The 72089-nt window shown below is 38.3% G+C and overlaps 1 protein-coding gene across 1 annotated transcript; it reads right to left on the reverse strand.

The window, feature by feature from the left end:
• Positions 1–31848: 31848 nt before the first annotated feature.
• On the reverse strand, positions 31849–49915 carry LOC128662308 (2-acylglycerol O-acyltransferase 2). Its single transcript, XM_053716113.1, has 6 exons — positions 49424–49915; positions 41704–41882; positions 40824–41028; positions 34793–34967; positions 34375–34574; positions 31849–33541 (listed from the first exon to the last, which is right to left on the reverse strand). Exons 1-6 carry the CDS (start codon positions 49515–49517, stop codon positions 33387–33389), a joined length of 1008 nt encoding a protein of 335 aa, XP_053572088.1. The 5' UTR covers positions 49518–49915; the 3' UTR covers positions 31849–33386.
• Positions 49916–72089: the final 22174 nt, after the last annotated feature.

Consider the following 72089-nt stretch of genomic DNA (forward strand, 5'->3'; position numbering starts at 1 on the left):
TTGATCTATTTGTTGAATAGTCCCTTGCTGCCCAGTTATCTAATTCTTACAAAATCCTTATCTTGACTTGTCAAAAAAGTGAGTCTCTACTTAAGTTTCTCTCTATCTGTTCCCTAGCTAATTAATATGGCTAAACTAATATGGCTAAACCAATATAGTCCCTTAGGCCTAGATTTAGAGTTTGGCGGTAGCCGTGAAAACCAGCGTTAGAGGCTCCTAACGCTGGTTTTAGGCTACCGCCGGTATTTGGAGTCACTCAAAATAGGGTCTAACGCTCACTTTTCAGCTGCGACTTTTCCATACCGCAGATCCCCTTACGTAAATTGCGTATCCTATCTTTTCAATGGGATTTTTCTAACTCCGGTATTTAGAGTCGTTTCTGAAGTGAGCGTTAGACATCTAACGACAAAACTCCAGCCGCAGGAAAAAAGTCAGTAGTCAAGAGCTTTCTGGGCTAACGCCGGTTTCTAAAGCTCTTAACTACTGTACTCTAAAGTACACTAACACCCATAAACTACCTATGTACCCCTAAACCGAGGTCCCCCCACATCGCCGACACTCGAAAAAAAAATTTTAACCCCTAATCTGACGACCGCCACCTACGTTATACTTATGTACCCCTAATCTGCTGCCCCTAACACCGCTGACCCCTATATTATATTTATTAACCCCTAATCTGCCCCCCTCAACGTCGCCTCCACCTGCCTACACTTATTAACCCCTAATCTACCGACAGGACGTGAGCGCTACTATAATAAAGTTATTAACCCCTAATCCGCCTCACTAACCCTATCATAAATAGTATTAACCCCTAATCTGCCCTCCCTAACATCGCCGACACCTAACTTCAATTATTAACCCCTAATCTGCCGACCGAATCTCGCCGCTATTCTAATAAATGTATTAACCCCTAAAGCTAGGTCTAACCCTAATACTAACACCCCCCTAAGTTAAATATAATTTAAATCTAACGAAATTAATTAACTCTTATTAAATAAATTATTCCTATTTAAAGCTAAATACTTACCTGTAAAATAAACCCTAATATAGCTACAATATAAATTATAATTATATTATAGCTATTTTAGGATTTATATTTATTTTACAGGTAACTTTGTATTTATTTTAACCAGGTACAATAGCTATTAAATAGTTAAGAACTATTTAATAGCTAAAATAGTTAAAATCATTACAAATTTACCTGTAAAAGAAATCCTAACCTAAGTTACAAATAAACCTAACACTAGACTATCAATAAATTAATTAAATAAACTACCTACAATTACCTACAATTAACCTAACACTACACTATCAATAAATTAATTAAATACAATTGCTACAAATAAATACAATTAAATAAACTAGCTAAAGTACAAAAAATAAAAAAGAACTAAGTTACAAAAAATAAAAAAATATTTACAAACATAAGAAAAATATTACAACAATTTTAAACTAATTATACCTACTCTAAGCCCCCTAATAGAATAACAAAGCCCCCCAAAATAAAAAAATGCCCTACCCTATTCTAAATTACTAAAGTTCAAAGCTCTTTTACCTTACCAGCCCTGAACAGGGCCCTTTGCGGGGCATGCCCCAAGAAATACAGCTCTTTTGCCTGTAAAAAAAACCATACAATACCCAAGCCCCCCAACATTACAACCCACCACCCACATACCCCTAATCTAACCCAAACCCCCCTTAAATAAACCTAACACTAAGCCCCTGAAGATCATCCTACCTTGTCTTCACCATACCAGGTTCACCGATCGGTCCAGAAGAGCTCCTCCGATGTCCTGATCCAAGCCCAAGCGGGGGGCTGAAGAGGTCCATGATCCGGCTGAAGTCTTCATCCAAGCGGGGCAGAAGAGGTCTTCCATCCGATTGAAGTCTTCATCCAAGCGGCATCCATCCGGAGCGAAGCGGCAGCATCCTGAAGACCTCCACCGCGGAACATCCATCCTGGCAGACGACTGAACGACGAATGACGGTTCCTTTAAATGACGTCATCCAAGATGGCGTCCCTCGAATTCCGATTGGCTGATAGGATTCTATCAGCCAATCGGAATTAAGGTAGGAATATTCTGATTGGCTGATGGAATCAGCCAATCAGAATCAAGTTCAATCCGATTGGCTGATCCGATCAGCCAATCAGATTGAGCTTGCATTCTATTGGCTGTTCCGATCTAATACATTTATTAGAATAGCGGTGAGCTCCAGTCGGCAGATTAGGGGTTAATGTTTGAAGTTAGGTGTCGGCGATGTTAGGGAGGGCAGATTAGAGGTTAATACTATTTATGATAGGGTTAGTGAGGCGGATTAGGGGTTAATAACTTTTTTATAGTAGCGCTCAGGTCCGGTCGGCAGATTAGGGGTTATTAAGTGTAGGCAGGTGGAGGCGACGTTGTGGGGGGCAGATTAGGGGTTAATAAATATAATATAGGGGTCAGCGATGTTAGGGCAGCAGATTAGGGGTACATAGGGATAATGTAAGTAGCGGCGGTTTACGGAGCGGCGGTTTACGGAGCGGCAGATTAGGGGTTAATAATAATATGCAGGGGTCAGCGATAGCGGGGGCGGCAGAATAGGGGTTAATAAGTGTAAGGTTAGGGGTGTTTAGACTCGGGGTACATGTTAGAGTGTTAAGTGCAGACGTAGGAAGGGTTACCGCATAGCAAACAATGGGGCTGCGTTAGGAGCTGAACGCGGCTTTTTTGCAGGTGTTAGGTTTTTTTTCAGCTCAAACAGCCCCATTGTTTCCTATGGGGGAATCGTGCACGAGCACGTTTTTGAGGCTGGCCGCGTCCGTAAGCAACTCTGGTATCGAGAGTTGAAGCTGCGTTAAAAATGCTCTACGCTCCGTTTTTGGAGCCTAACGCAGCCTTTATGTGGACTCTCAATACCAGAGTTATTTTTATGGTGCGGCCAGAAAAAAGCCGGCGTTAGTTTTTCGGGTCGTTACCGACAAAACTCCAAATCTAGCGGTTAGTTCCCCAATTTGTTAAAAGTAAAACCAAAATTTATTTGAAAATTAATATAGTAAAATCACTAATTGCTGTAGTAAAACTCCTCATTTGAAATTAGATCTTTTTCTTTCTTTTTTAATAATATCTATATTTTTAATTTTTTTTATTTAGGTTTATCAATATTACTTAATGTTTATTTTTTATTTTGCTTTATATATATGACATGATAAACCAAAAAACAAATATTGTGTTTTTTTAAAAATAATTTTTCCCTTTTTTTTATCTTTCTATTAGAGATAGCTATTTGGTTAAGGTTGGATTTATATTCAGCGACCTAATTTCCACATACCTGATACTTGGAAACAAAATATATATTTATATATTTCTATTATTTTTAAGGTTCTTAACCAGTACTTTATGTCCTATCTTGACCTATAAGCATTATTCACATTTAGATTCCTATCTTTATATGATAAGTTATGGTTGTATTTATGAATTGTATCTTCTCTACTATTGAAAAAATTGTTTTTGAATATTTCATGATATTGTTTATATGCACTATTACTATTGCAGACTTCTATATATGAAGTCTTAGAATTTTTTACACATGTATATATCTATAAGAAAAAGAATGAGTGGCTGGCTTGTTTACAGCAAACAATCCTATCTCATACTACAGGTGTAACCGTTATCCTATTCATCTAATGATACCTGGATTGGTTGCTTTGCTGTATATAAGTCTATGCACACCTTGAACACATCACCTCTGATGAAGCGCATGTGCGCATGCGCGAAACGCGTCAGGTGTTAATGTCCTGGCTTCACCTCTGTACTTGCACTCTGCCAATAAACTGGTTTTGAACTGACCTTGGATGTAGCTTCGGCCTCTATGTTGCCCTCCTTTGGGGATTTCTTGCTTCTTATATATATATATATATCAAGTCTCTGATGAAGCGGATGTTTCCGTGAAACGCGTAAGGCCACGCCCACCTTACGTCACTTGTGATTCACACGCCGAGCAGGAGCATAGCTATACACGCTGTTACTACTACCTGCAGCGTTTATTTATCTGTCAGCACTTGACCGGATTGCTAACTTCAGGAGCGGAGCGGAGTGGTAAGACTAACCAGAACTTTCAGACATTACTAACCGCTACCCTCATCTACCTTGAACCTGACTGGGGATCTTACTGACAGGGAGACTTTCCTATTTCATTGGGATTTGCTACCAGTAACAAGTGGGGACACTTTAAGGATCCGACCGCTATTACTTACCTCATATGATTGGGGTTCCCTTTGTGAGTAGGATTCATTCCTGAATTGCTGAATACATGTAATGTGTTTTTAAAATATTAAATTGATCTGCACTATGAAAAGTGTATCTGTGCGCTTGTTCTTTTAGATTCTTGCAGATATATATATATATATATATTCTGAATAATGAAAATAAAATTGTGTTTCATGTACTTTATAAAAAAATTAAAAAATTATTGAGTTGTTTTAGGCATACAATAAAAATTAAATGGTGTATATTTTTTTTACTTAAATTGTCTGTGGATTGTGGAAGCATAAAAAATGAAATAGTATATATTATGTTATTTGATTCAACACTGGAAGCTTGTTTTAAAAGGTATTTTATTTTTTACATATCCCTCTTTTTAGATGCCACAAAAAAACAAAAACAAAAAAAATGTCACTTTATTGAAACGTATAGAGAAGTCATTGATGAGTCAATCCAAATTCTTATGGGCTGTATGAGTGAATAATTTATTATTTATTTGTCAGACCCCAGTCATTATTCTTGTAAAGAGTCTGCTCACTGCTAATTTAAATAATTATTAACCGGATCGGTCCTCATCATGTGATCATCTGATTCAGAATCAGAATCAGATGATTACATGATGAGTACCGGTCCGGTTAATAATTCAGTCAGTGTCATTGATTTTTTGTGAGTAATACAGCCAAGGCTTCGAAGGCTGTACAGCTGCCCCATTCAGAGTCAGACAAAGCAGATACTGCACCAGACCAGTCCACTAACGTCACTCGGCCGTTCCTCAGTCAGAGCTCTGGGGCCAGGGCCCGGTGGTCAGGTATCGTCATGGCACCCGACATTGACAGTCAGTGGAACACATTTGCTAGTATGCTGCACAAATATTATGCTAGATCTTCTAAAGCAAAACACATATTAAAACTGTCCAATTAGTATTTTAGATTCTAAATAAAATGATTTTCTAACCGCATGTTGCCCACACACAGTAAACTGATATTTACTCCTGCCACTCTTTACAGTTTAAGTTAATCAACGTTAAATAGGTGATTTCCATGTGTGAGAATATTTTAGTCAATCACAATGATCAAGATAAGCTTTGAGATTTGTGGATTTTTTTTTTAACCTTGTCCTGACTATGTTGCTGTTCTAAAATTTAGAACATAGTCAGGACAAGGTTAAAAAAAAAAATACAAATCTCAAAGCTTATCTGATCATTGTGATTCACTAAAATATTATCACACAAGGAAATCCCCTATTAAACGTTGGTTAAACCGTTAAACTGTAAATTAAACAGAGTGGCAGGAGTAAATATCATTTTTACTGCATGCATATATCAAACACATTTGCTAGTAACTATGCACAAATATTGTGCTAGACCTTCTAAAGCAAAACACATATTAAAACTGTCCAATTAGTATTTTAGATTCTAAATAAAATTATTTTCTAACCGCATGTTGCCCACACACAGTAAACTGATATTTACTCCTGCCACTCTTTACAGTTTAAGTTAATCAACGTTAAATAGGTGATTTCCATGTGTGAGAATATTTTAGTCAATCACAATGATCAAGATAAGCTTTGAGATTTGTGGATTTTTTTTTAACCTTGTCCTGACTATGTTGCTGTTCTAAAATTTAGAACATAGTCAGGACAAGGTTAAAAAAAAAAAATACAAATCTCAAAGCTTATCTGATCATTGTGATTCACTAAAATATTATCACACAAGGAAATCCCCTATTAAACGTTGGTTAAACCGTTAAACTGTAAATTAAACAGAGTGGCAGGAGTAAATATCATTTTTACTGCATGCATATATCAAACACATTTGCTAGTAACTATGCACAAATATTGTGCTAGACCTTCTAAAGCAAAACACATATTAAAACTGTCCAATTAGTATTTTAGATTCTAAATAAAATGATTTTCTAACCGCATGTTGCCCACACACAGTAAACTGATATTTACTCCTGCCACTCTTTACAGTTTAAGTTAATCAACGTTAAAGGGACACTGAACCCAATTTTTTTCTTTTGTGATTCAGATAGAGCATGCAATTTTAATCAACTTTCTAATTTACTCCTATTATTACTTTTTCTTCGTTCTCTTGCTATCTTTATTTGAAATAAAAGCCATCTAAGCTTTTTTGGGTTAAGAACTCTGGACAGCACTTTTTGATTGGTGGATGGATTTTTTTCCACCAATCAGCAAGGACAACCCAGGTTGTTCACCAAAATGGGCCAGCATCTAAACTTAGATTCTTGCATTTCAAATAAAGATACCAAGAGAATAAAGAAAATTTGATAATAGGAGTAAATTAGAAAGTTGCTTAAAAATTCATGCTCTATCTGAATCACAAAAGAAACATTTTGGGTTCAGTGTCCCTTTAAATAGGTGATTTCCTTGTGTGAGAATATTTTAGTCAATCACAATGATCAAGATAAGTTTTGAGATTTGTGGATTTTTTTATTTTTTTTTGAAAATTACTTTTTATTGAGGTAGCAATGGCACATAGTTACAAGCACGGTATTCAGGCATACCGAAGATATCATACAAATTTACAATACAGTGAATAACAATACATTACATTCTTATAAACCAAACTTTTCTGCTCCTCATTTTGTATTAAAGCCTCTATGTGTCCTCAATGACAATCCGATCATCTAGTGAGATCACACTCTCCATGCCACAGAAAGGACACCTTCTATGATAATAGCCAGCGGTAGTTAGCAACAAACAAGCTATGTTGATAAGAGTATTGCAATAAGACAAGTTCTAGATATTCTCACATGCATAGTAGAATAATAACTAGTAACATTTTCTGTAAGAAAAGATAATAGTGAAAAAAAAACAACCTGCTAGATGGACAAACAAACATTATGGAAAGCACAGTGGAACTATAAGAACACGCTGACCATAAATAGCATAAAACACATATGAAAACAAAGCATATTTCGCCATAATATGACCCGAAGAGCCTTTTTACCTGGGTGAGGGAAAAGCTTTAACCAGAGGCTCCTCGAGCAGGGCAGAGACTACTAAACTCTGCCAAATCTGAACAAAGCGGAGGGTACATAACTTATCCCTAACCGCACAAAAGGAGTGAGGAAGGGAGGGGGGGCGGGCGGAGGCCCTGCTAATGGGAACGTTTCCCATCTCTGCTAACATCGATAGTAGCAAAACAGGCAGATCTTGCAATTGTCGACCTGAACATAAACATATTATGTGTAGTGAGGTGTCAGAAGTGAATGGGGAAAAAGTTTAGCCATGGGAGGTACTATTCATGGTCATCTATCTAATACTTAGAAAGAGGATGGTTAGGTAGGAGCGCCAAAGGTAGGCAAGGTCTCAGGGATATATAATATATAATAGTATATTATATGTGAGAGTAGCACACAGTATATCAGTAGGTGATACTGGAACAGGAATATATATAAGTGTCACAATTTGAGTGAATAGGTCTCTGAATAAGTGTGTAGCACTGAGAGACTAAAAATTGGTTTATACAGAATTGCACAGATTTTATTTATACATATATGCATGGATCCATGTTGGCGTTATTAAAAATTATCTAAAACATTCCATTAAAATCAGAAGTGTAAAACGGCACGTTAAGGGTTGTGCTAGAGGTTCTATCACACTTACAAGTTAAGCGTGATCCCACTAGTAACAGATTTCTCAATAACAGATTGGAATAGGTTGGATAAAATAGATTTGAGTAAAGATAGTAGTTAAACAATAATCGTAAAAAATAGTTATACAGAAATTATACAAAAATTATACAAAGATTTAGTTAAAGTGATACATAAGATAATACATTTGACAATAGTTCATGTATTTATCAATCTAAACTCTAATATACAAAGTAGTCATGGATACTGTTGTTTGTGAAAACACAAAAAATAAACAATCATATTAATTAAGTCCCAAATAGAGAGAAAGTTAACTTTTAAAAAAAATGAAATACAAATATTGTTATCCACATAAAGTGATTTGTGTCACAAATGAAAAAAATCACTCCAAAAGTGTGAGTGGTTGTAAAATGAAAATGAAAAATACAAACTAGTGTATATACAAACTAGTGAAAAAAGTGGGGGTGGTGGTACACTTATTGAGTGAAACTCGTGTATCTCCTGGGCTTCGTTCCCTTTATTGGAGTATCTGTTTGAATGTTATATTTGTAATCCCAATAATCGAGGGTATGTGAAACAAAAGATGAGTTGTGAGAAATTTATAGATATAAATACAAAAAATACAAAAAAATAAGTCCCAAAGAGTCACTCCTTTTATTAGAGTGTCCTTGTATTTGTAATCCTTATATGTTGAAAAAATATAAAATGCTTTTTTTAAAATATGTTAAAAAATGATGCTGGGAAGTCCTCAAACCTGTAAATGAAAGATAGTAGCATAGGGTAATATTGCATAAAATCTTCTATAACTAAAGGTATAAAACTCACCATAAATCTGTCAACGCGTTTTGGCCCACAGTAGAGGCCTTTTTCAAGACTATTATGGTATGGGTGAGTTGAGACCTTTTATATTTATGTCTAACCAATCATCTTCACCTTTGTGGGCGCCAAATTTTCGCGCCAAAAAAACACTACACCGGAAGTAGTCAACCGGATGTGTATGGTTATTGTACCCGATATTTATAAATATAAATATTGTCAATCATCAAGATTCTCTTTATATACTAATTATTTGCTCAAAGTACTTAGTTTGTGTAGCAAAATGCTTTGCTATAATTTTTTAGGTATCTTGGTGTGATCGTTGGTTATGTTAGACTTACTTTCGGCTGGAGCGGATGTTTACTGTTTTTCGTAAAACCGGAAGTTGATATCTTGCGAACTTCCGGTTTGACTCCGTGAAACCGGAAATGGAAAAGGAACATCCGTAATCGTCCCAAATACGGACAATATTTCTTATCCGGGTCATAATTAGACTGTGTGTTGATGATTGGCTAAATTTTCATATAGTTTAATACACTTCATACATGTGCTCCGATCTTATATACGACTAAATGGTAACTTTCCATCCTATTATAGGACATAAACTCCTAATCTGACTCATTGATTATGTTAAAAATTCCTTTGGATGTTGTATATGTTAGAGAATGGGGACGTTAATAGGACCTAGGGTAGAACAGTGGGAAATGAATCTTATAAATGGCATTTGTGTTCTACAGGTCAGAAGTCAGATTTTAAAATCAATAAGAAAATGAAAATAATAGTATGAGAAAGTAATAGTTGTTATGAAAATATATTATACATAGGAGAGATTAATCCTGTATTGGGGATTTAGTGAATGTGGATTGTAGGACATCCCATATTTAAAGGGGCAAGACTCAATATTGAGGCTCAAGAGGGTGACTAGATCTAAGTTGGGAGCTCTAAGCTCTAAAAGTTGATATTGGATATGTGTACCATCCTATGGTTGTATAAGGAAATGATTAGTATCCACATATCGATGTATTAGGTTAACTTATCATAGTTGGCCTATAACTAGATTGTGAGTTTGTTAGTGTGGCCCTAGTGGTATTGTGCATTGGCCATCTGGAACCAAGGTTTTGGTATATCTAAATTATGTGTGTATATTCTGGTCAATAGACCAAAATTGAATATCACTGACCAATTCTAATGAATGGTTAATCCTACTTTTGTTTACTCTGAATACCGGACATGAGGTCTGTTATAATAGACTTTATTAGGCTGTGCCGTATATACCTAGACCTAGAGAGGTGTGTAGATTTTTTCTTTTGTAGGTCTTGTATTAGGACCTTATACTGATGTCTCTAATTTATAAATATAGATACTTATGTGTTCAAACATCAGGGTCTTTAGTATTGCTTATTGGTTCTATTATTGTATGGTCACTTCAGACTCAGTAGATGGGAGAGGTCCTCCTTATTGTTTAAACCTTTCGGGTAAAGGCAGTCCAGGTCGAAAATCCATCTGGACTCTGCAATTAGAAGCTTTTTTTCATAATTGCCTGCCCTCCAATTTGGTTTCACCATTTGTATTCCAAAGAAACTTAGGTCCTTGATGTTTCCATTATGTTTATTGAAAAAATGTCTGTACAGCGCAGTCTCAGTGTTGCCGTGTTCAATCTGTAATAAGTGTTCCCTTATTCTGTCTTTTAAGCACCTTGAAGTCTGTCCGACATATTGAAATCCACAACTACATTGTACCACGTAGATCATGCCCTTGTTGCTGCATCGTATTAGATTCTTTATTTCATATTTGGTGTTAGAGTTGTGAGAGATAAAGTTCTTTATTTTCAGACCTCTTTTACACGCTTTGCAGCTAGGGCACGGAAAGAAACCTTTGATGTTTCTCCCTGATATATCTTTCACTTGTGTAGCTTTCAAACGTGGGATGCTGGGGGATATGATGTTTTTGAGATTGTCCAATTTTCTATAGATGAATCTTGGTTTTTCGATCAGCGTCTCTCCTATGACTTCATCGTTCTTCAATAGATGCCAATGTTTCTGTATTAATTTCTCTATGATGTATCTATTTTCGCTATATTGCGTTATAAATGCAACATCTATGCAGTTATTATTGTTATTTGTCCCAGCCTTCTTATCTTTGTATTTCAGAAGTTCCATGCGGTCTCTACTTCTGACCTCCTGTATGTCCTTGTTGAGTCTTTCTTCATCGTAACCTCTCTCCAGGAAGCGTCTCTTTAGTTCTTCCGCCTGGGACTCCCATAAGTCATGGTCTGAGCAGTTCTTTTTGAGTCTTAATAGCTGTCCCTTCGGTATGTTCTCCTTCCATCTGGAGTGATGGCAACTCTTACTGTGGACATAGTTGTTGCTGTCCACAGGTTTAAAGTATGTAGATGTTTTCAGTTCCCCGTTTTCAATCATTATTCTTAGATCAAGGAATGTTATTTCGGTGTTGCTTATCTCATGAGTAAATCTTAAGTTGTTAGTGTTTTTATTCATGACACTTATAGTGTGTTCTAAATCCTCTCTTGAGCCTTTCCATATCATAAGGATGTCATCTATGTATCTATAATAGGAGACCAGGTCCGCGCCTGCTGGGCAGGACTCCCAAAATATGTGTTCCCATTTGCCCATATACAGATTTGCATAGCTCGGCGCGAACCTGGTCCCCATGGCTGTGCCACACAGCTGTCTATAGAACCTCCCATCATGGTGGAAGTAGTTGTGCGTCAAGATGTAACTTATGCCTTCTAAGATGAATTGCTTCTTAAGATCTGGCACTGTATGGTCCTTCTTTAGGAAGTATTCTACGGCTTCTCGACCTCCCTCATGTGGTATGCTGGTATATAGGGAGGTCAGAAGCAATTCATCTTAGAAGGCATAAGTTACATCTTGACGCACAACTACTTCCACCATGATGGGAGGTTCTATAGACAGCTGTGTGGCACAGCCATGGGGACCAGGTTCGCGCCGATCTATGCAAATCTGTATATGGGCAAATGGGAACACATATTTTGGGAGTCCTGCCCAGCAGGCGCGGACCTGGTCTCCTATTATAGATACATAGATGACATCCTTATGATATGGAAAGGCTCAAGAGAGGATTTAGAACACACTATAAGTGTCATGAATAGAAACACTAACAACTTAAGATTTACTCATGAGATAAGCAACACCGAAATAACATTCCTTGATCTAAGAATAATGATTGAAAACGGGGAACTGAAAACATCTACATACTTTAAACCTGTGGACAGCAACAACTATGTCCACAGTAAGAGTTGCCATCACTCCAGATGGAAGGAGAACATACCGAAGGGACAGCTATTAAAGGGACAGTATACTGTAAAATTGTTTTTCCCTTAATGTGTTTACAATTGCTTTTTTTTACCAACTGCAGGGTAAAAAATGTATGAAAATTAGCTTTTTAAGGTTTACTTCTGTATATTAAAGCTCTGATTTTGTGTTTTGAAGCCACAGCCTAATAAAATAGGTTGAGCTTGTAGGTATAATCAGCTCTCATTACTGTATCACATTGTGCACATATACCTGCTTCTTTATCTTATATCTGTCCTTAAAACAATCACCAATACTTTGAGAGAACAATGGAAAATCAACATTTTATTACCTTATCTCTGCTTTATCACACTGGGAGTGTAATTTCTTCTGCTGGCTGTGCTTACAAAGCTTATCTATAGCTGGTACACGCGGCCACAAACTTTCAGAATAGGTGGGGATACCACATGCTAAATTAACAATTTCAAATGCCAATATAAGGGTAAAGGAGCTACTTGTAAACAATTTAATACACTCCAGCAGGTAAAGTGGATCATTGGGAACAAATTAAAGGGGAGACAATTTTTGAGTAAACTGTCCCTTTAAGACTTAAAAAGAACTGCTCAGACCATGACTTATGGGAGTCCCAGGCGGAAGAACTAAAGAGACGCTTCCTGGAGAGAGGTTACGATGAAGAAAGACTCAACAAGGACATACAGGAGGTCAGAAGTAGAGACCGCATGGAACTTCTGAAATACAAAGATAAGAAGGCTGGGACAAATAACAATAATAACTGCATAGATGTTGCATTTATAACGCAATATAGCGAAAATAGATACATCATAGAGAAATGAATACAGAAACATTGGCATCGATTGAAGAACGATGAAGTCATAGGAGAGACGCTGATCGAAAAACCAAGATTCATCTATAGAAAATTGGACAATCTCAAAAACATCATATCCCCCAAAGCTACACAAGTGAAAGATATATCAGGGAGAAACATCAAAGGTTTCTTTCCGTGCCCTAGCTGCAAAGCGTGTAAAAGAGGTCTGAAAAAAAAAGAACTTTATCTCTCACAACTCTAACACCAAATATGAAATAAAGAATCTAATAAGATGCAGCAACAAGGGCGTGATCTACGTGGTACAATGTAGTTGTGGACTTCAATATGTCGGACAGACTTCGAGGTGCTTAAAACACAGAATAAGGGAACACTTATTACAGATTGAACACGGCAACACTGAGACTGCGCTGTACAGACATTTTTTCAATAAACATAATGGAAACATCAAGGACCTAAGTTTCTTTGGAATACAAATGGTGAAACCAAATTGGAGGGGAGGCAATTATGAAAAAAAGCTTCTAATTGCAGAGTCCAGATGGATTTTCGACCTGGACTGCCTTTACCCGAAAGGTTTAAACAATAAGGAGGACCTCTCCCATCTACTGAGTCTGAAGTGACCATACAATAATAGAACCAATAAAAAATACTAAAGACCCTGATGTTTGAACACATAAGTATCTATATTTATAAATTAGAGACATCAGTATAAGGTCCTAATACAAGACCTACAAAAGAAAAAATCTACACACCTCTCTAGGTCTAGGTATATACGGCACAGCCTAATAAAGTCTATTATAACAGACCTCATGTCCGGTATTCAGAGTAAACAAAAGTAGGATTAACCAATCATTAGAATTGGTCAGTGATATTCAATTTTGGTCTATTGACCAGAATATACACACATAATTTAGATATACCACAACCTTGGTTCCAGATGGCCAATGCACAATGCCACTAGGGCCACACTAACAAACTCACAATCTAGTTATAGGCCAACTATGATAAGTTAACCTAATACATCAATATGTGGATACTAATCATTTCCTTATACAACCATAGGATGGTACACATATCCAATATCAACTTTTAGAGCTTAGAGCTCCCAACTTAGATCTAGTCACCCTCTTGAGCCTTAATATTGAGTCTTGCCCCTTTAAATATGGGATGTCCTACAATCCACATTCACTAAATCCCCAATACAGGATTAATCTCTCCTATGTATAATATATTTTCATAACAACTATTACTTTCTCATACTATTATTTTCATTTTCTTATTGATTTTAAAATCTGACTTCTGACCTGTAGAACACAAATGCCATTTATAAGATTCATTTCCCACTGTTCTACCCTAGGTCCTATTAACGTCCCCATTCTCTAACATATACAACATCCAAAGGAATTTTTAACATAATCAATGAGTCAGATTAGGAGTTTATGTCCTATAATAGGATGGAAAGTTACCATTTAGTTGTATATAAGATCGGAGCACATGTATGAAGTGTATTAAACTATATGAAAATTTAGCCAATCATCAACACACAGTCTAATTATGACCCGGATAAGAAATATTGTCCGTATTTGGGACGATTACGGATGTTCCTTTTCCATTTCCGGTTTCACGGAGTCAAACCGGAAGTTCGCAAGATATCAACTTCCGGTTTTACGAAAAACAGTAAACATCCGCTCCAGCCGAAAGTAAGTCTAACATAACCAACGATCACACCAAGATACCTAAAAAATTATAGCAAAGCATTTTGCTACACAAACTAAGTACTTTGAGCAAATAATTAGTATATAAAGAGAATCTTGATGATTGACAATATTTATATTTATAAATATTGGGTACAATAACCATACACATCCGGTTGACTACTTCCGGTGTAGCGTTTTTTTTGGCGCGAAAATTTGGCGCCCACAAAGGTGAAGATGATTGGTTAGACATAAATATAAAAGGTCTCAACTCACCCATACCATAATACTCTTGAAAAAGGCCTCTACTGTGGGCCGAAACGCATTGACAGATTTATGGTGAGTTTTATACCTTTAGTTATAGAAGATTTTATGCAATATTACCCTATGCTACTATCTTTCATTTACAGGTTTGAGGACTTCCCAGCATCATTTTTTAACATATTTTAAAAAAAGCATTTTATATTTTTTCAACATATAAGGATTACAAATACAAGGACACTCTAATAAAAGGAGTGACTCTTTGGGACTTATTTTTTTGTATTTTTTGTATTTATATCTATAAATTTCTTACAACTCATCTTTTGTTTCACATACCCTCGATTATTGGGATTACAAATATAACATTCAAACAGATACTCCAATAAAGGGAACGAAGCCCAGGAGATACACGAGTTTCACTCAATAAGTGCACCACCACCCCCACTTTTTTCACTAGTTTGTATATACACTAGTTTGTATTTTTCATTTTCATTTTACAACCACTCACACCTTTGGAGTGATTTTTTCATTTGTGACACAAATCACTTTATGTGGATCACAATATTTGTATTTCATTTTTTTTGAAAGTTAACTTTCTCTCTTTTCGGGACTTAATTAATATGATTGTTTATTTTTTGTGTTTTCACAAACAACAGTATCCATGACTACTTTGTATATTAGAGTTTAGATTGATAAATACATGAACTATTGTCAAATGTATTATCTTATGTATCACTTTAACTAAATCTTTGTATAATTTTTGTATAATTTTTGTATAACTATTTTTTACAATTATTGTTTAACTACTATCTTTACTCAAATCTATTTTATCCAACCTATTCCAATCTGTTATTGAGAAATCTGTTACTAGTGGGATCACGCTTAACTTGTAAGTGTGATAGAACCTCTAGCAAAACCCTTAACGTGCCGTTTTACACTTCTGATTTTAATGGAATGTTTTAGATAATTTTTAATAACGCCAACATGGATCCATGCATATATGTATAAATAAAATCTGTGCAATTCTGTATAAACCAATTTTTAGTCTCTCAGTGCTACACACTTATTCAGAGACCTAGTCACTCAAATTGTGACACTTATATATATTCCTGTTCCAGTATCACCTACTGATATACTGTGTGCTACTCTCACATATAATATACTATTATATATTATATATCCCTGAGACCTTGCCTACCTTTGGCGCTCCTACCAAACCATCCTCTTTCTAACTATTTATTTCTGTGGGTATTTTGGGGACCCATATAGTTAGGAGCTATAGGTCATCTATACTTAGCGCTGTAAGATAAACACTGTTTTCTACATCTATCTAATACTCTTAGGTTAAAAAGGTCGGAGACACATAACTATCATGCAGCTAAACAAAAAAAGGGGGGGCGAAGGGGTGAGCATCAGATTAAAATATATTGTTCTCCACAACAAAAATATATTAGTGAGCAGGATCAAATAGTATTGTAATTCAAAGTACTAGGAAGTGAGTTAAGGGTATTATCCTCAGTTAGTCAACTAAGCATGCAACCCACAAACTCCTACTCATAAACCCCCTCCAGGTCTTACAAATGCAGGATATCAGCAAAAAATTATCTTAACTAAATATTAAACTTATAGTACATGCTAGCAAATGGCACATAGCTAATATGCAAGGCCTGTTGGCCTCTGGATCTCTATCACTATTCTAAAATATAAATAATCAAACAGAAGGATTAGGTTGCATAAATTTGTACATTCCTGTACTGTTATAATTTTTTTTAAACATAAGCATATTTACTAAGATAGACAGTATAGTATTAAATTCCAACCAAGATGTGTATAGGGAGCCCACCTGAGTTCAGAACAAATACAGATTCCCCCCACATAGGCAGGAACTAGTACCCCACTCACTAAAAACCCATTTTAGGTCTACAGAAAGTGGAGAAACAAAAAGGTTAAAGATGCAGAGACCCACACCGCTTCAGATATTGTTTGTTCATGAGTGTATAATCCTCAACTTCAACTTTAGTATTTCACTTGGAAGTGTCAGTATTCTATGCTCAATGCAGAGTAAACTTTAGGAGCAGAGTGTTATACTAGGGCTGAACGATCTGCATCCCCTGTTATGTTCAAAACATCACCCGACTCCAACTGTTACAAAAGTGCCAGAATGCCAAGTGCCCTCGGATATCAAGATCTTAAGCTGCAAGGCTATGTCCAGGAGTAGAGCTTTTGTGTGACACATCTCCCAGTCCCAGTCCGAGAAGGATTTCAGATCCGGAGATCGGCAGCTGTCTTTTGTCGCCTTATACATACCGGTAGTGTCATGTTCGCGGGAGCGGCCGCACTCCCACCCACATCCACCGCCTCACAGCCATAAGTGGGGGCCTCTCTGTACACATAAGCGTTAGTCTTAGTTGCCTGTAGGTTGCGTTCTAGCCCATCAGGCGATCCACTGGCGCTGCTGGAACTATCCCTTACAGTTCTGATCTGTTGCCACTCTCTTTGAAGGTGAATAGGCATGAAAGAAATGTCCTCCGTAGTTAGCTGCATGGCGTCAAGCTGCCCATTGGGGACTGCCTCCTCCGTCATAGCAGGTTTAGGGCGCTTTTTATCAGAGCATTCCGCTCTTACAGCTGCTATTAGGGAGTCAAATCTAATGAGTATCATCTGCTCATACTTCGCTAACAGGGCCTGTATCTCCGTATAGATGTCCCTCTCCATATTAAAGATGAGACCGTCGGTGCAGATAGATGCTCCAAACTCCTGTTATTTGGTCCCCAACTGAAGTTCTCAGCAATAGCTCATTGCAGGATGCAGTTATCATTAAGATCCCAATATATATCCTCTAAGAAATATAATTAATATACTTAAAAGTAAAATAAAGTCAGGAGCCTCTTCAATACACGACTTGCTGCTTTGGCTGTAGGCTTCGCCCCCATTTGTGGATTTTTTATTTAACCTTGTCCTGACTATGTTGCTGTTCTAAAATTTATAAAAATTTATAAAAATATCAGTTTACTTACTGTGTGTGGTCAACTTGCCCCGGTTAGAAATTCATTTTATTAAGATCATGATGCACTCATTTGCAGATATGATAGTTAGTTAGTTTACCTTGTCCCTAGTACTAACCTGAGAACGAAGTGTTGAACTACTAGTACTTTACTTCTACAAACGACTCCAGGCGGCCAGGCCAGAAGTAGACAGTGGAGTGCTGCAGCTGCTAGAGACTCGACTGGGTCCACAGTCTGACTGAGACACCTCACTGACTGATGGTCACAGAGTCCACAAGTGGATATATGGAGTAGACTATATAATGGAGATTAGGACGCATGTGACAGCACAGCTGCTCTAGTCTCCCTCCGCGCCTCACATTCCTGCCCGCCGCAGTCAGTCCTCCCAGTCAGAGCCAGACATGCAGGGCTCCCGAGGCTTTTAGAGACCAGCCTCCAGTGGGAGCGGTTTGGGCCACAAAAGAGAATGAGCATTAAGCTTACCGCCACTGGGTGGCAATCTCTAGCGGCCCGTACAAAAACATACATTCATATTGCGCAACGGAAGGGTAGCTGAACGGCTAAAAGCCTGTACCTTGCGCAATATGAATGTATGTGATGATCATGTGACTGACTGCAAAAAGGAATTGTTACTCTACATAAAGATGACCTAGGCTATAAGAAGATTGCCAAGACTCTGTAACTGAGCTGCAGTATGGTGGGCAAGACCATACAGCGGTTTCACAGGACAGGTCACACTCAGAACAGGCCTCGCCATGGTCGACGAATGAAGATGTGTGCACGTGCTAAGGGTTATATCCAGAGGATATATTTGGGAAATAGATGTATGAGTGCTGCCAGCATTGCTGCAGAAGTTGAAGGGGTCGGGGGACAACCTGTCAGTGCTCAGACCATATGCCACACACTGCATGAAATTGGTCTGCATGGCTGTTGTCACAGAAGGAAGCTTCTTCTAAAGATGATGCACAAGAAAGCCCGCAAACAGTTAGCTGAAGACAAGCAGACTAAGGACATGGATTACTGGAACTATGTCCTGTGGTCCGATGAGAATAAGATAAACTTATTTGGTTCAGATAATGTCAAGCGTGTGTGGCGGCAACCAGGTGAGAAGTACAAAGACAAGTATGTCTTGCCTACAGTCAAGCATGGTGGTGGGAGTGTCATAGTCTGGTCCTGCATGAGTGCTGCTGGCCCTGAGAACCATGAATGCCAACATGTACTGTGACTTACTGAAGCAGAGCATGATCCCCTCCCTTCGGAGACTAAGCTGCAGAGCAGTATTCCAACATGATAACGACCCCAAACACACCACCAAGACAACAACTGCCTTGCTAAAGATGCTGAGGGTAAAGGTGATGGACTGGCCAAGCATGTCTCCACACCTAAACCCTATTGAGCATCTGTGGGGCATCCTAAAATGGAATGTGGGGAGCTCAAGGTCCCTAACATCCACCAACTCTGTGATGTCATCATGGAGGAGTTGAAGAGGACTCCAGTGGCAACCTGTGAAGCTCTGGTGAACTCCATGCCCAAAAGGGTTAAGGCAGTGCTGGAAAATAATGGTGGCCACACAAAATATTGATACTTTGGGCCCAATTTGGACATTTCCACTTGGGGTGTACTCAATTTTGTTGCCAACGGTTTATGCATTAATAGCTGTGTGTTGAGTTATTTTGAGGGGACAGCAAATTTACACTGTTATACAGTGTTACGGTACCAACAGTGTACCAAGGGTTAATACCAGATGAACAATGTCCTGCATAGGGAATCAGCAATTCACAACCCAGCCAGTTTCAGGTTTAAAACAGAATGACATTTATTAAAGGCTAGATGCCTAGTATTTATACAGGTTTGACCCCAGATGGGGGGGTTGAAAGACGCCCTTTTATGAAACAGTAGAATTACATTACTTAAATACTTTACTTAGGCAGATAACAACTTAAACACATTTGGCTTGTCTTATCACCTAGCGTCTGCTCTCTGAGGGTGATTAAACAATGGCCTGTTTATTACTTAAATGTAATTATAGCACACAATAGCTGAGGCCAGAAAACCTGTCTTTAGAAATTAGTTTCTTAGCTAAACACAATTAACTCCTTCAGTCCTGACAGAAGGGTCTGTCACATACAGGTTGTACACTCACTACTTTACATTGTAGCAAAGTGTCATTTCTTCTGTGTTGTCACATGAAAAGATATAATAAAATATTTACAAAAATGTGAGGGGTGTACTCACTTTTGTGGGATACTGTATAATGTGCGTATGTGTATATATATATATATATATATATATATATAAATAAATAAATATATATATATATATATATATATTTATTGGGTATATATATAAATACAGTATATATTTTTTTATTTTTTTATTAATATAAATATATGTACAGGGAGTGCAGAATTATTAGGCAAGTTGTATTTTTGAGGATTCATTTTATTATTGAACAACAACCATGTTCTCAATGAACCCAAAAAACTCATTAATATCAAAGCTGAATAGTTTTGGAAGTAGTTTTTAGTTTGTTTTTAGTTATAGCTATTTTAGGGGGATATCTGTGTGTGCAGGTGTCTATTACTGTGCCTAATTATTAGGCAACTTAACAAAAAACAAATATATACCCATTTCAATTATTTATTTTTACCAGTGAAACCAATATAACATCTCAACATTCACAAATATACATTTCTGACATTCAAAAACAAAACAAAAACAAATCAGTGACCAATATAGCCACCTTTCTTTGCAAGGACACTCAAAAGCCTGCCATCCATGGATTCTGTCAGTGTTTTGATCTGTTCACCATCAACATTGCGTGCAGCAGCACCCACAGCCTCCCAGACACTGTTCAGAGAGGTGTACTGTTTTCCCTCCTTGTAAATCTCACATTTGATGATGGACCACAGGTTCTCAATGGGGTTCAGATCAGGTGAACAAGGAGGCCATGTCATTAGATTTTCTTCTTTTACACCCTTTCTTGCCAGCCACGCTGTGGAGTACTTGGAAGCGTGTGATGGAGCATTGTCCTGCATGAAAATCATGTTTTTCTTGAAGGATGCAGACTTCTTCCTGTACCACTGCTTGAAGAAGGTGTCTTCCAGAAACTGGCAGTAGGGCTGGGAGTTGAGCTTGACTCCATCCTCAACCCGAAAAGGCCCCACAAGCTCATCTTTGATGATACCAGCCCAAACCAGTACTCCACCTCCACCTTGCTGGCGTCTGAGTCGGACTGGAGCTCTCTACCCTTTACCAATCCAGCCACGGGCCCATCCATCTGGCCCATCAAGACTCACTCTCATTTCATCAGTCCATAAAACCTTAGAAAAATCAGTCTTGAGATATTTCTTGGCCCAGTCTTGACGTTTCAGCTTGTGTGTCTTGTTCAGTGGTGGTCGTCTTTCAGCCTTTCTTACCTTGGCCATGTCTCTGAGTATTGCACACCTTGTGCTTTTGGGCACTCCAGTGATGTTGCAGCTCTGAAATATGGCCAAACTGGTGGCAAGTGGCATCTTGGCAGCTGCACGCTTGACTTTTCTCAGTTCATGGGCAGTTATTTTGCGCCTTGGTTTTTCCACACGCTTCTTGCGACCCTGTTGACTATTTTGAATGAAACGCTTGATTGTTCGATGATCACGCTTCAGAAGCTTTGCAATTTTAAGAGTGCTGCATCCCTCTGCAAGATATCTCACTATTTTTGACTTTTCTGAGCCTGTCAAGTCCTTCTTTTGACCCATTTTGCCAAAGGAAAGGAAGTTGCCTAATAATTATGCACACCTGATATAGGGTGTTGATGTCATTAGACCACACCCCTTCTCATTACAGAGATGCACATCACCTAATATGCTTAATTGGTAGTATGCTTTCGATCCTATACAGCTTGGAGTAAGACAACATGCATAAAGAGGATGATGTGGTCAAAATACTCATTTGCCTAATAATTCTGCACTCCCTGTAATGTGTGTGTATGTATATATATATATATATATATATATATATATGTATGTATATATATATATATATATATATATATATATATATACAGTTGTATGCAAAAGTTTAGGCACCCCTGACAATTTCTATGATTTTCATTTGTAAATAATTGGGTGTTTGGATCAGCAATTTTATTTTGATCTATCAAATAACTGAAGGTCTCAGTAATATTTCAGTAGTGAAATGAGTTTATTGGATTAACAGAAAATGTGCAATATGCATCAAAACAAAATTAGGCAGGTGCATAAATTTGGGCACCCCAACAGATATATTGCATCAATATTTAGTAGAGCCTCCTTTAGCAGAAATAACAGCCTCTACACGCTTCCTATAGCCTGTAATGAGTGTCTGGATTCTGGATGAAGGTCCTCTGGACCATTCCCCCTTGCAAAACATCTCCAGTTCAGTTAGGTTTGATGGTTGCCAAGCATGTACAGCCCACTTCAAATCACCCCACAGATTTTCAATGATATTCAGGTTTGGGGACTGGGATGGTCATTCCAGAACATTGTATTTGTTCCTCTGCATAAATGCCAGAGTAGATTTTGAGCAGTGTTTTGGGTCTCTATCGTGTTGAAATATCCACCCCCCGGCATAACTTCAACTTTGTGACTGATTCCTCACCATTATTCTCAAGTATCTGCTGATATTGATTGGAATCCATGCAACCCTCAACTTTAACAAGATTACCAGTACCGGCACTGGCCACACAGCCCCACAGCATAATGGAACATCCACCAAATTTTACTCTGGGTAGCAAGTGTTTGTCTTGGAATGCTGTGTTCTTTTGCCGCCATGCATAACGCCCCTTGCTATAACCAAATAACTCAATCTTTGTTTCATCAGTTCACAGCACCTTCTTCCAAAATGAAGCTGGTTTGTCCAAATGTCCAGAAGAAGGCTGGATAGTATAAATTAGTGAGACACTACTGAAATATCAGCACAATTGTTTTCTATTAAGGATTTTAATTCTTTATGTTGTTCACCCATCTTTTAAATGTGTCAGGGTTTTTTTCCCTGTTGTGTTTGCCATGTGCTGCTGGCAGCCATTTTACTCACCTCTCTTCCTGACTATGGTGCATTGTGGGGGATGCTGCTCAATTACTGCACTTCCTTTTATGGCCAGACTGGTGTGCATTATCCATGTGAGACAGGATGCAGTCTCAGAATTGTGATGTCATTACTTATTATTTAAAGGGCCTCTGTTCAGTATGCTTTGCCTTTGCGTTGTCTCAGACCTGTTTGTGAGAGTTCCTGTGTATTACCCGGCTGCCTGGCGTCCTTCCTGGTTCCTGATCCCTGGCTTGTTCCTGACTCTGCTGTTTTCCTTTTTCCTGATTCCGGCTCATCTGACTATTCGCTTTGGCTCCTGACTCGGCTCGTCTGACTACCAGCTCTGGTTTTGATTCCTGGCTTGTTATTTGACTTGTGGACTTTTTATTATTTTTTGCTATTAATAAAGGTGTGATTATTTTTGCACGTCTCATCTCAGTCTGATTCCTGGCACCCTGATATTACGCAAAGGCCATGAATCCTGATGGTCTTAATAATCCACCTTTACCTGCCATCATTTCCAGGATGGATGTACAGGATCACCGCTTGGATCAATTTGCACTAGCCCTGCAAACCCTGCTGACTCGCACTGCACATTTGGACCAAAGTGTCCTGCAAGTTATGGCTGCTCCTGTTTCCGCTGCTGCACCTATGCCTACCAGGAGCATGTCCGGTTCTGCACCTCTACCTCCGCGATATGGAGGCAATCCTATTCAGTGCAGAGGGTTTTTGAACCAGGTGGGCATTTACTTTGAGTTGCGTTTCCCTCTGACAGAGCTAAGGTGGGATTTCTCATCTCGTTACTCTCTGACACAGCTCTTGCCTGGGCTAATCCCTTGTGGGAGACTAATAAACCTATGATTTCAAATTACCCTGAATTTGTGGCCTCCTTTAGAAGGATATTTGATGTTCCAGTTCGCTCCTCCTCTGCTGCTAAACGACTCATGTCCATTCATCAAGGTACAAGATCTGTTGCTCAGTATGCTATTGAGTTCTGTACGCTTGCCGCAGAGGTAGGTTGGAACAATGAAGCCCTTGTTGCCGCTTTCTTTCATGGGCTCTCTGATGCGATTAAAGACGAAGTTGCTGCCAGAGATTTACCAGAGGATCTCGAGGCATTGGTGTCTTTTTTTATCCTAATTGACATCAGACTCAGAGAGAGGCCCTCTTTCAAGGAGCGCTTGCGGAAGCCTCTTGTTCCGATGTCTCCTACGTGTTCGTTCCCACCCATAACTCCCTCTCCTCCCATGCCTCCTGGTCCCGAGTCACCAGGTACTGCTGAGCCGATGCAGCTGGGATTCACGCGCCTCTCCCCGGCGGAGAGGGCCTTTAGGAGGAGGGAAGGGCTCTGCCTCTATTGTGGGTTACAGGGCCACCTTTTGAAGTCTTGTCCTACACAGCCGGGCAACGCTCACACCTAAGGTCCTGTTGGGGGCAGACCTTGGGTGGTTTATCCTCGTCCCCGGAACCGCTTAAGGAGAAACCTTTGGTCACGGTTCTCCTTTCCTGGGTGGACTCCTCCATAGTCACCCAGGCTCTTGTTGACTCCGGTGCTGCAGGCTATTTCATTGATAGTGCTTTTGTATCAAAGCACTCCATTCCTGTTTTGCCTCAGTCCGTTCCGCTTGCTATTGAGGCCATTGATGGCACGCCCTTTCAGCCCGCACTCATTACTCACGAAACTGCTCCGTTCTCCATAGCTGTTGGGGCTCTCCGTTTTGAAACCCTCCAGTTCCAGGTGATAAACTCTCCGCATTTTCCAGTTGTTCTGGGTTATCCCTGGCTCCAAAAGCACAATCCCAGTCTCGACTGGCGCAGGTCCGAAATTTTGTTGTGGTCCCCGCAATGTATTTCCACTTGTCTTCGGAAACCAGTTAAAGTCTTGTGCACTTCTTCGGTATCTCAATTGCCAGAGGAGTACCGAGAATTCCTAGACGTGTTTAACAAGGTACATGCCGGTACGTTGCCTCCTCACCGGTCTTATGATTGTGCCATAGACCTGCAACCTCCTCGGGGCCGGGTGTACCCTCTGTCTGTTGCAGAGAATTGTGCTATGGAGGAGTATGTTGCCGATGCTCTGTTGCGGGGGATCATCCGCAAATCCTGCTCTCTGACAGGGGCTGGCTTCTTCTTTGTGAAGAAAAGGGTGGCGAGTTAAGAACATGTATCGATTATAGGGGTCTTAATTGTCTTACCATTAAGAATGCTTACCCTATTCCGCTTATTACGGAACTCTTTGACCGCCTCAAGGGAGCTACGGTCTTTACTAAACTTGATTTGAGAGGAGCGTAAAATCTCGTTAGGATTAAGGAGGGCCACGAATTGAAAAAAGCATTTAACACCAGGAGCGGGCATTATGAGTATCTTGTAATGCCCTTTGGCCTATGTAATGCTCCTGCTGTTTTTCAGGAATTTATTAATGATGTCCTACGAGATATGTTGCAACAGTGTGTTGTGGTGTACTTGGACGACATCCTCATACACTCACCCACACTTGAGGCTCATCGTTCTGATGTTACACAGGTTCTTCATAGACATAGAGAACGGCCTGTTTTGTAAACTTGAGAAATGTGAGTTCCATCAGACTCAAGTAACCTTCCTAGGTTATGTTATCTCTGTTGCAGGATTCCCAATGGATCCTGACAAGTTATCTGCAGTTCTGCAGTGGCCTCGCCCAGTTGGTCTTCCGTCTATTCAATGTTTTTTGGGGTTCGCCAATTACTATAGAAAGTTTATTTAAAACTTTTCTTCCTTGGTCAAACCTATCACAGACATGACCCGTAAAGAGAATGATCCACTTCATTGGTCACCTTTGCTGCCGCTCCAGTTCTGGCTCATCCTAACCCTGTCCTGCCTTTCGTTCTTGAGGTCGATGCATCTGAGACTGGAGTAGGTGCCCTCTTGTCTCAACGTCCTACGCCTGACAGTTCCTTCCATCCATGTGGTTTCTTCTCTAAGAAATTGTCTCCAGCAGAGTGCAATTATGAAATTGGCGACAGAGAATTACTGGCCATAATTTTGGCACTTAAGGAAGGGAGGCATCTTCTCAAGGGTACTAGCGTGCCAGTGCTCATTCTTACTGACCACAAGAATTTAACTTATCTATCTGAAGCAAAACGTTTGTCGCCCTGACAGGCCAGATGGGTGCTATTTTTGTCTTGGTTTAATTATGTGGTCTCCTACCTGCCTGGTAGTAAGAATGTTAGGGCTGATGCCCTCTCTCAACAATTTTCGCCTCTGTCCAAGGAGGAGTCTGTACCCACTCCTGTTATACCTCCTGACCATATTTTGGCTACCATACGTACTAATTTGACTTCTCCGTTGGGGGAGGAGATCCTGGCTGCACAAACCAATGCACCTCCTGAGAAACCTAGTGGTAAGTGTTTTGTTCCTGAGAATCTTCGAACTAAACTTTTGTACACTTACCACTATCCTAAAGCCACAGCTCACCCAGGCAAGAACCAAATGATTTGGTCTGTCACTCGACAATTCTGGTGGCCAGGTCTTCGTTCTGATGTTGCTGTGTATGTTGCCTCCTGCTCAGTTTGTGCACTGAATAAGACTCCTTGACGTCTTCCTGTGGGTCTTCTTTAATCTATTGCAAATGGTGAGCGTCCTTGGACACATCTTTCCATGGACTTCATTGTCGAGCTCCCTGTTTCCAATGGCAATACTGTTATCCTTATGGTGGTTGACCGTTTTTCTAAAATGTCACATTGCATTCCCTTGATGAAGCTGCCAACCGCTCAGGAGCTTGCTTCAATTTTTGCCCGGGAGGTCTTCCGTTTACATGGGTTACTCAAGGAGATAGTGTCGGACTGGGGTAGCCAGTTTATCTCTAGATTTTGGCATGCCAGTGCTCATTCTTACTGACCACAAGAATTTAACTTATCTATCTGAAGCAAAACGTTTGTCGCCCCGACAGGCCAGATGGGTGCTATTTTTGTCTTGGTTTAATTATGTGGTCTCCTACCTGCCTGGTAGTAAGAATGTTAGGGCTGATGCCCTCTCTCGACAATTTTTGCCTCTGTCCAAGGAGGAGTCTGTACCTACTCCTGTTATACCTCCTGACCATATTTTGGCTACCATACGTACTAATTTGACTTCTCCATTGGGGGAGGAGATCCTGGCTGCACAAACCAATGCACCTCCTGAGAAACCTAGTGGTAAGTGTTTTGTTCCTGAGAATCTTCGAACTAAACTTTTGTACACTTACCACTGTCCTAAAGCCGCAGGTCACCCAGGCAAGAACCAAATGATTTGGTCTGTCACTCGACAATTCTGGTGGCCAGGTCTTCGTTCTGATGTTGCTGTGTATGTTGCCTCCTGCTCAGTTTGTGCACTGAATAAGACTCCTCAACGTCTTCCTGTGGGTCTTCTTTAACCTATTGCTAATGGTGAGCGTCCTTGGACACATCTTTCCATGGACTTCATTGTCTAGTTCCCTGTTTCCAATGGCAATACTGTTATCCTTATGGTGGTTGACCATTTTTCTAAAATGTCACATTGCATTCCCTTGATGAAGCTGCCTACCGCTCAGGAGCTTGCTTCAATTTTTGCCTGGGAGGTCTTCCGTTTACATGGGTTACCCAAGGAGATAGTGTAGGACCGGGGTAGCCAGTTTGTCTCCAGATTTTGGCGTTCCTTTTGTGCTCAAACGGGGATTTTAGCTTTCCTTCTCCTCTGCATATCACCCTCAATCCAATGGGGCTGCGGAACATTCTAATCAAGCTCTGGAACAGTTCCTCCGTTGCTATGTCTCAGATCACCACAATAATTGGTCTGAACTGTTACCTTGGGCAGAGTTTGCTCGTAATAGTACTATTAATGCTTCCTCCAAGATATCCCCGTTCATGGCGAATTATGGGTTTAAACCATCCTTGTTGCCCGATTCATTCATGTCTCAGGGTATTCCGGATTTGGAGGAGCATCTCCAGCAACTCCGTTCCACGTGGATGCAGATTCAGGATTGCCTTCATCGTTCTATGCAGCGCCAAAAGTTCCAGGCTGATCGTAGGCGTCTGCCCGCACCTTCCTACCAGGTTAGTGAGAGAGTTTGGCTGTCCTCCTGCAACTTGAACCTTCGTGTCCCTTCCAATAAATTGGCTCCCCGTTATGTTGGTCCTTTTCGAATACTCCGACAGGTTAAATCCTGTGGCCTACGCTCTTGACCTTCCTCCTGCTATGCGCATCTCCAATGTTTTTCATGTCTCCCTCTTGAAACCATTGGTTTGTAATCGGTTTACCACTGTGCTGCCTCGTCCCCATCCTATCTTTGTTGACAACCATGAGGAGTATGAGGTCAGCAGCATTATTGACTCTCATATGTCCAGGGGCCGTGTACAGTATTTGGTTCACTGGAGAGGCTACGGTCCGGAGGAGCGTTCTTGGGTTCCCTCCTCTGATGTTCATGCTCCCGCCCTCCTCCGTGCCTTCCATGCTCATTTCCCCAATAAGCCTTTTGTCCTCCCGTGGGGGAGGGGTCATTGAGGGGAGGGTACTGTTAGGGTTTTTTCAATGTTGTGTTTGCCATGTGCTGCTGGCAGCCATTTTACTCACCTCTCTTCCTGACTATGGTGCGTTGTGGGGGATGCTGCTCAATTCCTGCACTTCCTTTTATGGCCAGGCTGGTGTGCATCATCCATGTGAGACAGGATGCAGTCTCAGAATTGTGATGTCATCACTTATTATTTAAAGGGCCTCTGTTCAGTATGCTTTGCCTTTGCGTTGTCTCAGACCTGTTTGTGAGAGTTCCTGTGTATTACCTGGCTGCCTGACGTCCTTCCTGGTTCCTGATCCCTGGCTTGTTCCTACCAGTGGTATTGAAAAATTTATTTTCAAATTACTAGTCCCATTACGAGCAAACATTATTGTGAAAAATTGCTCGTAGCTGATAAGCCAATATAGCGGTTACTCTGAACTAATAAAACTACAGTGTCTCAGAAATTTTACATAAATAGAAGAAGGCCGGATAGTATAAATAAGTGAGACACTACTGAAATATTAGCACAATTGTTTTCTGATAGGGATTTTAATTCTTTATGTTGTTCACCCATCTTTTAAATGTAACAATAGAAGTTATATTTTAATTACATATTTTCCTGCCTCTACATTAGTCTGGGCATAGAGTGTTACCTAAGCATTTTCTTTCTGTGGAACACCGTTCCAATAGTTCTTGTATGATTACAAATAATGGTAGCACCACTCCTCAGATTTAGACGATACACAAACCAGGGTAATATATACCTTTTAAAAATCAATTTGAAATAAGAGGAGCTGGCCTTTATAGTGCCCTTGTCAAACTTGCGTGTATGAATTGTCCAAATGTGCGTTTGCATAATTCAAGCATCTCTGGTTGTGGCGTGTGCAGAAATGGCTTCTTCCGCTTCACTCTCCCATACAGCTTCTCCTTGTGCAAAGTGCGCTGAATTGTTGAACGATGCACAGTGACACCATCTGCAGCAAGATGATGTTGTAGGTCTTTGGAGGTGGTCTGTCGGCTGTTTTTGACCGTTCTCACCATCCTTTGCCTTTGCCTCAGATATTTTACTTGGCCTCCCACTTCTGGCCTTAACAAGAACTGTGCCTGTGGTCTTCAATTTCCTCACTATGTTCCTCACAGTGGACACTGACCGCTTAAATCTCTGCAAATGCTTTTTGTAGCCTTCCCCTAAACCATAATGTTGAACAATCTTTGTTTTCAGGTCATTTGAGAGTTGTTTTGAGGCCCCCATGTTGCCACTCTTCAGAGGAGAGTCATAGAGACCAACAACTTGCAATTGGCCACCTTAAATACCTTTTCTAATGATTGGATGCACCTGTCTATGAGGTTCAAGGCTTAATGGGCTCACCAAACCAATTGTGTGTTCCAATGAATCAGTACTAGGTAGTTACAGGTATTCAAATCAACAAAATGACAAGGGTGCCCAAATTTATGCACCTGTCTAATTTCATTTTGATGCATATTGCACATTTTCTGTTAATCCAATAAACCTCATTTCACTACTGAAATATTACTGTGTCCTTCAGTTACTTGATATATCAAAATGAAATTGCTTATCCAAACACCTAATTATTTATAAATGAAAATCATGGAAATTGCCAGGTGCCTAAACCTTTGCATACGACTGTATATATATATATTTATATATATATATATATATATATATATATATACACACACACATGTCTACATATGCATATATAATGTGTGTATATATATATATATATATATATATATATATATATATATATATATAAAATAACCCTAAGCACAGAGGAGAGAAAATGGCAGCTAAGGGTTTAAATGCATGGTGATTTTAAATTCACACTAACAAATATTTACATTATTTATTATGTTAATTAATATGGTCGGGGGGGGGGGGGGGGGGGTTAACAGAAAAGTGGCAACAATCCCTATGACCAAATTATGTTTTCTTCCTGACTAATAATAGATACAGTTAGTATTTATACCAAATAACAGAAGAGTGGGAAACAGTAGGAACTAGGAAGGGTTTGCTGCTGCTGTTAGAGCTCTGCAGTGCCACCTTCTGGCAAGAGTTAGTCAACGCATATTCTTTCCTGTGACAGAAAATTTGATTAAAGGGACATGAAACAGTGCTCCTGTAGTAGAAATGAAATATGTTACATCAAAGTAAACATAAAAAGAAACAGAATATGTTAAAAAAAACAGCAAACAACATACTTGTTTTCTTGCCAAATGGGAACATTTTAGAGTTTTCCTCACAGTTCAAAGGAAAAACTGCTACTTTGCCAGGAAGTAATGGACCATGCATACATGAAGTTAAAATAAATAAATAAAAGGTAAAATGTTCTTTTATATAGAGCATAAAACAACTTTCCAATGTACTTCTATGATCTACCTTGCTTTGGTCTCCTGGTATCCTTTATTGAAAAGCACACTTAGATAGGCTCAGGAGCAGTAGTGAACAACTGGAAGCTAGCTGCTGATTGGTAGCTGCACGTATATACTTCCGAAGTGTTTAGCTAGCTTCTGGTAGTGCAGTTCCTGCTCCTGTAAGAAAGGATACCAATAGAATTAAGCAAATTTGATAAGAGAATATATAAATTGGCAAAATTGCTCTATCTGAATCAGTCTTTCTTTTTTTTCTTTCTTTCTTTCTCTCTTTCTTTCTTTCTTTCTTTCTTTCTTTCCTAAAACACCACTCTTTGAAGACTGTACACATGATTATTTTTTTGTCTTTTACTTTAAAAAAAAAAAAAAAAGAAAAGATGTGCTCACAGACATATACAACATAATTTGCAGTATTTTACCCCTTATATTATTCTCACGATACATTTGTGTGTTTCATATATGTGTTTAAAGGGACAGTATACTGTAAAATAGTTTTTCCCTTAATGTATTTACAATTGCTTTTTTACCAACTGCAGAGTAAAAAATGTATGAAAATTAGCTTTTTAAGGTTTATTTCTGTATATTAAAGCTCTGATTTTGTGTTTTGAAGCCACAGCCTAATAAAATAGGTTGAGCTTGTAGGTATAATCAGATCTGATTACTGTATCACATTTTACACATATACCTGCTTCTTTATCTTATATCTGTCCTTAAAACAATCAGCAATACTTTGAGAGAACAATGGAAAATCAACATTTTATTACCTTATCTCTGCTTTATCACACTGGGAGTGTAATTTCTTCTGCTGGCTTTGTTTACAAAGCTTATCTATAGCTGGTACGCGCGGCCACAAACTTTCAGACTAGGTGGGGATACCACATGCTAAATTAACAATTTCAAATGCCAATATAAGATTAAAGGAGCTATTTGTAAACAATTTAATACACTCCAGCAGGTAAAGTGGATCATTGGGAACTAATTAAAGGGGAGAAAATTTTTGAGTAAACTGTCCCTTTAAGTTATTCATATGATTTTATATAAAATAGTATTTTTAAGCTCTTTGGTGTCTGTTGATCAAGTGGAATTGTTCTTTCACATCAGTAGACTTGATAGGTCCTGCTGGTTTGACTGATTCTACATACAAGTAAAGAGACCAACACACTCACATTGAGAAAGGAGGCTACAAAATCTTTATTTAAAACTGAACAAAAAAGCATTACAATAGCTAATTCTTCAGGAATAGAATAATTTACTAAGTACGTGCTGAGATGAAGCGAATCCCTTACCATTCTTCACATCTCCCAAATATGAATTACCTAAAACCATTTGCACATTTGTGCCTTTAAAAGAAAGTATATAAAAGCAAGGGCTACCATTCACCTCAGTGCAAAAACAATAGCCACCCTTTTTCGTGAGAAAAAAAAACATACAATCTATAACAATTTACTAACAAATAAGGGTGAGATAAACACAAGGAAGGAGGTGAATACAGCTTTAAATACCTTTCCAATTTACTTCTAATATTTAATTTGCTTCCTTCTCTTGTTATCCTTTGCTGAATGTTTTATCTAGATAAGCTCAGGAGCAACAAAGAACCTGGGTTCTAGTTGCTGATGGGTGGCTGCATATATAAACCGATTGTCATTGGCTCACTCCATGTGTTTAGTTATAAACCAGTAATGAATTGCAGCTCCTTCAACAAATGATAACAAGAGAATTAAACACATTTATAATAGAAGTAAACTAGAAAGCTGTTTAAAATTGTATGCTCTATTTAAATTATAGAATATTTTTGGGGGGGTTTCATGTCCCTTTAACAACAGAGTGTTCCACTCTCTTCAGTACTTGGGCACATTTTTGTACTCTTTGTCAGATACATAAAAAGCAGTTCATGGTTCATGTGGAAGTAAAGCTATGCATTGTTGGTACATCAGTGTGCAGCTGCAATACCCACCCACATGTAATGACAAATTAGGTTGCCATTATGAATCCCAGCACAGAACCATATAATGCACAAAGCCTTACACAGTGCAGTTTAAAAATGTCTATCCCCCCAGTGACAGTGACTGCTGTTATTATACCTCAAATAAGAAAAAAAACACAGACAGATCTGTACAATTTGGCAGCAATTTTCTACCAGCAGCGACTGGTGTCCTTTGGAATATAGGGAGGCACCACATTTCCCAGATGTTCTCAGTTTCCTTATATAATACCAAAAAGGCAGCTGTATAATAGGCTACTAGAATATGCTTTCCCACAATGCAGAATGTTTATAATCCTCCTCTGCTCTAAGGCAAACGTGTATCCACTGTGTGAAAAGGATTATGCTGACAGTTTAAGAAAAAGATAAGGCTGACTCCAGGAACAGTATTTACAAGATGTACTTTTTTGTGACAGTCACATAATGGGCAGGCGTTTGGCATATATATCTTTTAGTAGTAATCCTATAGTGGAACTTTATGTTCACCCTTTTCATTGGTGACATTCTTTGGTAGTAAGTTCAGCCTGACAGCGACTTGGTCTCTGCTACTACTGCTCTAAGATATGCACATACTGTATACAGCACTGGGGGCACATCAACTGAGTGACTTTTCCTATCTGTTTAAACCTTAAGCAGAAGTCAAAGACATTGCACAGAGTGCTAAAAAAAATGGACATTTTTTTTATTTCTATGTCCATCTAATGGAAGTATCTTGTAGGCAGCTTCAGCACAGCACAAGAGGACGATCTTTTGGGATCCCATAGCAGGTTTTGTGGGTTTCAAAAAGATCTTGTAGTTTCTCAATGTAGAGTTTGTGAAGCGATGAGATCTCATCAGGAGTTGGTGCCAGAGTCTTCACCACCGGAATAGGAGAACCAACTAAAAGGAAGAGATATGAAAGATGAAAAGGATAGCGAGGTGTACAAAAGGGAGAGAAGAGAGAAAGTTGCATAATGTATGGAGAGATAGAGTAATACAGAGAACAAAACAGAGAAAAATGAGGGGAAACAGAAAGTGAGAGAGGATAACTCCATGGCCGGCTCTAAAATGGGTACACGTGGGAACAATGGCACCCAGGCAGCTTTAAGCAGGGGAAGCACACGGAGAGAATATGTCTGCCTCATACAATATAAAGGTTTGCATGTCACTTGTATATATCTATTTATCTTTTTTGCCTTTAAGATGCAGTACAATGGTTGGATTTTAGACTGTAATGGAAATAGATGGGGGGGGGGGTTATTCTTATGCTCAAGGAGCACATTATTAGTGCAGTTTCTTCAGCCAGCCCTAGATAACCCCATAAAGAATCAGCATGAGTGGTAAATGAGGAAGTTTTAAGTTGGTGGGATAGAAAGATCTGCACCAAAGTCCTTCCCAATAGTCTGCATGTGAGGTGTTTACCCCTAAAACCCAGCAGTACATCAAAACCCAAATATTACATACAGGAAATTGATATTCTATCTAGACCACTCTCTATATTCTAAGATGGCTGACTCTTGATTAAGCTGTCACTGTTAGAGATTTGCAAAAGGCTAAAATATATACAATAGCAAACCAAAAAATTAAGGATTCATAACAAGAATTGTCAGAGCTTTGGCTTTCGGTTTAATCCTTGCACTAAACCTGTGTACTTACATTCCTATAATAAAATGGTGAGCATCAGAAAGTGAAGAACAATGGAAGACAAGAAATATGGGTTTCAGGTCTCTTACCTACTGTATACACAGGTCTTCGGTGTGGGAGCAGCCCCAAGCTGTACTGAAATACCCCCCGACCATGGAACAGAGGAATTGCAAGTCCAACCATTTTCTGCATCTTCTCCTGCATTGTTCTGAGTAAGGACCCCTTTGGATTACTGACTTGACAATAAAGATCATTCTCTCCAAAAGAAAGAACAGGAACTAAATGAGCCCTGAAAGAAAAATAATTTACAGGAAGTGATTAAAAAGAGGGAGCTTGTTAACTTACTATGTATTTTCCAAGGTTAATTGCCCATCTTATATAGTTGTCCACAGTCTCTCAGCTTTATGTCATTCTCTACTTTTCTCCTCTCCCTTCATTTTTCTCAAATACCTATATTTGTATATTGCTATTCACTTCTGTTTCTCAGGTGATATCTTTCTCTCTTACCCATGAGTCAGTGCCAGTTTAATGAATCCAGTCCTTTTGAGCAGTTGCAGGGTCAGTTCTCCAGGTTTTGCATCTAGTGCCTCAGGAGGGCCTCCCACTGCTATCACCAGAGCTTGCCCTCTTCCCCTTTTTGAAAGCAGATGAGAGGCACTGCTTTTGTCTGAAGAAACTAAGCCTATCAAGAGAAGACAATTGAGACACAGAACAAGATAATGTAGTAAGCAGGAGGATCAGCCATTTAAGGGACATGAAACCCCAAATGTTTATTTTGTGATTTAGAAAAAAAGACTTTGTTCTCATGGTATTCTTTGATATATCTAGATATGTAGCATACACATTTTTGAAGCAGTGCATAAAAGTAACATAAAAGGAAACACTTCTGCCACCTACTGTTCTTACAAATGTATAACATAGTTATAAAACTGCTGCCGTTTATTGATCTTGTCATGTCCTCTCTTCCACACTTTCCTTCCTGCTTTTCAACAAAGGAAACCAAGAGCACAAAGTCAAATTTAAAAAAAAATAAACTGTAAAAGTTTTTTAATTTTTAATTTTTGAAGGGTTTTTTTTACACTCTATCTGAATCATGAACATTTTTTGGAAGGGGAGGTTTTATGTCCTTTTAATTTCAGTTAGCACATTATATATAACCATGCCTCCCAGTATCCTGGTTTTAATGTAAGTGGAAATGTTTTGGATATTAGCAGAGTAGGGAAAGCAGGACTGTCCAGGAAAATGTGGGACGTTTGGAGTTTTGTGCTAATGTGGGACTTATTCTGCAGGAATCTTAAACTGTTCAGCACAGAGAATGCACGTGAAGGGCTTATTCTATACATTGTCATCTCTGTAGGAATGTCTTATTTATATGTTTAGCATAAAAACTGTCAGGAGGAAAACATATAGGATAGATGCAAATCTTATTATATCATTGCTGAATATTTATATTTATTCCCTTATATGGGAATTTGTCTCCCTTGCTAATAGATCAATTATTTGTTAGTGTTTTATTATATAATTCCTCATTTTCTTTTTATTTCTTACTTTTCCTGTTTTCATTTCTTTCTTTCCCTTTATTTTGATAACATAAACACAAATCAGGGTACTACATTTATATTTATTTATGCTTTAAAACTGCTCCAATCTCTAATTGGATGACTTAATTGCTGATAAAGAAATAAGTGAATCCAAAGGTGAAAATGGAGTAATGGAATATTTTAATTATTAATTCTTGTGCTAATAAAGTTGGTTTAGGTTATACGTTATCTCTGATAGTACTAAATAAATTAAACACATAATTGCTTTAGTCAGGACACTTAAAGGGACAGTAAAGTCAAATGTGAACTTTCATGATTCAGATAGAACATGCAATTTTAAACTACTTTCTAATTTACTTTAATTTTCACATTTGCTTTGTTCCATTGTTTCTAGTAAACCTAGATAGGCTGACAGCAGGAGATTAGGAGCGTGCATGTATCGTTAGCATTCTATAGCAGCCATGTTTGCATTTGCAACAATCTATAAAATTGATATAAACATTGTTGCAAACTCTGCTGCCAGTTAGCCAAATACATGTGCCCTCTCCAGAGGTAACAAAGGATTACTGTTTAATAAAGGATGACAAGAGAACTAAGTAAAATTCATCATTAAATTGGAACATTTTTTAAAATTGTATTGTTCTGTCCGATTCATTTAAAGGAATAGTCTATTCAAAATTAAACTTACATGATTCATATAGAGCAGGCCATTTTAAGCAACTTTCTAATTTACTCCTATTATCAATTTTTCTTCGTTCTCTTGCTATCTTTATTTAAAAAGAAGGAATCTAAGCTTTTTTTTGTTTGAGGACTCTGGACAGCACTTTTTTATTGGTGCATGAATTTATCCACCAAACAGCAAGAACAACCTAGGTTGTTTACCAAAAAGGGGCCGGCATCTAAACTTACATTCTTGCATTTCAAATAAAGATACCTAGAGAATGAAGAAAATTTGATAATAGGAGTAAATTAGAAAGTTGCTTAAAATTGCATGCTCTATCTGAATCATGAAAGAAAACATTTAGGTTCAGTGTCCCTTTAACTCTCCCTTTAAAGTTCAAAGTTTTTCTATTTAGTTGCCTTTGAAATCCTTTCCTGCATGATACAGAACAAAATACATAGGCAGCCCCGAAGAAGTGAATATTGGGGAGAGGCTTTTGATCCCAGGCCAGGTGAGGATTGTTGTGGGGTTAAATTTAGGCCTAGATTTACCTAACAATGGGTGAGATTACATATGCGGCGTAACTGCTGAAACCTGAGTCACCCGTAATTTCACCCTGCACATCGTGGAATCACATAAACCCCGCTGGCAGTTCATAAACTGCCGTAAGTCAAATAAACTAGCGATGTCCAGAAATGTGAGTAAATACAGATTTCTGGAGTCAAGAAAGAGAGATTTGCTAATGGCACTACTTAAGGTAAAATTTTGGAATTACCCTGTCTAATATACCTTCCTCTGCTTTTAAATCGGTTATATTAAATTATTAGGCAGAGAAGGTGGCTATGTGGGTGACAGTGCTGTGTACCAACTTTAGTAGAGAAAGATAATCAGTGCCAGAATGATCTGTAGGAACACTTGGGAAGCACTCACATTCCTATAGGCTTACAGTTTTTAGAGCAATGTGGCTGAGGCCGAGAAAGATTTAAAATATAACCTTTATTGCAGCAATATATTTAAAAAGAAAAAAATGACAAAACACACAACAGTGTTAAAAACACAAGGGAGTTGTACTGGTTTCAAATATTTCAGGGATAACCCTCTCCTTATTGGAGGTGATTGCAAAGTCCCAATATGAGTGTGGGCCTAGGATGTGGATATTAATCCATAGCCCACCTATATATAGGGTGAGATAGAAACTGACGAGGTAATAAATTAGAAATGGACAGAGTTATATTATATTGCACAGATTCATTAATATGGATACCTATAAGGATATAGGAAAGTAACAATACCTATTACTGCAGTATATTAGTATAGGGATTAGGGTATCTGACACCCCCACCAAATGTTGTTATTAATTTGTTGCACTGCAATTTCACCCTAAAATATAGTTAGTATAGGTATCAAATACATTGTCTAATGCATATCTCAAAATGACTGGGACACTTGGCTTGCTAATGTCATTTGAATCACTTGCTGACTGCTTATATAGTTGTATGAAAAAGTTTAGGCACCCCTGACAATTTCCATGATTTTCATTTATAAATAATTGGGTGTTTGGATCAGCAATTTCATTTTGATCTATCAAATAACTGAAGGACACAGTAATATTTCCATAGTGAAATTAGGTTTATTGGTTTAGCAAAAAATGTGCAATATGCATCCAAACGAAATTAGACAGGTGCATACATTTGGGCACCCTTGTCATTTTGTTGATTTGAATACCTATAACTACCTAGCACTGATAAATTGGAACACACATATGTTTTGGTGAGCCCATTAAGCCTTGAACTTCATAGACAAGTGCATCCAATAATGAGAAAAGGTATTTAAGTGGCCAATTGTAAGTTGTTGTTCTCTTTGACTCTCCTCTGAAGAGTGGCAACATGGGGGCCTCAAAACAACTCTCAAATGACCTGAAAACAAAGATTGTTCAACATTATGGTTTAGGGGAAGGCTACAAAAAGCTATTGCAGAGATTTAAGCTGTCAGTGTCCACTGTGAGGAACATAGTGAGGAAAATGGAAGACCACAGGCACAGTTTTTGTTAAGGACAGAAGTGGCAGTAAAATATCGGAGAGGCAAAGGTACAGGATAGTGAGAATGGTCAAAAACAGCCATGAGGACCACAACATCATCTTGCTGCAGATGGTGTCACTGTGCATCGTTCAACAATTCAGCGCACTTTGCACAAGGAGAAGCTGTATGGGAGAGTGATGCGGAAGAAGCCTTTTCTGCACACACGCCACAAACAGAGTCGCTTGAGGTATGCAAACGCACATTTGGACAAGTCAGCTTCATTTTGCCCTAATCTTTCTTCCTTTAAATGTTCCCTGAAGACTTTTCTGTTCATAGAAGTCTACCACCCAACTAAATAATAAATTAATTTCACTTACCTAACATTTCCCTCATCTAACTCTGTATTAACATCTTTCTCAATCTTGCAGTCCTCACCTCCTGTTTTTCAACCTCCTACCCTTCTAGATTGTAAGTTCCAACGGGAATAGGGCCCTCAATCCCTCCTGATTGTGTTTGTAAATTTTGTCCTGTCTCTTACAAGTCTTGTACTGTTTTATTTATATGAATTGTATTCATAGACATTGCTGCGGAATATGTTGGCGCTTCATAAATAAAGTATAAGAAGAAGAAGAAGAAGGTGCTGTGGACTGATGAAACAAAGATTGAGTTTTTGGTCATAACAAAAGTAAGTCCTTACGCTGAATATGTGATACCATTTTGCGACGCAGTTCTATGTTAGTTTATGTGAGTAAAATTAGCGGGCAACGGGTGAAATATACATGCCGCATTTATATGCGGCGCCATATATGTGATAGCAATACCCGACTAAAAACCGGAGACTGCATATGTAATTGCGCCCAATAAGTTTAAGTTTTAGAGGAAGTAAGGCTCTCCTTGTTTCCAGAGCAGACAGTGAGAAGATGCGCCTACAATCCCTAAATATGGTGGCTTTGTGTTGTATGTATTGGGGTACCTTATGAGAGGTTAAACATTTGATACTGGGATAACACAGACAACTGGAGTTTTAACCAGGCAAGCACTGTGAATGGTTTGATTTGTTATTTATTATTGTTTGTTATATAGGGGTTGTTCAGAATCCTTTAGAAGATCACCATTAATTAGATAAATAAAATATCTAATTATGGGTTCAGTATATTTTTGGTCAAATTTCAAGATGATTGTAAGCTGAGAACTTTATGTAATATATGTGTAGTTAGGGGCTCCGTTAATATATTTTCAATCTCAACAGAATAAAGTCCATTTGCTCAAAATAGTCTTCAGGAATCACAGAGTTCCCAAGAAGATAAACAGAGCAATGTCTACAAAGGTAATCATAGGGAATCAGTTAAAGGGACAGTCTAGTCTAAAATATCCTTTCATGATTCAGATAGGACATGTCATTTTAAACAACTTTCCAATTTACTTGTAGCATACATTTTTCTTTGTACTCTTTGTATTCTTAGTTGAAAGCTAAACCTAGGTAGATCATATGCTAATTTCTTAGCCCTTGAAGGCCGCCTCTTATCTGAATGCATTTTTACAATTTTTCACAACTAGAGGACGTTAGTTCATGTCTGCCATATAGTTAAAGGGACAATCTAGTCCAAAATAAACTTTCATGATTTAGATAGAGAATGTAATTTTAAACAATTTTCCAATTTACTTTTATAACCAATTTTGCTTTGTTCTCTTGGTATTCTTAGTTAAAAGCTAAACCTAGGAGGTTCATATGCTAATTTCTAAACCCTTAAAGGCCACCTCTTCTCTCAGGGCAGATTGACAGTTTTTCACCACTAGAGGGTGTTAGTTCATGTGTGTCATATAGATAACACTGTGCTCACACACGTGGAGTTCAGGTGAGTGAGCTCTGATTGGCTAAAATGCAAGTCTGTCAAAAGAACTGAAATAAGGGGGCAGTTTGCAGAGGATTAGATATAAGGTAATCACAGAGGTAAAAAGTGTATTGATATAACTGTGTAGATTGTGCAAAACTAGGGAATGGGTAATAAAGCGATACAAATTCTGGTGTAGACTGTCCCTTTAACATTGTGCTCATGCACGTGGAGTTACCTAGGAGTCAGCACTGATTGGCTAAAATGCATGTCTGTCAAAAGAACTAAAATAAGGGGGCAGTTTGCAGAGGCTTAGATACAAGGTAATCACAGAGGTAAAAAGTGTATTTATATAACTGTGTTGGTTATGCAAAACTGGGGAATGGAATGGGTAGTAAAGAGATTATCTATATTTTTAAACAATATAAATTCTGGTGTAGACTGTCCCTTTAAAGGAAGTTCACAAGTCAAAGAAGGTTACTCACTTCCACTCATGATGTAGTCTCTGAAGAACGGGATCTTGAACCAGCCTGGCAGCATGAGAAGATGAGGCGTCAGACCTGGGAACATGCTAGAGAATCCTGTCCCCTCTGTGCAAAAATTACAGAAGGCTCCGACCACAAGGACCCCATGAGGATGAAATCCCATAATGTAATTGTGCCGTGGGTCTAGTGGGGTGGTACGCACCAACTGGGGTAGTAAACGACAATATCTTAAGCCATCATCCAGTCTGTGACAGTGACCACTTAACTTCTACTGTAATCTGTAACCAGCATTTCCCTTAGCATTTTCTAAATATGTGGTCAATGATCCTTTAACCTTCGATTTCTTTGAGTAAGCATTAAAGGGACATTATACTCCCCTTTAATATGTTCCCATTGATCAATTTTACCTACTGGAGTATATTAAATTGTTTGCAAACTGATACTTTACCTTTATTTGATATTTAAAATAGCTACTTTTGCCTATTGTATCCCCACCTATACTGAAAATATGAGTAACACATTTTTTTCTGTAAAATAAGCTATGTAAATAGGAGACAATAGCACTGATTAATCTTCCAATGGGGGTATTTGTCTATGTGAAATAGCTGGTGGTGCTTATTCACCCCCCCCCCCCCCCCCAGCAATAATAAGCATTCCAATACCTCACATAAATAACATTAGCAGGTCTGCTTAACTTAGAGTTATAGCAAATAGTTATGGGCAATTCCTAGGTGAACAAAACAGCTCTTTTAAATACAGAAATAAATATTAAGGAACAATTTCTTATACATTTAATACGGTGTATACAAGGAATTTTTGAACACATTAAGAGTTAACAAATGTTATTGTACACTGTCCCTTTAAAATCTTTCAGACTAACCTTTATTGGGAAGTAGTCAGCAAAATATCTCCACACTGTCCAACTCCTCACCCACTCTGACCTTCGACCCCCACGAGATGGAGTCTCCCAGTCCATAAAAAGCCAGATCCCATAAAGGAGAGCGATGAACCAATATTTTGAGGTTAGGAGGAGGGCATAAAATATGAGACAGCAATGTGCTAGATAAAAAACAGAAGGGACAGAAAGGGTAAAATATGCATTTTAGCTACTCATTGCTCAAATGTTTAACTTTGGTGACAGATACATAGATAGATAGAGAGAGAGAGAGAGAGAGAGAGAGAGAGAGAGAGAGAGAGAGAGAGAGAGAGAGAAATATAGAGAGATAGATAGATAATTAATAGATAGATAGATAGATAGATAGATAGATAGATAGATAGATAGATAGGAGGAGGGCATAAAATATGAGACAGCAATGTGCTAGATAGAAAACAGAAGGGACAGAAAGGGTAACATATGCATTTTAGCTACTCATTGCTCAAATATTTAACTTTGGTGACAGATACATAGATAGATAGAGAGAGAGAGAGAGAGAGAGAGAGAGAGAGGGAGAGGGAGGGAGAGGGAGGGAGAGAGAAAGATAGATAGATAGATAGATAATTGATAGATAGATAGATAGATAGATGATAGATATATAGATAGCTGATAGAGAGAGAGAGAGAGAGAGAGAGAGAGAGAGAAAGATAGATGATAGATAGATAGATAGATAGATAATTGATTATTAGATAGATAGATAGATAGATAGATAGGTGATAGATAGATAGATAGATAGATAGATGATAGATAAATCGATAGATAGATGATATATAGATGATAGATGGATAGATAGGTAGATAGGTAGATAGATAGAGAGATCATATGATAGCACTGATGCTATCATATGTCATCCAATCACAAAAGACTCACTAGTTGGATTCAACAGGATGTTGAATGTCAATGTTAATCAGCAGAGTGCCTAGATGCCTAGATGTAGCCCAGATTGTGATGTCATCAGTGGGCTGAGCTTGGCAGCCATTTTAAAGTGACCAGAAACAATAGTGATTTTAAAATAACTTTTTTTACCGTTACTGCTGCATGATATAGAAAGGGTTCAAGAGGATATTTGCAGCTTAATCTAAGGTAAGACTTTAAGATGACAAAGGTGTAGACTGTCCCTTTAAATAAACAAAATACGCAAAAATAACCATTTTTTATTACTGCTGTGAACTTACTTGAATACATTTTTATGGATTAACTAAAAAACAGCCTTTCTCAAGAATTAAATCAGCTACAATGCTATCTTGTCCTTACAACGAAGAGTTTGCTTTAATGAAATTTAAATAAACAGACAGTTAAATAATAGCCTGAAATAGGCCAATCTAATTTTAACAATAATTGCAAAGCAGATAATTGTTTGGAACTGAACTATTACGTTGCAGTCCCCATCACATACAAAAATACCAACCTCCACAAAAGCAGAAAAAAATGACCACAAGTCTTTTGCCCTTGCCCCTATCAAACTCCCTTTCTTGTATCCTATTTCAGTGAAACCTGTAGGGACTTCCCAAATCATAAGATATATTTCAGTCAAACTTTTTCCATTGCAAAATAAGTCTTCCATTGTCTTAATATCCTGAAATGGACAGTAAACACCTTCTAATTATATGCAGTTTTGTTGTCTTGCTATAGAATAACATAGCCAAGTCTAACATTTGTAAAATAAATACACATCTTGTTTGCTGCAACTGTTTCTCAATAGTCAAATTTCACCTACCATTTGCCTTAATTGGAGGGGCAAATTTGTGCTTACAAGAAGGCTAACCATGCTCATAATGTTAGTATAAAATATATTATTTTGCAGTTATTATTGGTTAAAGCTAATTAAGGAAATATATGTAGCAGGTGTAGCCCTGATAAGTCTGCAGTGTGCATTTCATGTTTTGAAAATTACAAAAAAAACACAATTTTCAAAGCAAAATTACATGAAAGGTGTGCAAAATAAATAAAATATATTGTAAAGTTGTTCCATTATGCATAACATAGCATATATTCACAATCTAAACTTTGTTTGGGGCTTTGTTTTTCAGCTTAAAGGGACAGTCTACACCAAAAGTTTTCTTATTTAAAAAGATAGATAATCCCTTTATTACCCATTCCCCGTTTTTGCATAACCAACACAGTTATATTAATATACTTTTTACCTCTGTGATTACCTTGTATCTAAGCCTTTGCAGACAGCCTCCTTATCTAAGTGCCTTTGACAGACATGCAGTATAGTCAATCAGTGAAGACTCCTAAATAACTTCACGGGAGTGAGCACAATGTTATCTATATGACACATATGAACTAGCACAGTCTAACTGTGAAAAACTTTCAAAATGCTCTGAGCTAGGAGGCGGTTTTCAACTGTTCAGAAATCAGTTTGATCCTAGCTAGGTTTAGCTTTTCAAAAATACCACCAAGGGAACAAAGCAAATTTGATGATAAAAGTAAATTGGAAAGTTGTTTAAAATTGCATGCCCTGTCTGAATCATGAAAGTTTAGTTTTGACTAGACTGTCCCTTTAAGGGACAGTTTGACCACCAATAAGAGATATACACTGAAATATATACAACACCATGAGGCTGTGAAGAAATATAAACAAGGAATTTTCCAAGCTTGTGGGTAGCCAAAGTATCAAGGCAACAATACCACCATTTCTCTAGTATAAAGTTTTAAAAAAATCGAAAATTTATTGGCAAACTTTAAAACTTACAATTTTCAGAGGACACAAACGGAGGAGCGTAGGTAATGGGGACACAACCTACGTCATCTAACGCGTTTCATGCCTTGATGGTGCTTTCTCAAAGACACTGTCTTTGAGAAAGCGCCATCAAGATGTAAAACGCGTCAGTTGACGTAGATTGTGTCCTCATTACCTACGCTCCTCCGTTTGTGTCCTCTGAAAATTGTAAGTTTTAAAGTTTGCAAATACAATTTTTTGTTTTTTAAACTTTATACTAGTGCAATGGTGGTATTGTTGCCTTGATACTTTGGCTACCCACACGCTTGGAAGATTCCTCCTTGTTTATGTTATACACGCTGTGGTTGGCGTGCTTTTCCAGCTGGCGAAACACCGGCTGATTTCTATCCTCAGTGAGTAAGTCTCAAAGTGATTTCAACTATAGGACCTGTTGAACTTAGCTGTGATGAAATAGCCCAATTTCTGGGCAAACATAACAAAGAGATTTAATTTGAAATATAATTGCAGGACCTCTTTCCAGAGCAACTACGAAATCAAGTACGATCATCATAGGCCCAAGTCTCAAAAACACACCGGCATGGAGAGATATCATCAGTTTTTTTTTCTTTCGACTGAGTTACCTTTGGGGGCCCAGAAAAATAAAACTGCACCAGGCCCCTCCATTTAGTAGGGCTGCTACTGACATAACTAAACATTTTATATAAAAATCTTAAGGTGTTTACTGCCCCTTTAATGAGATACACAGTTCTCAAGGGAGAAAATTGCCTTAAAAACAACCTGCCAGACCATAGAGTTTTAGAGAACTGGGCCCCATCTGTGAGAAACGCTGTACTTGAGCCACAGTTTGCTAACAATGAGCAGAAGAGAGAAATGTTTTGTCTAAGTTGTAGGGGGGATGTTACTCAGATTCTTCAGAGTCATCAAATCACACAGATAGTGTGACACAATATTTGGAGTACAAACTCCAGATCACACTAATGTAAATATTGTTGCACTAAGAAACAGAGTTCAAAATATAAACACTGCTGGGTATGTTTAAACAGTAATACTTTTAAGAATAAAACTACTCTTTTAAATATTTAAATCTAAAGACAAATATGCTGTAAAAAACATTATGACCTAGATTATGATACGGTCTTTTTTGCGCAACAATCCATTCCGCACTCAAAGAGCTGTAGTTATGTGTTTTGCTAAAAAAAAAGTTTCACAAAACACATTAAAAATACCTTACAATGTACACCCATAAAATACAATTTAACCCCTAAACCGCCATCCCCCCACATTGCGAGCACTAATTAAAACTATTAACCCCTAAACCACCATCCCCCCACATTGCAAAGTATTATTAAACTAATAACTAAACCCGCTAACCTAACACCCCCTAACTTAACCCCAATTAACATACACATAAATTAAAAATATACTAACTACCTTAAAAAAAACAACTTAACTGATAAAGAAAATTAAAACCTAATCTTAAACTAAAAAAAATCCTAACATTACTTGAAAAAAAACATAAAAAATCCTACTTTACAAAAATAAAACTACATTCCAAAAATTAAAAAACCCTACCATTACAGAAAATAAAAAGACCTACCCTTACAAAAAATAACAAAACTATCTAAAAAAAATTTTTTTTTTTATTCCTATTCTAATACCCCTAAAAAAAATACCTGCCCCAAAATAAAAAAAATAAAAATCTACAAATAAACTACCAATAGCCCATAAAATGGCCTTTTGTAGGGCATTGCCCTAAAGCTAACAACTCTTTTGCATAAAAAATAAACTAATTACCCCCTAACATTACAACCCCCAAAATGAAAAAAATCATAGCTAACACAAAATGAATCTACCGATTGCCCCGAAAAGAGCATTTGGATGGGCATTGCCCATAAAAGGGCATTCAGCTGCCAATTAAAAATTAAAAAATAGTATATCAGCAGCTAGCTCCCAGTAGTGCGTTGCGCCTCCTGAGCGTAGCTAGGTATGTGTTTCAACAAAGGTTGCTAAGAGAATGAAGCAAAGTAGATAATCATATTAAATTGGAAAGCTTTTTATAATTATGTCCTCTATCTGAATCATGAAATAAAAATTTTAGGGCTTCATGTCCCTTTAATTTGTGTCATACACTCCACTGCTGACTCTCTAAGTGTGATGTGTGAATGCTGGTGCACAGGGCATGGGATGTGGGTTTACTGCTTAAAAATGGTAATAATGTTTCAAGAAGCATTTTTGCTAATGGAAGCATTTTGTAAAAATCCTTTTATTTACAATTTAAATGCACATTTACATTTTAACATAATATATTGTCTTAATACATAAATGCCTTTTAGTAATGAATAATACCTCTTTTAAACATGGAAATGCATTCATTTGCTTTTATGTTTTGAATGATATGTTCCTTTAATGGTGTCTGGAAAAGCGAACTAGTGATGTAATGCCGTAGTAATGTGTGTCGGTTAAAGATAATAGATGCAGAACTTTGTATGAGTCTCTCAGGAAGACTTAAAGGGAAATATAACAGTCTGTTTCATTGTTGTAATAAAAAAACATTAAAGGGCAGTAAAGTCAAAATGAAACTTAAATTGACTAAATAGGGTATGAAATTTTAAACAACTTTCCACTTTACTTCTGTTATCAATTTTGCTTAGATCTCTTGGTATCATTGGTTAAAGGGACAGTCTATTAAAAATTAAACTTTTATGATTCAGATGGGGCAAGCAATTTTAAAGAACTTTCCAATTTACTTTTATCATCAAATTTGCTTTGTTCTCTTGGCATTCTTTCTTGAAAGCTAAACCTAGGTAGGCTCCTGTGCTAATTTCTAACCCCGTGAAGACCGCCTCTAATCTTAGTGCATTTTGTGTACAGCTAGACAGCATTAGTTCATGTGTGCCATATAGATAACATTGTGCTCACTCCTGTGGAGTTATTTGTGAGTCAGCACTGATTGGCTAAAAATTAGTCTGTCAAAAGAACTGAATTAAAGGACATTAAACCCAACAAAAGTATTTCATGATTTAGGTAGAACATACTATTTTAAACTTTCCAATTTACTTCTATTATTTAATTTGCTTCCTTCTCTTGTTATCCTTTGCTCAAAGTTTTATCTAGGCAAGCTCAGGAGCAGCAAATAACCTAGGTTCTAGCTGCTGGTTGGTGACTGCATATATATACTGATTTTCATTGGCTCAACCATGTGTTCAGTTAGAAACCAGTAGTGCATTTCTGCTCCTTGAACAAATGATACCAAGAGAATGAAACAAATTTGATAATAGAAGTAAACTGGAAACTTGTTTAAAATTGTGTGTTCTACCTAAATCATGAAAAAAAATGTTGGGTTTTATGTCCCTTTAAGGGGGCCATCTGCAGAGGCTTAGATACAAGATAATCATAGAGATAAAAAGACTATTAATATAGCAGTGTTGTTTATGCAAACCTGGGGAATGGGTTACAAAGGGATTATATATCTTTTTAAACAATAAAAATTCTGGAGTAGACTGTCCCTTTAAAGAGTAATCCTAGGTGAGCTCAGGAGAGTGTACGTCAGTGGTTCTCAACTTAAGTGACCTCAAGGCCTGGAAAGTTTTAGCCGGAGCTATAAAGCATCGGGAGTGGGTTGGAGTAGGTTTGGAAGAAATCTATATAAATATATATATAGCTATATATATATATATATATATATATATATATATATATATATATATATATATATATATAAAAATCTATATCTATCTATCTATAAATATATATACACACACACATATATAGATGGTTTACAGTGGTTTAATTATGTAATAATTAAATGGTGTCAGTGGTATCCATATAAATATCCCACTGACACCAATGAATTATCATATATATATATATATATATATATATATATATATATATACATATACACACACAGATTACACATACACATTGGTGTCAAGTGGCCGCCCTAAATATACACATTGGTGTCAGTGGCCGAAATTATATGTCATTGGTGTCAGTGGGGTTACTTACCTGTGAGCCGATGCTTCACGCTCTGCACGCCGCAACTACCCACTCACTGTGCGCCCACCCACCGCTACCCGCTCACAGTGTGCAAACGGACATGCGCAGTAGCACTCTGACAGGCCCGTCCGAAATATCGGAAATATGTAAAGGCAGGCCGGTCAGAACGAGTGTCTGGAGACTATGTCAGGTCGCGGCTCGGATGTTGAGAAACACGTGTCTGTAGCCATCTGGCAGCAGTGTTTGCAACATCGTTTATTGCACTGTTATACAATATTACAAACACTGCTGCCATAGAGTGCTAAAGACAAGTGCATACCCCAGCTCTATCAGTCTACCTAAGTTTATGCTTCAACACTGGATAACAAGAGAACAAAGCAAATTTGATAATAGACGTAAATTGGAAAGTTGTTTAAAATTCCAAGTTCTATCTGAAACATCAATGTTTAATTTTTATTTTACTGTCCTTTGAAACAGTGGCTGATACTTATAGAAATTGATACAGTTTGTAGTATTCATGCTTTTAAAATAATTTTACCTTTAATTTATTTATTTTTTATTTATTCTTTTACTTCATTTGTGCAGGGTCTATTAGTTCCTGTCATAACCCCACAGGTGTGCCGGGGACTCTACACAAAGGCATATCTAGTATATCGAGTAACATGATCTAGTTTAGTATTTATTAAATGCTAGAGTAACAGGAAGTCAGTTTCTTGTCCATGCTCAGAAAAGGCAGAATTCTTCTTAAATTCTCAGTATGTCTGCTCACTTATCTTCCTGAGGGCAGTGGCTACACTGATCATTTCTAGTGTTCAATTTGCAATATAGCAAGTACCGGTAAGTTGTTTGCTGTTTTTTACCACTACTTTGATGTAACACACACACATATATATTTATTTATTTTTTAATAATGGAGTGCAGTTTCATATCCTTTAAAGTTGCAAGTCTCTAGCAGAGAATGAGGATCTATACAAAACTTACCCATTGCAATAAATGAAAATGTCCATTGTAACACTGCAGCTGTTTGCAACCTTCTAGAGAGTGGAATATTGATTGGAGCAAACTCGATCCACATTGTTGTCAAAGACACAGAAAAAAATAGAGTCAGAAAGAAAAGGAAGGAAAAGCCTGAATAAAATAGAATTGTAATAGAAAGAGAGAAGAAATGCAACAAATATATCAAGGACAGAGACAACTAAAAGAAAATATGGGTAGTTACAAGGAGAGGGACAAAGGGGCCAGTACAGATTTATATAGAGATAGATACAAAAGGGATAAAACTACATATAGTGATTAGAAGCAAGAAAGCACAAGAAAAGACTCAACTTTCATGGCCAACTATATATACTGTTCCTCCCTTTGGGAATGGAAGTCTGGACGTCTAGGCCACATGCCAAATGGGCCACTGCCTCCTCATCTCAGTCAGTGATTGGCTGCCTTAGATTTGGTGCAATCACTTCCCTTTTGGGCAATTCTTATATATGAAATAAGGCCCATAGGGAAAGTGATGTTGAAAGATAGACATAAGGGACAAAGATTACTGACAGAAAGGCACAAACAAAAGTAAGGCAGAGGGAGTGGAAACATAGAAGCAAAATAAATAAAAATAAATTATATATATAAAAAAATTAAGGTAAAATCTTGTAGGGTTTATAATAGGGATTTGGCTGTGCAGTTGATTCTGTCAGGGTGTTTAGGAATCAAAGAAGAGGGAGGGGGGCATTGATGAGGTAAAGTGAGATGGTTGAGGGAGTTACTAGGTTGTAAGAGTATATGGGATTAGATTCAAACCCAAAACAAAATGTATTGGTGTCTAATAATATTAAATTCTCATTAGGTTTGCTGCTGTTTATTACAAAAGCACTACCTCTCAAGTATATTGTGAATTATGCCATATACTGAGATAGTTTACATAATATATAGTATGTGCTATATACTGTGCTTGTATACAATATAATGACACTTGCAAAAAGGCAGTTACACAGCCTGCAGGAAAGTCAAGATTTTTTTTTTATGATTTAGAGCACAGCATTTTAAACAACATTCTGTTTTTTTTCTATTATCAAATTTGCTTCATTCTCTTAGTATCACTTGTTGAAGAACATACCTAGGTATGCTCAGGAGCAACACTGCACTGCTGGGAGCAAGCGGGCGATTGGTGGCTGCAAATATGTGTCTCTTGCCATAGGCTCACACAACATGCAACAATGCATTGCTGAGCCTGAGAAAAGGGCACATTGTATTAAAAAAAAGTAAATTGGAAATGAGTTTAAAATTGCATGTGCTATCTGAATCATTAAAGTTTAATTTTATTTAAATAAAATATTAGGGCTTTACTGTGGCATTAAATTTTGCACTAGTGAAGGGATAAGGGCATTTGGAGACAGATAAAAAAAAACATTGGTAACAGCTAGAAGAGACCAGGACATGTAGTTGGGAGTTTATTGATGTGTTTACCCAGCTTTGTTACAGCACCTAATCCATAAGCAAATAGACAGGACCACTATTACAAATAGAGGAACCAAGAATATGCAGATAGGGAAAGTGAAATGTGGCAGAGATTTAGGTGATAGGGAGGATGCTGGAGAGGTTGATGATACTGAAAGTGGAGAAGGAGAAACAATGTTCTTCTGTAAATCCTGTGTGATACCTAGACAGAAACATGGATACAACCAGGGCATCAAGACTGTGAATATCAGCACATACTACATGCGTTATTTACTTTAGGAAATACTTTACATCATATAACTGTCTCCTAGACCAAATATGACTCAGCATTTGCTATGTTATTTTCTGCTAATGACTCACTAATGATGATTGTGATTAATTAAAATAGCTAAATAGACTGGAATAAGAACTGTGGAATTACTAGTCTTAAAGGGACGTGGAAATCAAAATTTAACTTTTTTGTGATTCAGATAAAGTGTACAACATTTTTTTTCCAATTTATTTGCAAATTATAAAATGTATCTCTTTCTCTTGGTGTCTTATAATAAAACTTAGCTCCTTCCTATTGAAGCATACCTAAGTATCCTTAGGTGGTGTGCACATTTCTTGATCATTTTACATTTAAAATTGTTACAAACATTGTTACAGACCATGTAGCCATCTAGCGCTCAAAACTTGTGCACGCTCCATCTAGCGCTCAAAACATGTGCACGCTCCAGTTTTAACAAAGCTTACCATTCAAAACAAATACATTTTATTTATTTTTTAATTGTATTCTTTATCTAAATGATGAAGGTCTCATTTTGATTTCCATGTCCCACTGGACTTGGGTTAAAGAGAGAACTCTGTAACTGTATGGATGCTACTTCAATTCTAATTGATAGATATTATATATAAAATCCATCCATAACTGTAAAGAATAATTATACATACCACTTATGGGTGGCTCTGTCACATAGACTCTTATACCAGTGTTGGTTTTGGTAGTTATAGGAAGAGGACGGTGAATTGTCATCTGGCACACATACAACGCTCTATCCTCTGCCACAACATCCTTTATAGTCAAACAGCTGTTCCCTTCCAGGTCTGACTGTAAAGAGATTCTGGGGTCATTTACTGCTGTAATATTGTCATCTGGGACACCATGTTTGGATACAAAGTCATACACAGTAATATTGCTCCATGTCCAGGTGAAAGTAGCATCAGAAATGGGACGAATGTGAGATCCAAAAGAGCAAAAGAGAACAATGTTGCTTCCTTTGTGAACTTGAAAAGAAGGAGAAGAAGACACAGGTGACACCGAGCCTAAAAGGAGAAAGGAATAGCAAAGTGAAGAAATGTACAGTATAAATAGACCAACAGCACAATGCCTGTGATACACACAGGGAGTATACCTGTTATATAAACACAGAAACCAAAGTATGTCACTGATACACATAGGGAATATACCTGCTATATAAACACAGTAACTGCAGGATGCTACTGATACACATAGGGAATACACCAGCTATATACAGTTACACACAGTGACTGCAGGATGTCACTGATACACATAGGGAATATACCTGCTATATACACACAGTGACTGCAGGATGTCACTGATACACATAGGGAATATACCTGCTATATACACACAGTAACTGCAGGATGTCACTGATACACATAGGGAATATACCTGCTATATACACACAGTGACTGCAGGATGTCACTGATACACCTAGGGAATATACCTGCTATATACACACAGTAACTGCAGGATGTCACTGTCTGATACACATAGTGATCATACCTGCTATATACACACAGTGACTGCAGGATGTTACTGATACACATAGGGAATATACCTGCTATATACACACAGTAACTGCAGGATGTCACTGATACACATAGTGATTATACCTGCTATATACACACAGTGACTGCAGGATGTCACTGATACACATAGGGAATATACCTGCTATGCACACACAGTGACTGCAGGATGTCACTGATACACATAGGGAATATACCTGCTATATACACACAGTAACTGCAGGATGTCACTGATACACATAGGGAATATACCTGCTATATACACACAGTAACTGCAGGATGTCACTGATATACATAGTGATTATACCTGCTATATACACACAGTGACTGCAGGATGTCACTGATAAACATAGGGGATATACCTGATACACACAGTGACTGCAGGATGTCACTGATACACATAGGGGATATACCTGCTATATACACACAGGGACTGCAGGATGTCACTGATACACATAGGGAATATAACTGCTAAATACACACAGCTACTGAAGGATGTCACAAATACATATAGGGAGTATACCTGATATATGCACACAGCAACCAAAGGATGTCACTGATAAACTTAGGGAATATACCTGCTATATACACACAGTGACTGCAGGATGTCACTGATACACATAGGGAATATACCTGCTATATACATACAGTGACTGCAGGATGTCACTGATACACATAGGGAATATACCTGCTATTTACACACAGTGACTGCAGGATTTCACTGATACACACAGGCAATATACCTGCTATATACACACAGTTACTACAGGATGATACTGATACACATAGGGAATATGGGAATATACCTTTTAAGTATACACACAGTGACTGCATAGGCTGACCATATTGCCGCTTTAAAAAGGGACACATATGAAAAATACATATGTCAGGGTTCTTATACAAAACATTTCTTTAAACAGCTCTGAAAACACCCCTGACATATGTATTTTTTATATGTGTCCCTTTTTAAAGCGGCAATATGGTCACCCTATGACTGCAGGATGTCACAGATTCACATAGAGAATATACCTGCTATATACAAACAGTGACTGCAGGATGTCACTGATACAGATTGGGAATATACCTGCTATATATACACACAGTGACTGCAGAATGTCACTGATACACATAGGGAATATACCTGCTATATATACACAGTGACTGCAGGATGTCATTGATACACATAGGGAACATACTTGCTATATACACACAGTGACTGCAGGATGTCACTGATACACATAGGGAATATACCTGCTATATACACACAGTGACTGCAGGATGTCACTGATACACATAGGGAATATACCTGCTATATACACACAGTGACTGCAGGATGTCACTGATACACATAGGGAATATACCTGCTATATACACACAGTGACTGCAGGATGTCACTGATACACATAGGGAATATACCTGCTATATACACATAGTGACTGCAGTATGTCACTGATACACATAGGGAATATACCTGCTATATACACACAGTGACTGCAGGATGTTACTGATGCACATAGGGAATATACCTGCTATATACACACAGTGACTGCAGGATGTCACTGATACACATAGGGAATATACCTGCTATATACACACAGTGACTGCAGAATGTCACTGATACACATAGGGAATATACCTGCTATAAACACACAGTGACTGCAGGATGTCACTGATACACATAGGGAATATACCTGCTATATACACACAGTGATTGCAGGATGTCACTGATACACATAGGGAATATACCTGCTATATACACACACAGTGACTGCAAGATGTCACTGATACCCATAGGGAATATACCTGCTATATACACACAGTGACTGCAGGATTTCACCAATACACATAGGGAATATACCTGCTATATGCACATATTGACTGCAGGATGTCACTGATACACATAGGGAATATACCTGCTATACACACAGTAACTGTAATACACATAGGGAATATGCCTGCTATATACACACAGTAACTGCAGGATGTCAAGGATACGCATAGGGAGTATACCTGTTTATGCACACAGTGACTGCAGGATGTCACTGATAAGCATAGGGAATATACCTGCTATATACACACAGTGACTGCAGGATGTCACTGATACACATAGCGAATATACCTGCTATACACACAGTAACTGTAATATACATAGGGAATATAACTGCTATATACACAGAGAAACTGCAGGATGTCACGGATACACATAGGGAGTATACCTGTTTATGCACACAGTGACTGCAGGATGTCACTGATAAGCATAGGGAATATACCTGCTATATATGCACAGTGACTGCAGGATGTCACTGATACACATAGGGAAAATGCCTGCTATATACACACAGTGACTGCAGGATGTTACTGATACACATAGGGAATATACCTGCTATATACACACAGTGACTACAGGATGTCACTGATATACATAGGGAAAATGCCTGCTATATACACACAGTGACTGCAGGATGTCACTGATACACATAGGGAATATACCTGCTATATACACACAGTGACTACAGGATGTCACTGATACACATAGGGAAAATGCCTGCTATATACACACAGTGACTGCAGGATGTCACTGATAAAAATAGGGAACTGCAGGATGTCACTGTCTGATACACATAGTGATCATACCTGCTATATACACACAGTGACTGCAGGATGTTACTGATACACATAGGGAATATACCTGCTATATACACACAGTAACTGCAGGATGTCACTGATACACATAGTGATTATACCTGCTATATACACACAGTGACTGCAGGATGTCACTGATACACATAGGGAATATACCTGCTATGCACACACAGTGACTGCAGGATGTCACTGATACACATAGGGAATATACCTGCTATATACACACAGTAACTGCAGGATGTCACTGATACACATAGGGAATATACCTGCTGTATACACACAGTAACTGCAGGATGTCACTGATACACATAGTGATTATACCTGCTATATACACACAGTGACTGCAGGATGTCACTGATAAACATAGGGGATATACCTGATACACACAGTGACTGCAGGATGTCACTGATACACATAGGGGATATACCTGCTATATACACACAGGGACTGCAGGATGTCACTGATACACATAGGGAATATAACTGCTAAATACACACAGCTACTGAAGGATGTCACAAATACATATAGGGAGTATACCTGATATATGCACACAGCAACCAAAGGATGTCACTGATAAACATAGGGAATATACCTGCTATATACACACAGTGACTGCAGGATGTCACTGATACACATAGGGAATATACCTGCTATATACATACAGTGACTGCAGGATGTCACTGATACACATAGGGAATATACCTGCTATATACACACAGTGACTGCAGGATTTCACTGATACACACAGGCAATATACCTGCTATATACACACAGTTACTACAGGATGATACTGATACACATAGGGAATATGGGAATATACCTTTTAAGTATACACACAGTGACTGCATAGGCTGACCATATTGCCGCTTTAAAAAGGGACACATATGAAAAATACATATGTCAGGGTTCTTATACAAAACATTTCTTTAAACAGCTCTGAAAACACCCCTGACATATGTATTTTTTATATGTGTCCCTTTTTAAAGCGGCAATATGGTCACCCTATGACTGCAGGATGTCACAGATTCACATAGAGAATATACCTGCTATATACAAACAGTGACTGCAGGATGTCACTGATACAGATTGGGAATATACCTGCTATATATACACACAGTGACTGCAGAATGTCACTGATACACATAGGGAATATACCTGCTATATATACACAGTGACTGCAGGATGTCATTGATACACATAGGGAACATACTTGCTATATACACACAGTGACTGCAGGATGTCACTGATACACATAGGGAATATACCTGCTATATACACACAGTGACTGCAGGATGTCACTGATACACATAGGGAATATACCTGCTATATACACACAGTGACTGCAGGATGTCACTGATACACATAGGGAATATACCTGCTATATACACACAGTGACTGCAGGATGTCACTGATACACATAGGGAATATACCTGCTATATACACATAGTGACTGCAGTATGTCACTGATACACATAGGGAATATACCTGCTATATACACACAGTGACTGCAGGATGTTACTGATGCACATAGGGAATATACCTGCTATATACACACAGTGACTGCAGGATGTCACTGATACACATAGGGAATATACCTGCTATATACACACAGTGACTGCAGAATGTCACTGATACACATAGGGAATATACCTGCTATAAACACACAGTGACTGCAGGATGTCATTGATACACATAGGGAATATACCTGCTATATACACACAGTGATTGCAGGATGTCACTGATACACATAGGGAATATACCTGCTATATACACACACAGTGACTGCAAGATGTCACTGATACCCATAGGGAATATACCTGCTATATACACACAGTGACTGCAGGATTTCACCAATACACATAGGGAGTATACCTGCTATATGCACATATTGACTGCAGGATGTCACTGATACACATAGGGAATATACCTGCTATACACACAGTAACTGTAATACACATAGGGAATATGCCTGCTATATACACACAGTAACTGCAGGATGTCAAGGATACGCATAGGGAGTATACCTGTTTATGCACACAGTGACTGCAGGATGTCACTGATAAGCATAGGGAATATACCTGCTATATACACACAGTGACTGCAGGATGTCACTGATACACATAGCGAATATACCTGCTATACACACAGTAACTGTAATATACATAGGGAATATAACTGCTATATACACAGAGAAACTGCAGGATGTCACGGATACACATAGGGAGTATACCTGTTTATGCACACAGTGACTGCAGGATGTCACTGATAAGCATAGGGAATATACCTGCTATATATGCACAGTGACCGCAGGATGTCACTGATACACATAGGGAAAATGCCTGCTATATACACACAGTGACTGCAGGATGTTACTGATACACATAGGGAATATACCTGCTATATACACACAGTGACTACAGGATGTCACTGATATACATAGGGAAAATGCCTGCTATATACACACAGTGACTGCAGGATGTCACTGATACACATAGGGAATATACCTGCTATATACACACAGTGACTACAGGATGTCACTGATACACATAGGGAAAATGCCTGCTATATACACACAGTGACTGCAGGATGTCACTGATAAAAATAGGGAATATATCTGCTATATACACACAGTGACTGAAGGATGTCACTGATACACACAGGGAATATACCTGCTATACAAACAGTAACTGTAATACACATAGGGAAAAACCTGCTATATACACACAGTTATTGCAGGATGACACTGATACACATATGGAATATATCTGCTATATAAACACAGTGACTGCAGGATGTCACGGATACACATAGGGATTATACCTGTTTATGCACACAGTGACTGCAGGATGTCACTGATAAGCATAGGGAATATACCTGCTATATACACACGGTGACTGCAGGATGTCACTGATACACATAGGGAAAATGCCTGCTATATACACACAGTGACTGCAGGATGTCACTGATAAAAATAGGGAATATACCTGCTATATACACACAGTGACTGCAGAATGTCACTGATACATATAGGGAATATACCTGCTATATACACACAGTGACTGCAGAATGTCACTGATACACATAGGGAATATACCTGCTATATACACATAGTGACTGCAGTATGTCACTGATATACATAAGGAATATACCTGATATATACATAAAGTGACTGTAGGATGTAACTTATATACATAGAGAATATACCTGAAATATACACACAGTGACTGCAGGATGTCACTGATACACATAGGGAATTTACCTGCTATATACACACAGTTATTGCAGGATGACACTGATACACATAGGGAATATATCTGCTATATACACACAGTGACTGAAGGATGTCACTGATACACACAGGGAATATACCTGCTAAATACACACTGTGACTGCAGGATGTCACTGATACACATAGGGAATATACCTGCTATACAAACAGTAACTGTAATACACATAGGGAATAAACCTGCTATATACACACAGTAACTCCTGGATGTCACTGATACATAATAGGGAATATACCTGTTATATAAACACAGTAACTGTAGGATGTCTCTGATACACATAGGGAATATGCCTGCTATATACACACAGTGACTGCAGGATATCACTGATACACATAGGGAGTATACCTGCTTTATGCACACAGTGACTACAGGCTGCCACTGATACACACAGGGAATATACCTGCTATATACACACTGTGACTGCAGGATGTCACTGATACACACACGGTATATACCAGCTATATACATACTGTGACTACTGGATGTCACTCATACACATAGGAAATATACCTGCTATATACACATACAGTTACTGCAGGATGTCACTGATACACATAGGGAATATACCTGTTATACACGCAGTAACTGTAATACACATAGGCAATAAATCTGCTATATACACACAGTAACTGCTGGATGTCACTGATACACATGGGGAATATACCTGCTATACACACATTAACTGCAGGATGTCTCTAATACACATAGGGAATATACCTGCTATATACACACAGTGGCCTCTAGTTATGAAGCCGTCTACTTTCCTGCATTCGCCGGCTCAATACGCTCACCTAATCTTGCCTACCATCGCCGCCGCAAACCTGAATACGTTTGCCAAAGTTATCAAAAAATCTGTCAAGAAGCCGCGCACCAAGTACAGAGCGATGAGCAGCGGACTGTTGTTAACTGACAGTCATCGATGTTGCTGCTCATCGGCTTCTTCGCAGCTTTTTTGATAGCCTGTCACTAAGCACCCACACTAAACTACACTGTTTTACCCCCTAAACCGCCGCTCCCGGAGCCCCCCACAACTAAATAAAGTTATTACCCCCTAAACCGCTGCTCCTGGACCCCGCCGCAACTATAATAAATGTATTAACCCCTAAACTGCCACTCCCGGACCCCGCTGCCTCCTATATTATACCTATTAACCCCTATCCTGCCCCCCTCTACACCGCCCCCACCTATATTCAAGTTATTAACCCCTATCCTGTGGATCCCGGACCCCACCGCAACTAAATAAATTGTTTAACCCCTAAACCGCCGCACCCGGAGCCCACCGCCACCTATATTAAAGTTATTAACCCCTATCCTGCCCCCCACTACACCGCCGCAACCAACATTAAACTCATTAACCCCTAAACCTTCGCTCCCTGACCCCGCCGCAACTAAATTAAATATTTAACCCCTAAACCGCCGCTCCCGGACCTCGCCGCCACCTATATTAAACTTATTAACCCCTAAACCTAAGTCCCCTAAACCTTAGTCTAACACTAACACCCCCCTAACTTAAATATTATTTTAATAAATCTAAATAAAACTTACTATTATTAACTAAATTATTCCTATTTAAAACTAAATACTTTTCTGTAAAATGAACCCTAAGATAGCTACAATATAACTAATAATTATATTGTAGCTATTTTAGGATTTATTTTTATTTTACAGGCAACTTTGTATTTATTTTAACTAGGTACAATAGCTATTAAATAGTTAATAACTATTTAATAGCTACCTAGCTAAAATACTTACAAAATTACCTGTAAAATAAATCCTAACCTAAGTTACAATTAAACCTAACACTACTATCATTAAATAAATTAAATAAATTACCTACAATTACCTAAAATTAAATTAAATTAAATAAACTAAACTATAGTACAAAAACAAACAAACACTAAATTACAGAAAATAAAAAAGAATTACAAGAAGTTTAAACTAATTACACCTAATCTAAGCCCCCTAATAAAATAATAAAGCCCCCCAAAATAAAAAAATGCCCTACCCTAGTCTAAATTACAAAGTAACCAGCTCTTTTACCAGCCCTAAAAAGGGCTTTTTGCGGGGCATTGCCCCAAAGTAATCAGCTCTTTTACCTGTAAAAAAAATACAACCCCCCCAACATTAAAACCCACCACCCACATACCCCTACTCTAACCCACCCAAACCCCCCTTAAAATAACCTAACACTAACCCCCTGAAGATCACCCTACCTGGAGCCGTCTTCACCCAACTAGGCCGAAATCTTCATCCAAGGTGCGCAGAGGAGGTCCTACATCCGGTAGAAGTCTTCATCCAGGCGGCGTCTACAATCTTCATCCATCCGGAGCGGAGCCATCTTCAAAGGAGCCGACGCGGAGCCATCCTCTTCAACCGATGACTGAACGACGAATGAAGGTTCCTTTAAGGGACGTCATCCAAGATGGCGTCCCTCGAATTCCGATTGGCTGATAGGATTCTATCAACCAATCGGAATTAAGGTAGGAAAAATCTGATTGGCTGATTGAATCAGCCAATCAGATTGAAGTTCAATCCGATTGGCTCATTGGATCAGCCAATAGAATGCGAGGTCCATTCTATTGGCTGATCCAATGAGCCAATCGGATTGAACTTCAATCCGATTGGCTGATTACATCAGCCAATCAGATTTTTCCTACCTTAATTCGAGGGACGCCATCTTGGATGACGTCCCTTAAAGGAACCTTCATTCGTCGTTCAGTCGTCGGTTGAAGGGAATGGCTCCGCGTCGGCTCCTTTGAAGATGGCTCCGCTCCGGATGGATGAATATTGAAGACGCCGCCTGGATGAAGACTTCTACCGGATGAAGGACCTCCTCTGCGCACCTTGGATGAAGATTTCAGCCCGGTTGGGTGAAGACGGCTCCAGGTAGGGTGATCTTCAGGGGGTTAGTGTTAGGTTTTTTTAAGGGGGATTTGGGTGGGTTAGAGTAGGGGTATGTGGGTGGTGGGTTTTAATGTTGGGGGGTTGTATTTTTTTTTTACAGGTAAAAGAGCTGATTACTTTGGGGCAATGCCCCGCAAAAAGCCCTTTTAAAGGCTGTTAAAAGAGCTGGTTACTTTGTAATTTAGACTAGGGTAGGGCATTTTTTTTATTTTGGGGGGCTTTATTATTTTATTAGGGGGCTTAGATTAGGTGTAATTAGTTTAATCTTCTTGTAATTCTTTTTTATTTTCTGTAATTTAGTGTTTGTTTTTTTTGTACTATAGTTTAGTTTATTTAATTTAATTTAATTTTAGGTAATTGTAGGTAATTTTTAAAATGTATTTAATGATAGTATAGTGTTAGGTTTAATTGTAACTTAGGTTAGGATTTATTTTACAGGTAATTTTGTACGTATTTTAGCTAGGTAGTAATTAACTATTTAATAGCTATTGTACCTAGTTAAAATAAATACAAAGTTGCCTGTAAAATAAAAATAAATCCTAAAATAGCTACAATATAATTATTAGTTATATTGTAGCTATCTTAGGGTTTATTTTACAGGTAAGTATTTAGTATTAAATAGGATAAATTTAGTTAATACGAGTAATATTATTTTGATTTATTTAAATAATATTTAAGTTGGGGGGGTTAGGGTTAGTGTTAGACTTAGGTTTAGGGGTTAATAACTTTAATATAGGTGGCGGCAGGGTCCGGGAGCGGCGGTTTAGGGGTTAAACAATTTATTTTGTTGCGGCGGGGTCCGGGATCCGCAGGATAGGGGTTAATGAGTTTATGTAGGTGGCGGCTGTATAGGGGATGGCAGATTAGGGGTTAATATGTATAATGTAGGTGGCGGTGGGGTCTGGGAGCGGCGGTTTTAGGGGTTAATAAGTTTATTTAGTTGCGGCAGTGTGGGGGGGCAGATTAGGGGTGTTTAGACTCGGGGTACATGTTAGGGTGTTAGGTGCAGACATCTCCCATAGGAATCAATGGGATATCGGGCAGCAGCGAACGTAAGCTTTCGCTATGGTCAGACTCCCATTGATTCCTATGGGATCCGCCGCTTCCAGGGCGGCGGATTGAAATCCAGGTACACTGGGCCGGAAAAGTGCTGAGCGTACCTGCTAGTAGTTTGATAACTACCAAAAGTAGTCAGATTGTACCAAACTTGCGTTCGGAACATCTGTAGTGACGTAACCATCGATCGGTGTTGGACTGAGTCCGGCGGATCATATGTTACGTCACTATATTCTACTTTTGCCGGGCAGTAGGGCTTGATAACTATGGCGAATCAGCCTCACCACAAATATGCTGTGGAATTCCAGCGTATTTGCGGTTGACAGCTTGATAACTAGAGGCCAGTGACTGCAGGGTGTCACTGATATACACAGGGAATATACCTGCAATATACACACTGTGACTGCAGGATGTCACTGATACACATAGGAAATATAACTGCTATATACACATACAGTGACTGCAGGATGTCACTGATACACATGGGGAATATACCTGCTATATACACACAGTGACTGCAGGATGTCACAGATACACATAGGGAATATACCTGCTATATACACACAGTAAATGAAGCATGTCACTGATACACATAGGGAGTAAACCTGGTATATACACACAGTCACTGCAGGATATTTCTATAAAACACAAAGGGAATATACCTGCTATATACACACAGTAACTCTAGGATGTCACTGATACACATAGGGAATATACCTGCTATATACACACAGTGACTGCAGGATGTCACTGATACACACAGGGAATATACCTGCTATATACACACAGTGACTGCAGGATGTCACTGATACACATAGGGAATATACCTGCTATATACACACAGAAACCAAAGGATGTCACTGATACACATAGGGAATATACCTGCTATATACACACAGAAACCAAAGGATGTCACTGATACACATAGGGAATAAACTTGCTATATACACAGTGACTGCAGGATGTCACTGATACACATAGGGAATATACCTGCTATATACACACAGTGACTGCAGGGTGTCACTGATACACATAAGGAATATACCTGCTATATACACACAGTGACTGCAGGGTGTCACTGATACACATAGGGAATATACCTGCTATATACACACAGTGACTGTAGGATGTCACTGATACACATAGGGAATATACCTGGTATATATACACAGTTACTACAGGATGTTACTGATAAACACAGTAAATATATCTGCTATATACACATAGTGACTGCAGGATGTCACAGATACACATATGGAACATACTTGCTATATACACACAGAAACCAAAGGATGTCACTGATACACATAGGGAATATACCTGCTATATACTGTACATACAGTGACTGCAGGATGTCACTGATACACATATGGAATATACCTGCTATATACACACAGTGACTGCAGGATGTCACTGATACACATAGGTAATATACCTGCTATATACACACAGTGACTGCAGGATGTCACTGATACACATAGGTAATATACCTGCTATATACACACAGTGACTGCAGGATGTTACTGATACACATAGGTAATATACCTGCTATATACACACAGTGACTGCAGGATGTTACTGATACACATAGGGAATATACCTGCTATATAAGTACAGTTACTGCAAGATGTCACTGATAAGCATAGGGAATATACCTGCTATATACACACAGTGACTGCAGGATGTCACTGATACACATAGGGAATATACCTGCTATATACACACAGTGACTGCAGGATGTCACTGATACACATGGGGAATATACCTGCTATATACACACAGTGACTGCAGGATGTCACAGATACACATAGGGAATATACCTGCTATATACACACAGTAAATGCAGCATGTCACTGATACACATAGGGAGTAAACCTGGTATATACACACAGTCACTGCAGGATATTTCTATAAAACACAAAGGGAATATACCTGCTATATACACACAGTAACTCTAGGATGTCACTGATACACATAGGGAATATACCTGCTATATACACACAGTGACTGCAGGATGTCACTGATACACACAGGGAATATACCTGCTATATACACACAGTGACTGCAGGATGTCACTGATACACATAGGGAATATACCTGCTATATACACACAGTAATTCTAGAATGTCACTGATACACATAGGGAATATACCTGCTATATACACACAGTGACTGCAGGATGTCACTGATACACATAGGGAATATACCTGGTATATACACACAGTTACTACAGGATGTTACTGATAAACACAGTAAATATACCTGCTATATACACATAGTGACTGCAGGATGTCACAGATAAACATATGGAACATACTTGCTATATACACACAGAAACCAAAGGATGTCACTGATACACATAGGGAATATACCTGCTATATACTGTACATACAGTGACTGCAGGATGTCACTGATACACATAGGGAATATACCTGCTATATACACACAGTGACTGCAGGATGTCACTGATACACATAGGTAATATACCTGCTATATACACACAGTGACTGCAGGATGTCACTGATACACATAGGTAATATACCTGCTATATACACACAGTGACTGCAGGATGTTACTGATACACATAGGGAATATACCTGCTATATACACACAGTGACTGCCGTATGTCACTGATACACATAGGGAATATACCTGCTATATATGCACAGTGACTGCAGGATGTCACTGATACACATAGGGAACATACCTGCAATATACACACAGTGACTGCATGATGTCACTGATACACATAGGGAATATACCTGCTATATACACACAGTGACTGCAGGATGTTACTGATACACATAGGGAATATACCTGCTATATACACATAGTGACTGCAGGATATCACTGATACACCTAGGGAATATACCTGCTATATACACACAGTGACTGCAGGATATCACTGATACACCTAGGGAATATACCTGCTATATACACACTGTGACTGCAGGATGTCACTGATACATATAGGGAACATACCTGCTATATACACACAGTGACTGCATGATGTCACTGATACACATAGGGAATATACTTGCTATATACACACAGTGACTGCTGGATGTCACAGATACACATAGTAAATATACCTGGTATATACACAAAGTCACTACAGGATGTTACTGATAAACACAGTGAATATACCTGCTATATACACATAGTGACTGCAGGATGTCACAGATACACATAGGGAACATACTTACTATATACACACAGAAACCAAAGGATGTCACTGATACACATAAGGAATATTATCAAAGAAATACCAATGGCACTGCTTGTAATTAAACTAATGTTCCCATAATTGTGATTACTAAATAGTAATTATTTCAAAAGGGGGAGGTGCTTGTACTGGTAACTAATTTCAAACAGATCAGTAAAGAGCTGAACAAAGAGTACAACTATAGCACTCACAACGTTAGATAGAACAATAATTGAATAGGAACAAAGATTGAAAATAATTTAAAACTTAACTTTTACTAAGTTAGTTAAAATGGAGGGTACAAAAATGATACATTAAAATTTGCATATGCTTATTAAGGTTAGGTAAGGTACAATAATGAATTGGAACACAAATGATGAAGTAATCCTTAGATGGTGTGGGGTTAAGGGTATGGCAGGTATTGAATCCTAAATTCTGAATAATTCCAATGGAAATATCAAAGAACTAAATCTGAGAGTGAGCCCCAATTGAATTGGTTGTGAATATTTGAGGTTACCTCTGTAAAGAGAGCCAAAGTTGGAAATTCTGAATAGTGCCTATCAGTTAGCCAAATGATAAAGCCTATCTGAGATTAGTTTTCAAAAAATATATGTCAGAGACTTAAATTACCCAAAGTTTGCCAAATAATTGAGCACATATACTGTATGTAAATAGTTACAACTCTGGAAATGCTACTGTGGGTATTTTTTGTTATCTGGAATATATTTAATATGTCTATCTATGAAATTGTCAGAATTAAATTGAAGGATATAGAAGGTAAGGGCTTATGTTGAAATACCAGAGACCAATACCTTTTAATTACCAAGTGGTATTACCAGAGACCTGTAACTGTTAGCTTACCAAGTGCTACCTTGGGGAACATTCAGAGTTCATGTTAAAGAGCCAATGGCAAAAATATGGTGAGGAGAAACCTCAGAGCTATTTGTAGTTGACTACCTTTTAATACCAGCTCTCTCTGGAAATATGGTGAGGAGAAACCCCATAGCTATTTGTAATTGAGTACCTTTTAATACCAGCTCTCTCTGGAAATACCAGAGACCTATACCTTTTAGTTTACCATATGGCACCTTGTAGTTTGCCAAATAATGAAGCACATAAATATGAATATAAGTAGTTATAACTCTGGAAATAACCAGAAGCCTATACCTATTAGTTTACCAAGTATTGCTATTTGTAGTTGAGTACCTTTTAATACCAACTCTCTCTGTAAATATGGTGAGGAAAAACCTCAGAGCTATTTGTAGCTGAGTACCTTTTAATACCAGCCCTCTCTGGAAATACCAGAGACCTATACCTTTTAGTTTACCGTATGGCACCTTGTCGTTTGCCAAATAATGAAGCACATAAATATGAATATAAGTAGTTAGAACTCTGGAAATACCAGAAGCCTATACCTATTAGTTTACCAATTGTTGCTATTGAAAATAATCAAGGCTCATGTTAGGGATCCATTAGCATTCCACCGTGTGGTGAGGGAAAGCCTCAGAACAAGTTATAATTTTGTACCTATTAATACCAGTTAAATGCTTAAAGTATATAAATAAGCATAGCAGTTAAAAAAAGGGGGGAGAGGGAGAGGGGACGCCACTGACATGTTTTGCCGTAGTGGCTGTATCAAAGGGCCTGCAGGATGTCACTGCAGGATGTCACTGATACACATAGGGAGTATACCTGCTTTATGCACATAGTGACAGCAGGGTGTCACTGATACACATAGGGAATATACCTGCTATATACACACAGTGACTGCAGAATGTCACTGATAAACATAGGGAATATACCTGCTATATACACACAGTAACTGCAGGATGTCACTGATAAACATAAGGAATATACCTGCTATATACACACAATGACTGCAGGATGTCACTGATACACATAAGGAATATACCTGCTATATACATACAATGACTGTAGGATGTCACTAATACACATGGGGAATATACCTGCTATAAACTCACAGTGACTGCAGGATGTCACAGATACACATAGGGAACATACTTGCTATATACACACAGCAACCGAAGGATGTAACGGATACACATAGGGAATATACCTGTTATATACACACAGTAACGGCAGGATGTCTCTGATACACATAGGGAATATACCTGCTATATACACACAGTGACTGCAGGATGTCACTGATACACATAGGGAATATACCTGCTATATGCATACTGTGACTGCAGGATGTCACTGATACACATAGGGAATATACCTGCTTTATGCACACACTGACTGCAGGATGTCACTGATACACATAGGGAATATACCTGCTTTATGCACACAGTAACTGCAGGATGTTACTGATACACATAGGGAATATACCTGCTTTATGCACACACTGACTGCAGGATGTTACTGATACACATAGGGAATATACCTGCTTTATGCACACAGTGACTGCAGGATGTCACTGATACACATAGGAAATAGACCTGTTATATACACACACAGTGACTGCAGGATGTCACTGATACACATAGGGAACATACTTGCTATATACACACAGAAACCAAAGGATGTCACTGATACACATAGGGAATATACCTGCTATATACATACAGTGACTGCAGGATGTCACTGATACACATAGGGAACATACTTGCTATATACACACAGCAACCGAAGGATGTAACGGATACACATAGGGAATATACCTGCTATATACACAAAGTAACTGTAGGTTGTCACTGATACACATAGGGAATATACCTTCTATATACACACAGTGACTGTAGGATGTCACTGATACACATAGGGAAAATACCTGCTATATACACACAGTAACTGCAGAATGTCACTGATACACATAGGGAATATAACAAAGAAAGGTTGTAATCCCAAAGCATCCGTTCAGTGAATAAAAGCAGCTTTATTGTTTTACCATTAAAATGATGACATGGTTAGCACAAGAGAGAAAAAAGGGTTTTACGCGTTTCGGCTAGGGCCGTACTCATAAACCTGGAAATGCAATGGTGAGTGCCATTTAAAAAGGATTGGTTCACAATGGTCATTGGTTGGTGTTAAACACACCCCTATTAACCATTTGATTATCTGAATATACACAGCAAAAAAAAACACCTAAAGATAATTGATTATACCAAGAGGTGTACATATATGTGAGACAATTAGTCTAAACAATATCAAATAAATAAATAGTGCCAAAAATACATTAGTATACAACGTAGGAGATAGCCATAAATAATGATTGGTAACTAAAAATGAGAAATTAACAGTAACAATAATATAGTTGATGGTAATAGTACAGGCAATAATTGATGAAGAAAAATAACATAGAATAATAAGATTAAACCAAAATGTATATGCAGTATAGAGAGAGAGAGAGAGAGAGAGAGAGAGAGAGAGAGAGAGAGAGAGAGATCAGCCAATAGAATGCAAGCTCAATCTGATTGGCTGATTGGATCAGCCAATCGGATTGAACTTGATTCTGATTGGCTGATTCCATCAGCCAATCAGAATATTCCTACCTTAATTCCGATTGGCTGATAGAATCCTATCTGCCAATCGGAATTCGAGGGACGCCATCTTGGATGACGTCATTTAAAGGAACCGTCATTCGTCGTTCAGTCGTCGGCCAGGATGGATGTTCCGCGGTGGAGGTCTTCAGGATGCTGCCGCTTCGCTCCGGATGGATGCCGCTTGGATGAAGACTTCAATCGGATGGAAGACCTCTTCTGCCCCGCTTGGATGAAGACTTCAGCCGGATCATGGACCTCTTCAGCCCCCCGCTTGGGCTTGGATCAGGACATCGGAGGAGCTCTTCTGGACGGATCGGTGTGATACCCGGTGAGGTGAAGACAAGGTAGGATGATCTTCAGGGGCTTAGTGTTAGGTTTATTTAAGGGGGGTTTGGGTTAGATTAGGGGTATGTGGGTGGTGGGTTGTAATGTTGGGGGGCTTGGGTATTGTATGTTTTTTTTACAGGCAAAAGAGCTGTATTTCTTGGGGCATGCCCCGCAAAGGGCCCTGTTCAGGGCTGGTAAGGTAAAAGAGCTTTGAACTTTAGTAATTTAGAATAGGGTAGGGCATTTTTTTATTTTGGGGGGCTTTGTTATTTTATTAGGGGGCTTAGAGTAGGTGTAATTAGTTTAAAATTGTTGTAATATTTTTCTTATGTTTGTAAATATTTTTTTATTTTTTGTAACTTAGTTCTTTTTTATTTTTTGTACTTTAGCTAGTTTATTTAATTGTATTTATTTGTAGCAATTGTATTTAATTAATTTATTGATAGTGTAGTGTTAGGTTAATTGTAGGTAATTGTAGGTAGTTTATTTAATTAATTTATTGATAGTCTAGTGTTAGGTTTAATTGTAACTTAGGTTAGGATTTCTTTTACAGGTAAATTTGTAATTATTTTAACTATTTTAGCTATTAAATAGTTCTTAACTATTTAATAGCTATTGTACCTGGTTAAAATAAATACAAAGTTACCTGTAAAATAAATATAAATCCTAAAATAGCTATAATATAATTATAATTTATATTGTAGCTATATTAGGATTTATTTTACAGGTAAGTATTTAGCTTTAAATAGGAATAATTTATTTAATAAGAGTTAATTAATTTCGTTAGATTTAAATTATATTTAATTTAGGGGGGTGTTAGTGTTAGGGTTAGACTTAGCTTTAGGGGTTAATACATTTATTAGAATAGCGGTGAGCTCCAGTCGGCAGATTAGGGGTTAATGTTTGAAGTTAGGTGTCGGCGATGTTAGGGAGGGCAGATTAGGGGTTAATACTATTTATGATAGGGTTAGTGAGGCGGATTAGGGGTTAATAACTTTATTATAGTAGCGCTCAGGTCCGGTCGGCAGATTAGGGGTTAATAAGTGTAGGCAGGTGGAGGCGACGTTGTGGGGGGCAGATTAGGGGTTAATAAATATAATATAGGGGTCGGCGATGTTAGGGCAGCAGATTAGGGGTACATAAGGATAATGTAAGTAGCGGCGGTTTACGGAGCGGCAGATTAGGGGTTAATAATAATATGCAGGGGTCAGCGATAGCGGGGGCGGCAGATTAGTGTTTAATAAGTGTAAGGTTAGGGGTGTTTAGACTCGGGGTACATGTTAGAGTGTTAAGTGCAGACGTAGGAAGGGTTACCGCATAGCAAACAATGGGGCTGCGTTAGGAGCTGAACGCGGCTTTTTTGCAGGTGTTTGTTTTTTTTTCAGCTCAAACAGCCCCATTGTTTCCTATGGGGGAATCGTGCACGAGCACGTTTTTGAGGCTGGCCGCGTCCGTAAGCAACTCTGGTTTCGAGAGTTGAAGCTGCGTTAAAAATGCTCTACGCTCCTTTTTTGGAGCCTAACGCAGCCTTTATGTGGTCTCTCAATACCAGAGTTATTTTTATGGTGCGGCCAGAAAAAAGCCGGCATTATTTTTTCGGGTCGTTACCGATAAAACTCCAAATCTAGCCGTCAATGAGGTAAAAGACAAAGGAGCTAGAGCAATTTATACAACCTTTGGTTAAAAAACTTTGAGTGGTATCGCATGAATAGAAATCCTTTGCTTCAGTGATAAAATCACAGGCTTTACACCTATGGTTTCCACATTTATAGGTGCCATTTACTTGTAGCCATGAACTTATATTACTCTGTTTGGAAGGTAATTGACTGGGGGCTAAAATGTTGCCTAAGGTAAGATTTTTTGAGTAAACACATTTAAAGCCCTTTTCTACTGTAGATTTCATGTGAGTATCAGCCAAAAGGATGGGAAAATACTTCTTGATGATGTTACAAACAGAAGAAAAATCTGTATTGAGTATTGTGTAATGAAGGACAATGATCTATCACCCTTTAAGTCTTGTGTTTTGGACTGTGGTTGTAAAGCCTTTTTTCCATCTGAGAGTGTTTTGTTGGCCAGATTATCTAGTAATTTGGGGGAATAGCCTCTTCTTTTGAGTCTTTGTTTTATATTATTGCTTTACTCGATGAAATCACTGTCCTTACTACATATACTCCTAGGTCTCAAGAATTGGCTTTTCACAATTCCTTTAAACATGTGGGAAGGATGTCCACTTTTGTTATGCAAAAACGTGTTCCCTGATATGGGTTTTCTGTATAGTTTGGAATGGATTTTATGTTCCACAGAATCACCCATTAAAGTGATATCCTAGAAGTTAACACTTTTTTCATGCCACTCGTAAACTTTAGGCCATGTTGGCCATCATTTAGATATTGGAAAAATGACAACCAAAAAAAAAATCAAGTCATCTATAAAGCGACGGTAAAACACCACTTCTGTCC

Source organism: Bombina bombina, chromosome 6 (assembly GCF_027579735.1).
Source record: "Bombina bombina isolate aBomBom1 chromosome 6, aBomBom1.pri, whole genome shotgun sequence".
Classification (NCBI taxonomy): domain Eukaryota; kingdom Metazoa; phylum Chordata; class Amphibia; order Anura; family Bombinatoridae; genus Bombina; species Bombina bombina.

Coding starts and splice junctions, on each gene's coding strand:
- LOC128662308 (XM_053716113.1), bottom strand. CDS start 49,517: ATGTGGATCGAGTTTGCTCCAATCAATATTCCACTCTCTAGAAGGTTG. Junction 34,968..40,823: donor AGACTACATCATGAGTGGAA/GTGAGTAACCTT, acceptor TTCTCTTGATAG/GCTTAGTTTCTTCAGACAAA. Junction 34,575..34,792: donor AAACTGGCACTGACTCATGG/GTAAGAGAGAAA, acceptor TTTTTCTTTCAG/GGCTCATTTAGTTCCTGTTC.